We start from the raw sequence: 57,669 nt of genomic DNA, 5'->3' as shown, positions 1-57,669 counted from the left end.
AAAATTAGAATTTTGTTTTCTTTCTCTTAAAGGGGTAATTTCTTAGACTTTTAGACTGCCCTTGATGAAGATATTACGGGACTTTTTTCTTTTTACCTTTGAGTAGTCTACGAAAAAAGGAGGGCTTTCATGTTTCATTAAAATAAATGTCCTCTATTGTGTTTATCAGGTCCTCAGTTTGTCTCAAATAAAACTCTTCTTCTTTTTTTTTAATATAGAGTCGTTATTGAATATTTACATCAACATCTCGATAGTGAGCAGTCATTCTCTTTTCTACAATGTGTTTACTTATTTGCTGAATCTTTGAATATATGTTAAGTAATTTCAGAATCTTGAAATCATACCACTGTTAATGACAAACTAACTGCAATTCAAAAACTTTGTTTACAGTTTTTCTTTATTGTGGGAGTAGATAGACAAAATTCTGTATTCAATAGTTTCTTAAGTTACTTATGTTCTCTTCACCTTTTGTCTAATTATGGTAGTAATTTGAAATATAGTTAGATTCATTTGTGTGTTTTTTGTTCTTTTTTTATTCCTCATCTTCTATTTATTTTTAGTAGGTAAAAGATAATACAGTCAAAACTCTACTAATAAATATACTCATTTCTCCATCTTTTCCACCCCATTCCCACCTACCTACTATACTTAAGCAATCTCATTAGTTTGTGATTCATTCTTCTTGAGTTTCTTTTCACTCAAAAGGGAAGATATATGTCTATTTTATTCCCCTTCACTTTGTTACAAAAATTAGCATATTATACATAGTCTTTTTACAAGTTGGTTTTTTTTCCATTTAACAATATATCTTAGAAATGCCTCTGTATTGAACATAGACATCTTTGCCATTATTTTTTCACAGCTGCAAAGTACTCAATGGCCTTGAAGTTCCATAGTGTTTGTTTTCGTAGTCCTAGAATGAGATTGTGATGATGAATGTACTATGAACCACTGCACTGAATACCTCAAATGGTTAAAATTGTAAACTCATGTTATGTATATTATACTACAAGGAAAATATTTTAAAGAGAAAGTAAGAAGTAATCTCAACATAAAGCATAGAAGAGAATTATAAAATAATAATAATGTCTGATTAATAAGTTAGAAGGGGAATGCAATAACAAAATATATTCTTAAATAATAAAAAGGGAGAAAGAGAAGAGAAAAGAAATATGAAACAGAGGTCTCAAACAGAAAAGATAAAGTAATATGGAAAATATAAATTAAAATATATCATGATGACATTAGATGTTAACAGAACAAATTCTCCAGAAATATAATGATTGATGATTTGCATAAAAAGAGAAAAATATAGCTTTACACTGTTAACAGCGGACACCTCACAGGTATAAGGATATAGAAAAGTTTAAAATAAAATAATGGAAAAGAAGGCTGTGAAAAGACTAACCAAAAGAAAGCAGGTATATCTATATGAATATCAGGAAAAGTAGATGAGTTTATAAGGTAGAAGCCATTGCAGAGATAAAGAAGAATATCTCTTAATTATAAATGAAGTGGTGTGCTATTAAATGCATAAAAAATTATTCTCTCTTTTTTAGAAAGTCTTGAATTGTAGTGTTTTCTAATTTCCATAGAGTCATTGTTCCCATTATGACTGATTTCAATCTCCCAACATGATGTCACTGTTTTTGGAGTCACAAAGAAATGTGGACAATCAGCTTGAAACCAATGTGAGCCAATTTCATCACATTACTAAGTAAAAGAATCAGTCCACCAGGAACAGATTGAAATTCTAATTCTGTGTCTCTTCAAGAACATGGCATAAAGAATATAAAACAAAAAGTGATATATTTAAAAGGAGAAAAACACAAATCCACAATTATAATTGTGTTCATTGTTTTGCATAAGATTTTGTACATATCTTATAAGAGATGATAAATAAGCAGAAAAATTTAATTAGGAATAAAGAATATTTAGCAATCCAAATAGCAAACTTGACCCAGTTAACGTGTTAACAGCAATCGGCATGACAGCAGAATGCATATTCTTTTAAAGCTATATAGAGTTGTCAACCATACAATATTTTTTGGAAGATATATTTCACTGTACTCATGACTTCAATAAGAGGATTTAGTGATTGTCACTTAAAGAAGTTAGCCCTATTGATAAATATTTCTAGGGCCTGTTTTATATCTCTGTTCCTCAGGCTATAGATAAAGGGGTTCAGCATGGGGGTAACTACCACATACATGACTGAAGCAATTATGTCTTTGTCATTGGACCCCCATGATGAGGAGAAAAAGTAAACACCTGCAAGTGTCCCATAGTATAAAGACACCACAAAGAGATGGGAGCCACAGGTAGAAAAAACTTTAAAGAATCTCTTGATGGATGGGACCCTCAAGACAGTGGAGCCTATCCGGATGTATGACCCCAAGATGCTACTCAAAGGCAAAAAGAAAAGCATTCCTCCTTCAGTGAAGATGACCAGCTCATTGAGGGAGATGTCTGAGCAGCTCATCTTCAGGAGCACAGTGAGGTCACAGTAGAAATTTGGGATGGTATTGTCAGCACAAAAGGACAGTCGGACCAAGAGAAGGGTGTGCAACAGAGCATGTGCACAACAGAATAACCAGGATCCAGCTACTAAGGAGACATACAGCCCCTGACTCATAACAGTTGTGTAGTGGAGTGGCTGACAGATGGCCACATACCTGTCATATGCCATCACTGCAAGAAGGAAATTGTCAAGACAAGCAAAAACTAAGAAAAAACACATCTGAGATATGCACCCCACATAGGAGATGGATTGTTGCTGAGTCTGCATGTTCATGAGCATCTTTGGAACCACGACAGATGAAAGGGAAATGTCAGAGAAGGCCAAGTGGCTGAGGAAGAAGTACATGGGAGTGTGGAGGTGAGAGTCCAGCCTGATGAGCAAGATGATGAGCAGATTCCCCAGCACTGTGGTCAGGTGCATTCCCAAGAACAAGGTGAAGCACAAGCCCTGATACTCCAGTGAGAAGGGGAGCCCAAGGAGGAGGAACTCAGACACGCTGCTCTTGTTCTCAGGCCTCATAGTGCCCTTCTGTATGCTGTGGATGAAGGATGTTTGGGAATATCAGGGATTTAGAAAATATTATCAGGTCCATCACATCTCATACTGTAATTCTATGGGAAAACAATGAATTTTTAAATAGACTCATTAATTTCCCATACTTGTGGATGTGTGCATCTTCATGCTATCCCAGTCTGACTCCTGTAAACCATCACATCCAACAGTAGGCTATGAGACCACATTGTACAGAAGCAAGAGAGTGTTCATGATTTTATTCAACCATTATTTATTGAAATGAACTCCTACTAAGGACTAAAATTTCAGCAGTGAACAAGAAAGACAGAGTTCTTTCCCTCTGTGAGTGTAGAACTTGATGAGCATAGAGGGATAATTCACTACACCAAGACAGAGCCAAATCATAATAATTCACTGTGGCAGAAATAGATGAGCCTCAGCAAACTGGTATCAGTTGTTTCTGCCTTAAAGTAACGTGAGACCCCAGGGCTGAGGCAGTGTCGTTGGAGTGTTATCACACTCATCTTATGAATCTGACCAGGTCCCATTGACCTATGGCAGTAAATTCATGGTCACTCGAGAAGTGGGTGGTCATTTAAAGCCACTTGATGCTGGAATACCTCCGAAACCAGAATAGTCCACAAGCTATCTTTTGTAAGAATGGTGAATGTTTTGGTGAACACTTGGAACTAGGCTAAGAACTTTACCTATAACTCCTAATTAAATCCACACATCAGCCTTACATTCTCAGATTAAAAAAAAATAAAAAGTCCTCCCAGCTGCACTAAGAATGAATGTTTTTTCACCTATTTTAGCTCTTTGAAAATAGAAACAGAAATGACATAAATCATACATATATATGTGTGTATATAACATTGTCATTTTCTGTAGGCTAAAAAGGATAACATATTGACTACTTTGTGCAGTTCTAGCTAATATGTTTGTGTGATCAGATCCCACGCTCTCAACCATTACATATGGAAACTTCTGGTATTTTTGGTTAGGAGTGCCAGACACCCTCTGTTGATTTACAGCTTCCGTGAAGCCAAAATAGTTGAAGATCTTCATTCCCTGCCTAGCTATTTCCTTTCATTTATATTGATCTATTTTCCACTTGACAAAAGATTCTCACATTGATTGTCATTTAAGTTTACTTCCTTCCATTATATAGATTAAAAACTGAGACCAAGAAGTTAAGTGATTTTCCCAAATTCTCATTGCCATTTGGTGGGGGTTCTGCACTCTAACTTCATGCATCATGATGCTAATTTGTCTTTGCCTGGGATATTAAGTGGAGTTAAAACACTCTGAGTGACTCAGTTACTGTCAGGTATATGAAAATCATAGCAGATCCATTTCAGAAACAGAGAGTTTGGAGCTTTGGTTATCTCAGTCAACAGTGCTCCAGAAGAAGATACTGAAGGAAATATTTGAGTCATTTGGGGAAATAAGCCCCCAAATCACGTAAAAATCATACATACACACACACAAACACACTGCTGATGGGGGAATTCAAGTCACCCATGACCTGTTCTCATCCTAAGGGAAGGATATCTGATGTGTATTTCAGTTTACCAACACGCATATACATACATACCAGTCATAAATAACTCAGTCATACATACAAATCATAAAGAAAGCAAGACACACAACACAAAATGTTGTACCATTCACCCACAAACACACTCATAATGCACATCAACACACCTGACACATGACACACCTGGTCACTTGACACATATTCAACTCACAACATATACATAACTCATCACTATACACACATATCACCAAAAACACACAAGACCACACACAACACAAAAATCTCACAGGAAACACACATTCATACGCAGCCACACACCACAACAAGCAGCACACACACTCCCATTACTAAGAAGCATGCTTCAGGTCCTTCTGACTACATGCTTCCCCGGGAAGGGGGTCAGCATGGGGCAGTGAAGCCTATCAAAAAGGCACATCATTAAACCATCACCAACTCACGCACGTAGTAACATACACATGGTAACATATACATAGAGAAAAGAAACAAGACACATATGAGTGTGCCATCCACAAACAGAGGTTGCACATACACTAACACACTTCTGAGCAGAGATTTCAGCTCTTTCTAACCTGGGTTTTTTGATGAGGTAAGGCATCTTCTTCTCCAGGAGCGGAGACAACAATCTCATTCCTAATCCTGAGCTCTCCTCTGCTCAGCCGTGATTCCTGCCCAGGGTGGGAAATGTCGCATAATATCAACAGAAGACAAATATTTAAGATCACAGGCATGAATCAGGAGTCCCTAACTCACATGTTAGGAGGTTGATAACTTGGCCTACACGCACTAAAACAGAGCCCATATTGAGTCTAACTCAGGTAAAGAAACAGGCTGTGAGTCAGATTCATAGCACATATCCATGGTGTAACACTCAAACAAGAGGAAAACAAGCGCGCACACACACACACACACACCCATGAACACAGAGATACTCATACACAAACCCACAAGCACACACCAGGTCCATCCCAAGTTCAGATTTACAGCTTCCTCTGATCTGTGCTCATTGTTGGTGACCTCGGAATCATTCTTCCCCAGATTGTTGCCCAAATCCTCAGCTTCTCTTCAGGAGAGTCAGTAACCAGACAGATAGAAGATATATCTGTGGCCTTAGAACTTCTACAGATTTTCAAGTTCCTTAACCAACTCTAGAGCAATGAGCAAAAAGATAATGTTTTAATTACCAGCAAGAGGACAGAAACAATGGTCCCAGGCTTCTGGGTCATGGAGGAGTCACATTAGGCTAATTAGCCAAGTTCTTGCTGCCCTTTGGGGAGCTTCATGTCCAGGACACGGGGGGACTGGAGTCTGAGGGGATGGAGTCTCTGATGCTATGTATACCCTTTTCATTGGCATGATTCCAGCTTGGATGAAGGATTTTTTTTAAAGAGATGTAATAATGGCTTATTTACAAAGGTCTTGGCCAGTTTAAGGGAAACTACTAAGGGATAGTGAGGTACCCAGGGCCAGCAGCAATGCGAAACAGGTGCAAGGGGAGGAAGTGGTTTACTGGTGAGACATGTAAGGGTTGGAGAGGACCTCTGGACATGAACTTCAGACAGAGACTGTCAACCCATGGTGCTGTAGGGAGGAAAACAGGAGAATAAATGCCCCAACCTCTCTCTTCTTCTGCCTTTCAACCTCTTGCTTGTGTTTCCGTTGGCCAAATCCAAAGAACCAGGGAGCCCAGTTGGTGCAGTCCATAAAGATCAGACTCTGGGAGATAACAGCCTAGAGAAGGCTGGAGAATGGACTGGAGGGGCAAACGGAGACTATCTAGCGCTCATTGGTATAGATAACGTTTTCTAGTGACACATTTGTGAGCCAATTTGTGGATGGCAAATATGCCGATACATTTTGTTCTACAGACATGCTCCTTTTCTTGGTGTCAATTTGCCTCTACAGTTTCATTATAGAGACTATAACTCTTAAAGATCAGGGCTAAGATTTTATAGAATTACTTTCCTGTGCCTTGCCCATGGCTCAGCAGTTCATATTCTGTCTCTGACAGGGGCTACAAGGAGAATATTTTGGAAGATCCCAATTGTCTGCCTGATGCCAATTTTAAATTTAGAGAAAGATATGTAGGATATTCTATTCTCTCTTATTGAGTAATTATGGACAAAGGATTTTTTTAACTTTTTATTTTGAAATCATTTAAGACTTATAGAAAAGTAAAAAATTATACCAAAAAAATCTCATATACGTTTCATCCAGATCCCCCTAAAATGAACATTTAAGCATGTTTCCCTTATTATTATGTAGGTAGGCATCTATCTCAGATTCAGCCATAGATTTTTGGCAGGTACACCACAGTGCACCTTATCAGAAGGCAGCTGATACCAATTTTTCCAATTACTTGGGGTTTTAATCTTGGTCAATTAATTAAGGTGGTGCCTACCAGCTTTCTCTACTATAAAGGTACTATTTTTATTTTTGAAACTAATAAAGATAGCTTGGGAAGATATTTTGCAGTTATATATACACACCATTCCTCTTTAAAATTTCAACCACTATATATAACATCACACTTAATAAGAATCAAGTGATTCTTGCCTGAAACAATCATTGTAATTGTGATTGCCAAAAGGTGATTTTTCTCATTCCATCAATCATTCTACATGTAACAGTTCTCTGTAAGAGAGAAATTTCCCTTCTTTACCATTTACTTGTTTTATTAATTTATTTATATCATTATGGTTTCACAGATTCCCTTTTAATATCTGAGTCATAATCCTTTAGGGTTGTGATTCTTTTCGTTAATGATTTTATTGAGGTCAAATAGGTTTATAACATTGTATAAATTTCAGGTGTACATTACTATATTTCAGATTATGTGTTAACTGCATCATGATCACCACCAATAGTCTGATTTCATGCATCACCATACATATGTGCTCCTTTCCCTCTTTTGCCCTGCTCTCCCCCTACCCTCTAGTAACCAAGAATTGATCCTGTTTTTCTGTGTGTTTGTTTGTCTGTTGTTATTCTTTTTGAAACCCAATTTATTTAAGATTAAGCATTTGTGGGTCCCTTTGAGCAGGCTCCTGTGTCCCCATAATTTGTTGACCATTTCCTTCCTTGCAGGGTCAGCAAAACTTTCCCAGATCATCTTTCTATTTCCTGGCCCTGGCCCTGGAATCGGGCATTATTTGAAGCAATTTGGGTATTTGTGTTCCTTTTAGGTAAGAATGGTATTTAGAGGGAAAGTTTGTTAGGTATTTTCATTGCTTACAAGGCTTCCATGCGTACACATACTTGTGTGTGTGTGTGTGTGTGTGTGTGTGTGTGTATGCAGAAGGTATAAACAAGAAACCAAGAAACTAGCAGAAAGGGTTACTCATAGGAAGTGGGTTGGGAATAAGGAAAAAAGAATGGGCAATGAAAATATAGAATAAATATTGATATACAATACATAAATGTCAACTTATTTACGTATGTATTAAAAACTGTGAGTTCAAACTGACATCTCCAATTCCAGTTTGACAACACAGAGTTGTTTCCAGTCTATCCTTTTCCATGTCTGTAACACCTTCCCTTGATAATGAGGAGTCATTCCCTTCTTAAACAATATTTTTACTTATTCACAGAATCCTAGAACATGGGGTAAGCAGTTTCAGAATCTTGAACCCATATCACTGTGAATGACAAAGTTACTACATGCAACTCAATATTTTTTATAGTTTTTTTCTTTATTGTGAGGGGATATAGACAAATTATCTTTTCAAGAATTATGTGGGTTATTTTAATTTCTCCTGTCTAATCATGTTATTTTTTTTAATACAGTTAAGTTCATTTCTTTTGCTTTTTGTTTGTTTGTTTGTTTTTTTCTGAGGAAGATTCTCCCTGAGCTAAGATTCATTGCCAATCTTCCTCTTTTTGTATGTGAGCCCCCTTCTCAGCATGACCACTGACAGAAAAGTGGTATAGTTCCATACCAGGGAATTGAACATTGGCTGCCAGAGCAGAGCATGCAAACTTAACCATTAGGCCACAGGGCTGGCCCATTTTCTTTTGCTTTCATTCTTTTTGTTTGTTTGTTTTCCATTCATTTGATTTATCTATTTTTGAGCATGTAAAAGATAACCTGGTCAAAATATACAAGCAGGTACACCCATCTCCACATCCTTCCCACACATCCCCATGTAGCCTTTTTAGAAAAACAAACTCATTAGTTTCTGAGTTCTTCCTGTGTTCCTTTTTGCTCAAATGAGCAGATCAAGTATATTTTCTTATTTCTCTTTCATTTTTACACAAAAGGTAGCATGTTACAGATACTCTTGGACACATTGCTTTCTTTTGTTAACAGTGTATCCTGGAGATCATTCTATATCAATTCACAGATATTGTTACCTGGTGAATAATAATGTAAGAGGTAAAATTATCAAATATAATATATCAATTGCTTTAGAGTATGGACTGGTGTGAAATAATTGACTTTAGTTATTAACATTTTATGGAAGAATATTCTTTAGAAGTTTAGATTCCTAATCTGGAGATTTGAAGGAAATTTACTCAAATAAGACAAGATAAGGGGGGTAAAGAAGGACCAGAGGGCTGGGGATAGTTATTGACAGGTTGGAGAGGCAACCTCAATGTAGCAGAGACTCCTCTGCAATAGGAATGGCCTATTAAGATGTTTCAATCTCTCATGAGAATTCAGGAAAACAGTTGGCATCCTGGTCCAAATACCATGCCCAATGTGGCATAATGACTGGGGTTATAGGAGTTAAAAACAAAAAAAAAGACTCTGAAATATTTCACACCTGGAGACTTATCCCAATGGAGCAGGGCAAGAGCTTGAATTCAAAGGCAGAACACCAATATTTTTGCAGGAAAACTAAATAATAACGTTGGGCTGAGTCTAGGTAATATGTTTACTCAGTAAGGTACAACACACAGAATCTAACACTGAGGGTCTAAAGAAGGTAGTAAAGGAAAACCTCATTTTAAGACAGAAATTGTACTGTGGGAATGTTGCAAGTTATGAGAGAGATGCTGTAGATCAGATTACATCACAGGAACACAAAACCAGGGTATTGAACACAAATAGATTTAACTATGAAGATGACACACAACGGTACATTTTTGGAAAAGGAATAGGAAATGGCTGGTCTGTTTAGGTGTAACCTATTTCATGTTCAGACTGAATTCTAAAAAGGCAGGAAAGGGTGAAAGGGGAGTTTCCTCTGTCGAGGTGTGCATTTGTGAACAAAGATCGGGGGAAATGAGGTGTGATTGACAAATGTCTAACTCCTGACAACTACTTCAATTCTCTTCAACAAACTGTGCAGTTACAGTAACTCCATACAACTTCTGCTTTCAGAATGTCCTACTGTTTTTAAAGTATGCATAAAATCTTCAGAAGATTGTACTTCTTATTATCCAATTATTATGAATTAATTACTGTCATTAATCTGTTTACATTGGCTAATATTTTCACAACGTTATTTAGTGAGAATTCTGGTTTTGATCCTGATCTTAAAGGGAATATGTCTAATGATTCCCCACTAAGTAAGATACTCTTGTATCTTACATACTTGTATACTGTATAACTACATATATATATATCATACACTGTATAACTATAGATTTTATTATGAATAATAATATGCAAAGTGTAATACATATTTTACATGAAATGGATATGATATATATAAATATGTCTTATTATGTATAATAATATACATAATGTAACATTATAAACTGTAAAAAATATTTATCTATATTATGTATGTCATGTAATATAAGTATCTTATTTAAAGAGGATCTAGCAATTCTTTTTTTCTTGAGTTTTAGCTAATTCTTTTGAGATATTTTCAGCATCTATGGAGAAATTCATATGATTTTTAACGTACAATTTATTAATTTGATGTGTTATATTAGAGGTTTCCTAATATAACTAAGTTCAAATTCCTGGAAATATCCCATTTGATTATAGGTATTATTTTATTATTGTGGTGTTGGATTCTATTTTCTGATATTTTATTGAATGTGTTTGCGAGAAGAATAGTCATAAGTACTTTAAATTTTATTTTCATACTTCTTTCTCATGTTTACGCGTCAATATTATATTTGTTTCATCCATAAAACAAATTAAGATGTTTTCCTTTATTTTCGATGTTCTGGTACAATTCATGCAGCATTAGACTATCAGATCTTTGACCATTAATAGCTTTCCCCATGAAATGATGTGGGTTTGATTCTATTTTATGGAGTAGTTTTGCTTTGTCCAATTATTCTACAGAAATTTTTGTTTAGACTTTCTATATCATAAGGAATCAATTTTGGTAATTTGTTTCCCCCTAGGAAATTATCTAATTCAACTGAGTTTCCAAATTTATTTTCACAGAAGTGTGACGTTAGGATTGTCTAGATAATCCCCTAAGGTATTTTTATTATTGGTATTTTTTAGTTCAGTCAATTTTTTTTTACGTTTACCAATATTATGAGTATGTCTATAATCCTTCATTTCTTTGTAAATTTTCAAGTTCTTCTAATAATAATTTTCCTTCTGCCTAAAGAATTCCCCTGGTGTTTCTGCTAGTATAGGTCTGCAGGCAATTTTTATTTTTGGTTTTTGATTCTCTGTAAATATCTTTATCTTACTTTCAATTTTGGCGGATATATTTGCCGATGTAGTATTTCAGGTTGGCACATATTTTTGTTGTTTTTTTCACTTTACTAATCAAGCCACTTCTGATTTCCTTCAACCTTTTATTGTTGTCATTGTTAAAAAGTCAGCTCTCATTCTTACTAGGGACTATGTGAGAGTGATATTTGTGTATATACAGCCACTTCTCATTCTGGATCCTCACCACTCCCTCAAAATTTGGTTGCATTCGCTCATCAGTTACTCTACTTTCTGAGCATCCTAGGCAAGCCTTGATAACTCAGCACCAAGTTCTACTCATCACTCACAGCTGTGCCCACATGAAAGACCCAAGATGACAGATTTGGAGAGAATAATTCCACTAATAAATATTACTCTACCCATTTTAATTATGAGAAATAAAAATACATTATTTAAATGTGGAAAGATACATTACTCATAAATGAAATAGGTGAAATTCTCTATATATCTAACCAGAATCCATCTCTTAACCACACTACATAGAAAGCACTCCCTTCATTAGTTGGAATAAGGAAACATGCCATATGATGTCAGGTACCTTTGTCAGAAAGAGTCACCAATCATATGGATACATCACACAATTTACAAGGGGTTACATGCTTTAACTTCAAATAATAAATATATATTTAGAGACTGTATGGTACATAAGGCAATATTATGGTCTTCATTTCATAGATGTAAAAAAAATACCAGATGAAAGAGATAAATGACCAACTGGCAGTCATTCAACTCTTCGATGTTGAATTCCAGATGTAACGTTTCTTTTGGAGTAAAGTTAGAGGTAAGGTTTACCAACCACATACCCTAGAAGAGGGAATCCAGGCTGACATTCTCACTCAAGTATAGGAACAGGACAGCAAGTCCTCCTCAGGGACCGGAAACTTGTTCAGGGGCACTAGTTATCTCAATTCATGGCCACCAATGAGGACACTAACTGACCCTTATGGGGCGGCCAGCTGCTCACTGACACATGCTGTGTCAGTCCTAACCAAGCAACAAGAGGAAAACAAGAGGCCTGGAACTGATAAAGAATTGAAAATCAGTAGGATAGATTGGAGTATATGAAGAAGCCATTCGCTTTAAAACTAATTCAACCTGAACTTGTTGTTCCAAAAGGGCCTGACATGGCCTGTTGAACATGCATTGTACGTATGCTTTAAATATTTAAGATGTCCCAAAGACAAGAATGATGCCCTTAAAGATAAGGATGTATCTTTCCCTATATCAGCATTCCCTTAAGGATAAGAATCTCTTCCCAAAAACTAAGGATTAATTACTGACCTGCTGTGCTCACCTTGTGACAACTCACCTACTGTGCCAACAAAGCAATCTCCTGTCTATTGTAAAAGGGACATGCTTATCATATGTGCTGTATGCTCTTTGTTCCAAGACAGCATATAACTGCTCTGTACACCCCACTTCTTTGGTGTCCTTCTTCCCTTGGGAAAGGAAGACCCAGGATTATAGTCTTCAAACTCGGCTCATAATAAACTCACCCCGATTTTGATTTACAGATTGATAATGGATTATTTGTGTTGACAGAACCAACCAGACATCTTGATTCGGGCAGAACCTTGTGAAGGAGGCTGCTGGGACATAAGCCATGGAAAGGCTGTAATGTGTGACTTTGAAGAGTGAGAGGGATCCTTTGTGGGGAGCCAGTTTCCTCTGACTTCTACCTGTTCTGCCCCAAATGGTGGTGAAATAAGGAACCTCCATGACACAAACAATGGGTTTGGGGAAAGATAATAAAAATGTCTCCTTTTTACTGAGCACCTATTATGTGCCAGACATGGTGCTGAATGGTTTGTATGCATGCCTCATTTAATCCTCAAAATAGCATTGTGCAGTAGGAATAGTTACCCTCCTTTGCCGGTGAGGTATCTGAACCTCAGAGAGATGAAGTCACTTCCCAAAGTCACAAAAACACATAAGGGCCCAGATTGAGGATTGGTGCCGTGTCAGATGTACTACAGACACTGAGTTCATATCTACTAGTGCATGACACCTGCCCAGTGGTGGAAATGCACCTGAACCTGCCTGCTCAATACAGAAATATAGCCACTTTTGAAAGTTAGTTAAGGAAATATATGAGTCTTCATAGGGACCAACCAGAAGACCCTAAAACACATCCAAGAAATACACACATACACGTGCATTTAAATGACTGACCTGTGATTTCTTGCCACCTGTGCCCTATATCAGCCCTGAGTAAGAGATGGTAAGTGTGTGGTTTATTTATCCACACACTCATATAAATGCAAATAATAAATAATACCACAGATTGGACACACAACACAGAATTAATCCACCACGCACCACACATAAATACAAACACGTGCACAGTACAACACAAACGTAAAACATCCAGCAACATATCTAAATCAAATGTCCATTGTATGAATCTAGACTGAACTATACAAGCACACATACAAACAAAAACACACAAGTCACACACTGCACAAAAATCATACAAGAAACACACCACTACACACACACGCCTCTTCATAGTTGAGCAACACACATGGCCACACATGTACTCACTCATTCCAGGAGGAGATGTTCCAGCCCCCATTGACTTGCACCCAACATAGGCAGAGGTTATCAGTGAGTGAGGCACTTGGGCCCCATTCACTCACAGGAACCACCACATATACACTAACTGGAAATTAAAAAAAAATCATCAAATACACGTACAAACACACACACACGACACAGTCTAAACATCTGGACTCACACACAAATATAATCCACAAACAAAACTCAAGATCACACACATCCATATCACTGAGGAGAGATTTCAAGCCCTCTCCCTATGCTGGTTATGGGTAAATTCAGGAAGCATCTACTTTAGATTCAGGAGCACAACCATCTCTCTTCAGACTCTATAATCTCATGTATTTAATTATGAGGAGGAAAATGTGGGAGTTACAAAAGTAGAGTGTGGAAAATACTGAAGATTAAAGGATTGATTAGGAGACCCCAAATCACATTCTGAAATGCTCTGCACTTCTTAATACAGGCTTATTTGGTGCTGTGTGCTCTGAGTCAGAAAAGAAAAAAATCAGATTGTGAGTCATTTACATCTCTCTCTCATATGTGCCTATATATATATAGAGAGAGATGTATATATCTCACACACGCAGACAAAATTCATGAAGAAAACATGCATATAACCACATTACACAAACAAAAAACACACAGACCCATGTGGAATCCATATGCAACCTCCAGACACAGAGACACATCTTGCCCACCTAGAATTCCCAGCTTACTCTGACCTGTGCCAGTCGTTGGTGAGCTCAGCTGCCTTCTAATGAAATTTCCTGAATTCTTCTCTTCTGTTGAGCACAACAGGAACAAAAACATAAGAGGAAAGCCTCTGTGAGTTCACAACTTCCTGAGTTTTCCATGTCTCTCCTTGAACTTCAGAGCAACAGGCAGAAGGATACCATCTTATAAACCACAGAGAGGACTCAGAAATTCCCTAAGCTCCTGGCTAAGGAAAAAGTCAAAGTAGACTAAATACCTCCCATTCCTATCAGATCTTGAGAGGAGCTTGTGCAAAAGCTGGAGGGACTGACCTGCAGGAGCCACCTGAGAGGGTGCCCATGATATCAGGGTCATCCTGGGCTCCTCCTCTATGCCTGTTCATAGTTCCAGCCAGGAAGCAGGAATGTCTTAGTCATCTTCAAATATTGATGTTGCCAATGCACTGGTCAGAATGAACTGGATGCTGGGCTGGGCCAGTCATTCATTGTTGGCCCTGAACAAGTAAAATAAATTCTCTCATCTTTGTCTCATCAGCTTTAAAGTTCAGATAATAATAGTATTGTCATTATGAAGTTACTATTAAGGTTAACTGAGATAATGCATACTAAAGCACATGATAAATACACAATAAATGCCAGCTCTTATGATCATTTTCTTTGTATACTCCAACAAAAGGTAAATATATTTATAATCATTCATGTTGACAGAGAGTTGAGAGTGAATGAATGCCTCAGTTGATGGATTAATAAATTCCTCGAAACTGTAAAGACCTACTTCCTCCCTGAGAAAGACCCAAGCTGTCCCCTCAGAAAAACACAACTCTGTGATACAAATTTCAATCCATAACCTAATCCAAGTTTGTTCCCTCTGTGTTTAACACATGTTAGCAGACACCTCCACAGGCTGGGCTTCTCTCAGACTCTTATGAAAGTGGCCACTTGTAGAGGATCATTCTCAATGTTACCTCCTGCACACCTTGCCTACCCATCCCTCCAACCCCAGTTTTTATTACACATACAATCTGCCCTACAATTTTGGACACATTTCTTTCCTATGTCCCAAATGTGATTGCACCTCTAGGACAGAGGTTGTGTTATTTACTTCTCCCCTCTCCTCGACCATTCAGAGCCTAGCACAGGACTGGATGCAGAGTAGGGGTTTCTTAGATGTCAGATTCTGAAACCTGGCCTCTTTCATATAGACAAAAAGACTACTGAGGTCTCCCCAAGACTAATACCTTGTCCACAGTAGTTTTCTTTCTCGATCCTTTTACTCTTGCGTCAGGGAAAAAGGGAGCTAATAGAGATTAAGGATCTTCCTTAGTTCAAGCCTCTGACTACTTTATTTACACAGAACCAGCCCAAATCAATAACAATAAATTAGTCAAATTACCAATTCTACAAATGGTCATTCAACAACATTAAAAGATAAGTAAAGTAAAAAATTAGGAAATAATGGAAGAATAATTCTTCTACCACTTGGTAAACATAATCCATTGGAACTATTTCTTCCTCAAAAATATTTGATAAAATTTGCCAATCAAGCCATTTGTGTTTGGAGTTTTCTTTATGAGAACACTTGAATTATAAATTACATTTCTGTAATTGATATAAGGCACGCACATGCTACTTATTTGAGGATTATAGTCGCCTGTGACCAGTTCTCATCCTAAGGGAAGGATGATCAATATGTGGTTCAGTTCATAAACACTCATATACACACACAATCATAAATAACATGCATGCGCACACACACACACATCCATGAACACAAAGGCACGCAAATCTACAAGCATACAGGCAGATCCACCAAATGCAGATTTCCAGCTCCCTCTGACCCCACGCTCTTCACTAGTGACCTCAAACACCTTCTGCTCCAGACTGCTGCCCAAATCCTCAGCTTCTCTTCAGGAGATCTGGTATCCAGACAATTTGGAGAAATATCCGTGGCCTCAGATCACCTATAGACTTTCGTATTGCTTAACAAACTCCAGGGAAATGTCAAAATAGAATATTTAGTTACCAATGAGAGAACTTAAACAAACTTCCCAAGCTTCTGGCCTGTTTCTTACTCTCCTTTGGGGAGCTGTGTGTCCATGAGCCAGAGGGACTGAGGTCCCAGGAGATGGTGTCCCCAATGCCAGTGATGACCTGGCCTTCTTCCTTTTTGGCATGGTTCCAGCTTAACAACCATTAGTGATTCTGATATTTAAAGTTTATTGCAGATGTGGTGACCAAATAGCGATTTTCTAATTCTATAATTTCTTCTGCAATTATCAGTTGTATTTTGTTCTTGTGCCCTGGCTGCACCCTGGAATCAGCCATTTTTCTAAGTAACATAGGCCACTTTTAGAGGAGAATGGTAAAGAGCAAATTTGTCATTAGGCAAGTTCATTTCTTTAAAGGATTCTGAATGGTCTCAGAGAACATAGTTGGGAAATTATATATATATATATATATATATATATATATATGAACTTATATATATATATATATATATGAACGCAGGAAGTAGACACTACAAAGTAATAAACTAAAGATGGGTTACCCATAGGAGGTGGGTCAGAAAGATTAGGGGATGGGAACATTATAGATATTGACACAAATAACGTATGCATTTCAATCTATTTATACATTTGAAAAACATGGTTCAAGTTGATATCTCCAAATCTAGTTTGACACCATAAAGTTCTTTCCAGTCTCTTCTTTTCCACACAACATGGTGCCTTTCCTGATAGTGAGGAGTCATTCCCTTTTCCACAATATGTTTACTTATTTGTTGAATCTTTGAATATATGTCATGTAATTTCAGAACCTTGAACTCACATCACTGTTAATGAAGAACTAACTGCAGCTCAAAAACTATGTTTAGATTTTTTCTTTATTTTGAGATTAAATAGACGAAATTCTGTGTTCAAGAATTACTTAGGTTAGTTAGTTAATATTCCATTTTAGTCCGATTATGGGATTAATTTGCAATGTAGTTAGGTTCATTTGTTTTGTTTTATTCTATTTTGCTTTATTCCCCACCCTCTTCTGTTTATTTTTTAGTAGGTAAAAGATAACGTAATCAAAACTAGAGAAATAAACATACTCATCTCCCTACCTTTTCTACCACATTCCTACTCACCTCCTGTAGGTGAGCAATCTCATTAGTTTCTGATTTGTTCTTTTTCTATTTCTTTTTGCTCAAACATCCAGTATATATATATATATAGTTTGCTTCCTTTTCACTTTTGCACAAAAAGTAGCATGCTATGCTTGTTTTCTTACACATTGCTTTTTTCCATTTAACAATATATCCTGGAAATCCCTCCATATTGGTTCATGGATGTCATTATAATTATTTTTTCACAGCTGCAAAGTACCCGATTGCATTGACATTCCATAGAGTTTTCTTTTGGAGTCTTTGGATGAGACAGTGGTGATGAATGTACTAAACACCACTGAATTGTATAGCTCAAATGGTTCCAAGGGTAAGTTTCATGTTACGTATATTATACAACAATTTAAAAAATTGAAGAGAAAGTAAGAGGAATCTCTACATAAGACACAGAAAACAATTATAAAATAATAATGTATGATTAAAAAGTTAATAGAGGGGAATGGGGAAACTAAATATATATTTAACTTATCAAAAAGGAGAAAGAAAATACACAATAAATATACAACAGATGTCCAACAGAAAATATATAGTAATATGAAAAATATAAATTAAAATGTATTATGATTGTATTAGATGTTAATAGATCAAATTCTCCAGAAATTTAATCAATGTCAGTCATCATAAAAAGAGCAAAACCCAACTTTACTCTGTTAAGAGCAGAGTCCTCACAAATAAAATGACAGAGACTAGCTTAAAGTGATGGAAAATAAATACCATCAAAATACTAACCAAAACAAAACTGGTGTACCTATACTAATATCAGAACAAGTGGATGAGAGGTTAAGGTAGGAGCCATTGCTAGAGATAAAGAGAGATATCTCCTAATTATAAATGCAGTAGTGTGCTTTTAAATGCATGAAAAATGATGCTCTCTCTCCCTTTTTTTTTTACCATGTCTTGCTTTGTATGATTTTCCAATTTCCATAGTGTCACGGTTCCCATTATGCCTGATTTCAACCTACCAATATGATGTCATTGAATGTGGAGTTGGAAGAGATGTGCACAATCACCTTTCAGCCAATGCAAGCCATCTTCAGCACACTACTACCTAAAAGAATGAGTCCACCATGAGCAGATCATGACGATAAATTTACATGTCCTCAATAGCATAGTATAAAACATACATTAGCAAAAAATGACATAACAAGAAGGATAAAAAAACAAATCCACAATGATATTGTGCAAAATATTTTCCATAAGATTATGTACATATCTTATTAGAAGTTACAAACAAGCAGAAGAAATTAATTAGGGATTAAGAACATGTAACATTCCAATTAGCAAACTTGGTGTAGTTAGCATAGTAACAACAATATTCATGATAGCAGAATGTATATTATTTTAAAATTGTGTACAGCTGTCAAACACAATAATTTTAGAAGACACATCTCACTCTGCTCACGACTGCAATAAAAGTATTTAGTGATTGTCACTGAAAGAATTTAGCCCTATTGACAAATATTTCTAGGGCATGTTTTATATCTCTGTTCCTCAGGCTATATATGAAGGGATTCAGCATGGGGGTAACTGCTGTATACACGACTGAAGCAATTACGACTTTGTCATTGGAGTCCCATGATGTGGAGAAAAAGTAGACACCTGCAAGTGTCCCATAGTACAATGATACCACAAGGAGATGGGAGCCACAAGTAGAAAAGGCTTTAAAGAGTCTCTTGGTAGAGGGGTCTCTTAGGATGGTGGTCCCTATACAGATATATGAGCCCAAGACACCAGTCAAAGGCAGAATCAAAAGCATTATTCCCTCAGTGAAGATGGCCAGCTCATTGAGAGAGATGTCTGAGCAGCTTATCTTCAGGAGTGCAGTGAGGTCACAGAAGAAGTGGGGAATGGTATTGTCAGCACAGAAGGACAATTGGACCAAGAGGAGGGTGTGCAAAAGGGCATGTGCACAACAGAAGAACCAGGACCCAGCTACTAGTGAGACACACAGCTCCTGCCTCATAAAAGTTGTGTAGTGGAGTGGCTGACAGATGGCCACATACCTGTCATATGCCATCACTGCAAGAAGGAAATTGTCAAGACAACCAAAAACTATGAAAAAATACAACTGAGAAATGCACCCCATATAGGGGATAGATTGTTGCTGAGTCTGCATGTTCTTGAGCATCTTTGGAACCGTGATAGATGAAAGGGAAATGTCAGAGAAGGCCAAGTGGCTGAGGAAGAAGTACATGGGGGTGTGTAGGCGAGAGTCCAGCCTGATGAGCAGGATGATTAGCAGGTTCCCCATCACTGTGGTCAGGTACATGCATAGGAATAAAACAAAGAACAGGTCCTGCTGCTCCAGCGTGATGGGGAGCCCCAGGAGGAGGAACTCTGACACGCTGCTCTTGTTCTCAGACCTCATACTGCTCTTCTGTATGCTGGGGGTGAATAAAGCTCAGGTAGATCAGGAAACTAGAAAGGATGATCATGACCATCACATCTCATACTTTAATTCTCTGTCACAAACTCTGAAAACAATTAATTTTTAGCTACACTCTAATAATTACTCACATATAGGGATGCAGGCATCTGCTTTCTACCTAGTCTGGCTCCAGAAAAACATCGCACCCAAAAGCAGCAAACAACCCCTCATTGCTAAGAATCAAGAGGGCTTTCCCTGTTCAACAATTATATATTTAACATTGAATCTGAACATGGACCTCTACTAAGGACTGAGAATACCACAGTGAGCAGAAAGGCAACGCTCCTGCTCTCTGTGAGCGTAGATCTTGGTAAGGATAGAGGGATAATCTGCTACACGAAAATAGAGACACATTGTAAAAATTCTTTGTGGCAGCAACAGCAAAATAGCCTCTGAAAACTGTTATCAGTTGTTCTTTCCTTTTAGTAAGGTGAGGCTCCAGTGCTGAGGTGTGGTTCTTGGAGCATCGTCACACTTCTCTTGTGAACCTGGCTGGGTCCCAGTGACCTAGATCTGTAAACTTGTGGTCGGTGTAGAAGTGGGTGGTCGTTTAAAGTTCCTTGATGCCAGAAATTTCCCAAACCATAATAGTCCACAAATTACCATTTACAGGAATGGTGAACATTTTAGTGAATACTTGGATGCTAGGCTAATGACTTTACCTACACTTCCTAATTAAAGTTTATAGACACTCATATATAGACATACAAATAACAAACAACACACAAAGTAAGACATACACAACACAATGATGTACATTTCACCCACAGACACGTTCACAATGCACATCAACACACTGAACACATGACACACCTGGCAAACACTCAACTTATCACTATACACACACATCACCAAAAACACATGGGGCTACACACAATGCAAAAATATCACAAGAAACATACCAACAACACACATGCACACCCAGCCACACGCTCATTACAATAAGCAGCACACATACTCCCATTACTGAGAGATATGATTTGGCCCCTTCTGACACACACACCCTTCCTGGTGGGGAGGCAGTCAGCATGGTGCGGGGAAGTTTATACAGTTATAGGGACTGTCATGAAACCGCCAACAACCATGAACATAGTAACATACACATTAGTAACATACACACAGACAAAAGCAAATAATACACATTCCTGCTCTCACCCATGTGTGTCACCCGCAAACACAGCTTGCACATACACTAGCACCTTGCTGACCTTGGTTCCTTAGTGAAGTTTGGGCAGTCTCCTCCAGCAGAGGTACAATTTCACTTCCAATGCTGAGCCCTCATCTGCTCAGCTGTGATGCAGGTATTTAAGATCACAGGCATGAATCAGGCATCCTTAATCACATGCTAGGAGGCTGACCACTCAGTCTACATGTGCTGATACAGAGCCCTGAGTGGGTTTAAAGAATAAGACTGTGAGTCAGATACACACTACACACACGCACATGCAACTATCAAACAACACATACACGAGCATACACACACACATGCACATGCACACACACGCACTCATGAACCCCAAATCACAAAAAACCCACAAGCACAAAGGCAGATCCACAGCCAAGTGCAGATTTCTAGCTCCCGCTGACCTGTGCTTGTCCTTGGTGACTTCAGACACCTTCTGCTCCAGAAAGCTGTCTAAATCCTCAGTTCCCCTTCAGGAGACTCAGTATCCAAACAAATAGAGCAAATATATGTGGCCTTAGTGCTTCTCCAGATTTTCGAGTTCCTTAACCAATACTGGCGCAATGAGCAAAAGGATAATGTTTTAATTTATAGCGAGGGGACTAAAAAAAATCCCTAAGTTTCTTGCTCATGGAGGAGCACCATAGGCTAATTGGACAAGTTCTTGGTGCCCTTTGGAAGCTACATGTCCAGGAGTCGGAGGGGACTGGAGTCCCAGGGGACAGTGTCCCTGATGCCAGCAATGCCTTTCTTGTTGAGCATGGTTCCAGCTGGGACAAAGGATACTTTAAAAATATTGTAATAATGGCTTGTTTACAAAAGTAGTGGCAAGGTTAAGGGAAACTATTAAGGGATGTTGAGGCACGCAGGGCTAGCAGCTGGAGAGGGGTGCAAGGGGAGGGAGTACTTATGAGAACCTGATGAGATGCATAGAGGTAGGAGAGAACACCTGGACAGGAACTGTGGACAGCCCCTCTCAACCCATGGAAGAAAAGAGAATAAAAGCCCCAACATCTCTCTCCTTCTGCATTTGATCTCTTGCTTGTGTTTCCATTAGCGAAATCCAAAGAGCCAAGGTGTCCATACAGGTCAGACTCTTGAGCCAAAACAGGGTAGAGAAGCCTGGAGAATGGACCTGGAGGGGTAAATGGAGACTATCTAGCCCACGTTGGTAAATATAACATTTTCTAGTTACATATTTATGTGCCAATTTGTGGGTGGCAAATATGCCGATATGTTTTATTCTATAGACATGCTTCTATTCTGTGTAAAATTTCCTCTACAGTTCCATTATAGAGACTGTAAAATCTTAAAGGGTAGGGATGACATTTTATGGAATTGCTTTCCTTGTTCTGCCTATGGTTCAGCAGTTCATATTCCGTCTCTGACGGGCTACAAGGAGAATATTAAAGAAGGTCATAATTGTCTGCCTGGATGCCAACTTTAAATTTAGTAATATACTGGTAGGATATTCTATTCTCTTTTATAGAGTAATTATAGACACAGGATTTTTTAACTTTTTCTTTTGAAACCATTAGAGACTTACTGAAAAGTAAAACTTCCATGAAAAATTCTCATATAAATTTCCCCCAGATTTCCCCAAAGTTAATATTTAACCATGTTTGCTTTATTGTTATGTAGGTATGCATTTATCTCAGATTCAAGCTATTAGATCATTGGTTGGTACACCACAGTGCATATTATCACAAGGAAGCTGACATCAATTTTTCCAATTACTGGTGGTTTTAACATCGGTCAATTGATTAAGGTGATTTCTGCCAGGTTTCTCTACTATAAAGTTAGTATTTTTATCTTTGAAATTAATAAATATAACTTAGGTTGATATTTTGAGGTTATGGAAACATGCTCTTTCTCGTTAAAATTTCAACCACTATATCTAACATCGTACTTCATAAGAATCAGGTGATTCTTGCCTGAAACAATTATCGTAATTGTGGTGGCCAAATGGCGATTTTTCTCATTCTATCAATCACTCTACATGCATTAGTCTCTGTCCAAGGAAAATTTCTCTTCTCTACCATTTAATTTTTGTCAATTTATCTATATCATATAGATTCATAGATTTTCATTTAACCTCTGAGTCATAATCCATTATCGTTGTTCTTCTTTTTGAAACTCAAATTGTTCCAGATTTGGTGATGAGGAGCTATTTGAGCTGGCTCCTAAGGCCATGATTCATTGATCACTTCCTTACTTTCAGGCTCAGCAAAATTTTCCGAGATCATCATTGTATTTCCTGGCCCCAGCCCTGGAATCAACCATCTTTCTAAGTAAGTTGGACCTCTTTTAGGGAAGAATGATATTCAGAGAGAAAATTTGTTAGGTGTGTTCATTGCTTAACACAGGAAGTATAAACAAGAAACTAATAAACTAATAGAAATGATTACTCGTAGGAGGTGCGTTGGGAATAGGGTGTAAAGAATGGGGGATGAGAATGAATAAATATTGAGATATAATACATAAATTTCAACCTATTTATATAGGTATTAAAAGTCGTGAGTTCAAACTGACATCTCCCATTCCAGTTTGACACCACAGAGTCCTTTCTAGCCTCTCCTTTTCCACATGGGGGACACCTTTCCCTGATAGTGGGGAGTCATTCCCTTTTTTAACAATATTTTTAGTTATTCACTGTATCCTGGAAGACCCTTTAAGTAATTTCAGGATCTTGAACCCATATCACAGTGGATGACAAAACTACTAAGTGCAGTTCAATATTTTTGCAGTTTTTTCCTAAAGGTATATTTGCAGAATTCTGTGTTCCATAATTACCTGGATTAGTTATTTAATTTCTCCTTCAGTCTTGTCATGCTATTCATTTGAAATATAATTGTCAGTCTGTTTTCTTTAAAAATTTTTCCCATTCTCTTTAGTTATTTATTTTTGAGTAAGTAAAAGATAACCTGCTCAAAATATACAAATAGGTGTATCCATCTCCCCAGACTTTCCATGCATTCCCACCCAGGACTTGTAGGAAACCTAACACATTAGTCTCTGACTCCATGTGCTCCTTTTTGCTCAAATGAGAAGATACCTCTATATTTTCTTATTTCTCTTTCAAAGGGTAGCTTACTACAGATATGCTTGGACATATTGCTTTTGTATATTAACAGTAAATCCTGGAAATCATTCCATATCAATTCACAGATATCTTTATCACCTGGAGAATAATAATATCAGAGCTAAAATTATGAATTATAAAAATATAATCTATTAATTGCTTTATATTATAGACTAGTGTGAATTAATTGATTTTAATTATTAACACGCTAAGGAAGAATATTCCTTAAAAGTTTAGATGCCTAATCTGGAGATTTGAAGGGAGTTAACTCAAATATGACAAGAAGGTAGAGAAAGGAAGAGCCAGAGGCCTGGGAATAGTTATTGACCAGTTAGAGAGGCAGTCTCATTGTAGCAGAGACTCCCCTGTAACAAGAATGACCTAGAAAGATGATTGCAATCTCTCATGTGACTTCAGGAAATCACTTGGCATCCTGGTCCAAATACCATGCTCAGTGTGGTGTTATGACTGAGATTATAAAAGATAAAATAATGACCCTCTCAAACGTTTCACACCTGGAGGCTTACCCTATTGGAGCAGGGCATAAGCTGGAATTCAAAGACAGAATGCTAATATTTTTGCAGGGAAAGCTAAATAATAATATTGGGCTGAGTTTAGGTAAGAAATTTACTCAATAAGGTCCTACAAATAGAAACTTAGAATTAGGGCCTAAATAAATAAATTAAATTAAACCTTATTTTAATAGATTAATTGCACTGTGGAAGTGTGACAGATTAGGGAAGAGATGCTGCAAATCAGACAACACTACAGGAACACAGAAACAGGGTGTTGAACCCAAGTCAATTTAACTGCGAAGGGGACACTAAACTGTCCATTTTTGGAAGAGGGTTGGAGATGGCTGAGTCTGTTTAGGTATGACCTATTTCATATTTAGATTGAACTCTAAAAAGGGAGGAGCTGGTGGGCGGGGAGTTTAGTCTGCTAAGGTGTGAGTTTTCCAGTAAAGAAAGATCAAGATGGAATGAGGCAGGATTGACAAATATCTACCTCCTGACAACTACTTGAAGTCTCTTGAACTGACTATTCAGTTACAGTACCTCCAAACAATTTGTGCTTTCAGAATGTCTTTATTTTTTTTTTTTTAGTGAGGAAGATTGACCCTAAGCTAACATCTGCTGCCAATCCTCCTCTGTTTCCTTGAGGCAGATTGGCCCTGAGTTAACATCTGTGCCAATCTCCCTCTATTTTAAATATGGATTGCCACCACAGCATGGCTTGATGAGTGGTGTATGTCTGTGCCTGGGATCTGAACCTATGCACCTAGAGACCCAAAGCAGAGCACGCCAAATTTAACCACTATGCCGCCAGACTGGCCCCCAGAATTTCTTTTTTTTTCTCTTGTTTTTAAAGTATGTCTAAAGTCATTAGAAGATTTTACATCTTCTTTTGCAATTATTATGACTTTAACTGATGTCATTAATCTAGTTGCATTGGCTAATATTTTCACCACAGTATTGATTACTGAGCATTATGGTTTTGATCCTGATGTTAAAGGAAACCCCTCTAATGATTCCCATTAAGTAAAATGTTGACTGTATACCTAAGGAATGTATGTTTTATTCTGTATAATAATATACATAATATATATTTTACATGAAATATATGATATATAAGTATCTATTTATGTATAATAATATCCACAATATAACATTATACATAATGAAAATATACTTATATATATCATACATATTTCATGTAAAATATATATTTTATTAAGAGAGAATCCACCAAGTCTTTTTTTCTTGAGTGTTATTAAATTCTTTTGAAGTCTCTTTCAGCACCTGTGGAAAGAGTTACATGATTCTTAACCTAAGATTTAATAGTATTTTGTGGGGCCAGCCAGGTGGCGCAGCGGTTAAGTGCGCACGTTCCACTTTTGCAGCCCGGGGTTCGCCTGTTCAGATCCTGGGTGCGGACATGGCACCGCATGGCAAGCCATGCTGTGGTAGGCGTCCCACATATAAAGTGGAGGAAGATGGGCATGGATCTTAGCTCAGGACCAGGCTTCCTCAGCAAAAAGAGGAGGATTGGTGGCAGATGTTAGCTCAGGGCTAATCTTCCTCAAAAAAAATATAATAATAATAATATTTTGTATTATAGTAAAGATTTCCTGATACTGATCCAACTTCAAATTCCTGGAAATATCCCATTTGTTTGTAGGTATTAGTTTATTAATGTGGTGTTAGATTCTATTTGATGATATTTTATTGAGTACATTTGCATTAATATTCATAAGTACTGTCAACTTGAAATTTTATTTTTCTACTTCTTTAAGATGCTTACACATTAATGTGTATTTGTTTCATTCACAAAACAAATTAAGATGTTCTCCTTTATGGTCAATGCTCTGGCATAGTTCATGGGCATTCAGACTATCAGGTCTTTGATCATTAATAGAATTCCCCATGAAACCATATGGGCCTGGTTCTATTTTATGGAATAGTTGCTTAATAGCCCTCTCCATTGATTGTACAGAATTTGATGTATTTAGATTTTCTGTATCATAGGGAGTCAATTTTGGTAATATGTATTTCCCTTGGAAATTATCTAATTCAACTGAGTTTCCAAATTTATTTTCACAGAAGTATGCCCTTTGGATAATTCAGAATCCCCAAATGATATTGTTATTATTGGTATTTTTAGTTCAGTCAATATTTGTTTTTATATTTACCAATCTTATAAATATCTCTATTCTCATTTCTTTGCAATTTTCAAGTTTCTCTAATGATCACTTTCCTGCTGACTAAAGAATTCCCCTTGGTGTTATTTTTTTTTTTAAAGAACTACAAATGGACATCTGTTGCACTGTATCTCTCTAACTGTTTTTTGGGTGTTGTCCTCTCTTTCTTTTTTTTACTGTTTTTTGAGATTGGCCCTGAGCTAATATCTGTTGCAAATCATTTTCTTTTTTTCTTATTCTCCACAAAGCCAGCCAATGCATAGTTGTATATTCTAGTTGTAGGTCCTCCTAGTTCTGCTATGTGGGATGCCACCACAGCATGGCCTGATGAGCCATGCTAGGTCCATGCCCAGGATCTGAACCACTGAACCCTGGGCCACCAAAGCAGAGTACATGAGCATCACCATTTGGCCACAGGGCTGCCCCTGGTGTCTCTACTAGTATAAATCTGCAGGCAAATTTTGTTTAGTTCTTGTTTCTCTGAAAATATCTTTATTACACCTTAAGTTCTGAAGGGTGTATTTGTTGATGTAGTATATTAGGTTGTCAGAATTTTCTTTAATTTTTCACTCTACTAAAGTTGTCACTCCATCTACTGATTTCCTTCAATCTTTTATTGCTGCTCTTGTTAAAAAGTCAGTTCTCTTTCTTATTAGGGCTCATTTGAGTGTAATGCTTGTGTATATACAGTCACTTAAACTTCTGGATCCTCAGCTCTCCCTCAAAAATTTGGTTGCATTCACTCTTCCATCTCCTCTAGATTCTGTGCATCCTAGGAAGGCCATGGTAACTCAGCACCATGTTCTCCTCATCACCCCTACCTGTGCCCACCTGAAAGCCCCAAGATGATGGATTTGGAGAGGACATGTTGGTAAATGTTTGAGGATAATGCAAGGAGAAAGAAGTCTTTTATTTAAGAGACTTGTGATGTAAGCAAAGAAAGAAAACATTAGAGAGGATAGAAAATAACCAAGTAGGAGAAATGGAAGCATCTCCTCACCAGAACAGAGACATTAATTATACATATTTTTTTCACTTCCCATCAGAGAATCATAGTCATAGTTTGTTGTATTTTCTCCCTCCTCCCTTTTGTATTACTGTTAAACTTGCATACACTGAGTGCATAAATCTGAAATGTTTGGCTTGATGAATTTTTCTATTCATATACATCCATTGTAGCTACCACCTGGATAAAGATATAGAACATTTCTACAACCCCAGAAGATATCCTCACATTCCTTTCTTAGAAGAAACTAAAATATTGAATAAAACAGCACATTTTCAAAATCATGTAATTTCTACATATTTATTAAAGGTAGAAAAAGTCATGTGAGCCCACAGTTTTAACGAAATGCAGTTAACAGTCATTGAAAGTTTATTGTGAGAATATTAGATTTTTTCTTTTTTTGAAGAGGATTAGCCATGAGCTAACAGCTGCTGCCAATCCTCTTCTTTTTGCTAAGGAAGACTGACCCTGAGCTAACAGCTGTGCCCATCTTCCTCTACTTTTTTATATGTGGGACACCTGCCACAGCATAGCTTGACAAGTGGTGCATAGGTCCGCACCCAGGATCCCAACCGGCGAAACCCAGGCTGCTGAAGCAGAATGTGTGAACTTAACCACTGCACCACCAGGCTGGCCTCTAGATTTTAAAAAATTGGAAATTCAACTTATGTAGGCAAAATTTTCTGTGATACTCTATTGAGTTTCCTCCTTCCCTTGACACTGGGAAGCCAAAGGAAGAAAGGCAGAATGCTCTTGGAGATGGCGGAACTGGAAAAGCTTCCTTTCTCACTCCTGCCAGTTGGCATCCTCACTTCCCCTCTCCCTTTATGAAGCCTTATGCATGATGGAATACAGTGTCATGTACTCTAAAAAGTGCTAAGAAAATGTCAGAATCATTGAAGTCAATCTGGGTCATGAGAACTTGTATATGTCAGCAGAGAGGCATATGGGAAAGACCAGCCTCCCTGTACTTATGTGAGCACAGACTCAACTGGACACTCAGAATGCTTCCTCAGGTTTAATAGTTAACTTGTTCATTTGAACGTGTAATTCTTATAGATTGAATGATTGGGAACTAATGAACTTAACACTATTAACACATATTTCTAAAGCAGGTTTCACATCTCTGTTCCTCAAGCTGTAGTTGAAGGGGTTCAACGTGCAGGCGACTACCATACACATCATAGAAGCAGTTATGTCTTTATTCTTGGAGATGGATGATGAGGAGAAAGAGTAAACACTTGCAGTTGTTATATAATATAAAGACACCACAAAGAGATGGAGTCACAAGTTTAAAAGGTTTTGAAGAATCTTTTGGTAAGGGACCCTTAGGATGGTGGTCACTATACAGATGTAAGAGCCTGAGGCACAGCTCAAGGGCAGAATGAAAAGCATTCCTCCCTTGGTGAAAATGACCAGCTCATTGAGGGAGACGTCTGAGCAGTTCATCTTCTGGAGTGCGGTGAAGTCATGGAAGAAGTGGGGGATGGTATTGTCAGCAAAGGACAGTTGGACCAAGAGGAGGGCGTGCAACAGGGCATGCGCACAACAAAAGAACCAGGACGTAACTACTAATGAGACACACAGCTCCTGCCTCATGATGGTTGTGTAGTGCAGTGAGTGACAGATGACCACATACCTGTCATATGCTAACACACCAAGAGGAATATTATAACACAACCAAAGACTATGAAAACAATACATCTGGGAAGTGCTCCCTGTGAAGGGGATAGACTTGCAATCACTGTGCATGTCCATCAATATTTTTGGGACAGTGACAGATGAGAAAGAGACATCAGTGAAGGCCAAGTGACTGAGGAAGAAGTGCATGGGGATGTGGAGGTGAGAGTCCAGCCTGATGAGCAAGATGATGAGCAGGTTGATGAGCAGTTTTCCCCAACACTATGCTCAGGTACACGCCCAGGAACAGGGCAAAGAACATGCCTTCCTGCTATGGCAGGATGGGGAACCCCAGGAGGAGAAACTCAAACATGCTACTCTGCTTCTCCAGCCTCATAATACTCTTTCCTCTCCTGGCAATGAAGAACAATTGAGAATATTAAGGACTCTGAAATAATCAGTTTGTAGATGTCATATGAAAAATAGGTATGTTTTATTTTGGAAAGTGGGAAACCTATCCCCATACGTTTCTCATGTGTTCTTCGTATGTTGGCACATAAAGGAATTCTGAAAAATTGTCAGTGAGGGAATGTTAGTAAGAGGAAGCTTTTCTTGGTTCACTGAGAAAATAGAATTCTTTCATCTGTGGCACTGAGGACTAGACCATGGAATATGATATCTCAGTGATGTTATTGTCCCACAAATGCTCTGTAGTGAGTATTCCAAATCATCAGCCATGGCACAGTAACCTTTAGAAGCTTTAAATTCAACACCCGTTGTTAAATTTCAGATGGGAGGCAGACTTTTGAAATAAAAGGATGCAAAGAATGGTATTGTATTCATTAAAGGACACACATCACTATACATACATTTTATTTCAATTCAGTGAGGGGTCCTTAAGAAATGCTGGATTATGTTAATCCATTCTCCCTCTTGCAGGCAAAGACAGATTTTTTTTTAAAAACTTGTGCTTTTTTTTTTTTTTTTTTTTTTTTTTGGAAGATTAACCCCGAGCTACCTGCTGCCAATGCTCCTCCTTTTGCTGAGGAAGACTGACCCTGAGCTAACATCCATGCCCATCTTCCTCTACTTTATATATGGGACGCTTACCACAGCATGGCTTGCCAAGCGGTGCAATGTCTGCACCCAGGATCTGAACAAGCGAACCCCGGGCTGCTGAAGCAGAACGTGCGCACTTTGCTGCGGCACTGGGCCGGCCCCGGTACTTCTTTCTAAAACCTAAATGACTTCACCTGTTTAAAAACTCTCAAAGGATTTCCACTGTCCTTAAGATGAAGTATATCAACCTTATCATCACTTAAAGATGCTGAGGTGGCATCCCACATAACACAACCAGAAGGACCTGCAACCAGAATATACGACTAAATACTGGGGGGCTTTGGGGAGAAGAAGAAAAAAGAAGATTGGCAAAAGATATTAGCTCAGGTGCCAATCTTAAAAAAAAAAAAAGTGAAGCATTCTCAACTCTCTCCTCTCTTGGGAGACAATGTGAGACTGTGGGGAAAAATCCACAGGTTTTAGAATAAGACAGGCTTGGCTCATAATCATAGTTTGATTATGGCATTGTTGTCCCATAGCAGACTCTTTAACCTTGCAAATCTCAGAAAGATGAGAATTATTAAACAAATATTTATACCCCATAATTTTATTGTAAAGACAAAATGAGATGACGTGCACAGCTCCACGTAACATTTCTTGCATAATGCTCAATAAATGTTGGTTCCTCTCCTACCACAGTTAAAGACAAAATGCAATTCTACCCAGAGAGGGAGTAGAGGAATTTACAATCTTTTATATACAGGAGAAAATTATTCATATCCTTTCCTTTGCTGAACTCTCAGTTTTGGTATCTTGGACAAAGATGTGGAATTGAGATTAGAAATTATTGGCAAAAATCAGGATGGCAAACCAGGAGCAGCAACATAGGAAACATGAACACAGTGGGGATATCATCATTTTACTGCTGGAATTTTCATTCAGGTAGGTGAGAAACAGATGGGCATTGTTTACCTGGAAGGGAAACTGAACATGAAATTCAGGAGAGGGGCTTCTTCTCATGAAGCAGCTTAGATTCTGTTATCCAGCAGCTGAATGTAGTGTCCATTCCCCATCCTGTTTTTAGGGATGAGCTGGATGAATTACCAGGTAGCGATGTGCCAATTCATCATTAAGCCCCTACCATAACTCCAAGCCAAGGGCAGGAAGGTAATTGCAGTGGCCTCTGTGAATAATAAAGTCCTACTTCCATGAATCTGAGCTCAAAGCATGTATTCTAGAAAATGTAAGAAATGACATTGTTTACCCTGATCCTAACCTCCTACATCTGAAGCACATGACCCTTCAATGAAAGTATCCTTCTCAACTTTACTTCTCCTCATATCGCTTCAGAGGTCAGGAATGATCTGAACAATCCTATACACTCAGAAATTAGGGACTAAATAAGTGACCCTTTGGAGGGACATTTGTGCTGAGAAAGCACATGCACTCATTCAGCAACTGGACATTCAACACCTACCATGGAAAGGCCCTGTACTAGAATGTTGTCCTGAATAAACAGGGACGGGGGAAAACATTCTCATGGCTGGTACTCTGGAGCATTTCTATAGCCAGTGCAGGAGACGTTTTGCAAGTGTAATAGGCCTTCCCAAAACTCCTGGCTTAACCGCCTAAACAGTTTTGGAATGCTTAAATTCTGAGTTGTCCAGATCTGGTTTTCTATGTCAAGATCCAAAACATGTAGAAATTCTTCCTGAAAGACTCTACCTCACTGTATCTCTGTCTTCGTCTCTTGGGTCACTTTTCTCTCTTTTTGCCTCTTTCTTCTTGTCTACTCCTTTACTTTACTTTATCTTTTTCTCTCTCATTTTCTCCTTCTTCCCTCTCCGTTCTTACTCTCTGTCACTGTGTCTGCATTCTCCCATTACCTCATGTTTCTATTCCTCCTCTCTCTCTCTCATTCAGTCTTTTTTATTCTCTCTTCTCCTCCATGTCAAAATCATCTTTCTGATTCTCTCTCTTCTATACCAATATAGAAATGCTTATGTTGCAGGCATTCAGATGTTTCTGTAGGAAGAGAAAAGTCTCTGTTTCAGAGAAACAGAAGCCAAACTATTCCTTGATAATTTTTTCTGTTTCCCTTAGATTAGCAGCAACTCTCCTCCTACTTCCAGATTGACTGTGGGAAGGAAGAAGTCCATATCATACAGAACCTGCTATTACAAGGGAGGCATCATGGTGCAATGGAACTAGGCTTTAGGTTTGAAGCTAATGTGTTTGGCTTTGAATCCTCATTTGGCTATTTTCTTTTGAGCTACTCTCAAATGCAATAAACTTGGAAAAATACTATCTACTTCAAGAATTATTAGAAGGATTAAATGAGATCTTGGATTTAGCAAAATCTTTATTATTTGTAACCATTATTATCTTTATTAATGTTTAGATTTAGGGAATTTTTTAAATAAGTAAATGGATATGCAGATAATAAAAATCATCATTTGTATCCCCAAAGGTGTTGACTATATTTAGTATCTGACAAAAACATATTCCCCTGGGAACGGTTAAGGGGACTGAAGTAATTACTCACAAATTGCCCCCTTACAAGAAATCTGTGGCCTTCATAGCCTGGGTTCCTCAGCCTGGTTGGTAAAAATGGATACCTTTGTTGTTGCCTAGATCTGGTTAAAAAGATCAAGCATACCTCCTCCTCACTTTGGGGTTGAGCTTGTGACATTTTCCCCTGTCCCAGATCTAACGTCAAATTAGTTCATATCCTAGAGCTGAAAGTACTTGAATTTATCACTCCTGAGCTGGGTAACAGCAGTGCTTATAGACTTCACTCAGCAGTAAATGTGTATGTGTGTGTGCGTGTGTGTGAATGTTCTGCTGCAAAATCTTGCAAACATTTATTGTTGTGCCAAGCACTTTTATAATTTTATTGTAGCATCTCAAATAACATAGATGGACAAAATGATTATAATTCCTTGGGGTTTGTAAATTCCTCTCTAGGAAAATGGTATCTCTCCCTCAGTTTTGCTGCATATCTGGCATGCATCCAAGCTGTGAGCAAAACCTTCCAGGTTTAATAATAATGGTAAATAATAATATAATCTGCATTGTTTTTGCAAATACTTTTAAAGATGCCTATATATAAATTTCTATTATGTCCCTTCAAAAATTATATCATATGCTTTTCATGCACTCATTTTATTGGCTACATGATATTATTTCCAATGGATGTATAACATAGTTGCCTTAAACATTCCCTTATTGACAGAAACTAGGTAGTCCATCAAAATCATTGGCCAGGGTCTGACCTGCCTTTTTCCTGGGTCCCTGAGCAATTCACTTTATGAGTAGCTATATTTGAAAACCAGGTAGCTGGTATCCTAGTCACTCTATTCACTTCTGATCATCTGATTAAGAACTGAGCCAATACATCCATCCAAAGGATTTGAGGAAATTAGATCCCAGCTTTTCCTCTCTAATGAAGAGCACATATTCAGACATCTCTTTTTTGTCAAATTATGCTCTGCTGGAGGCAATATAGCATGGTAGTTAGGAACATGGGTTTGAAATCAAATAAATCTGAATTTGAATGATATGCCCATCATTTTCATGCTGAATGATTTTAGGCAAATTACTTATACTCTCTAAGCCCTAGTTTCTGTCTGGTTAAATGAGAACAATGCCTTTTTTGTCGTCCTGTTAGGCTGATATGATATAAAGTACATGTCACAGCAGCTAGCCAATATTAATAACACAATAAACATATGACTAATGAATTGCTATTATTAGAATTTTATTGTTATCATTAATATTTACATTACCATCCAGACACGTATCTTGAAACCACAGATTTTCATTCATCCTCAAACATCCTGGTTTACTTCCTGAAATTCTTGAGAGCTCTCTGGCAGCAAGCACTGTCTTGCTTGAGGTTATAGTTAATTCAGGCATGTAACATAGTGGGAAGAATACACTTCCTCAGCCCCTGCACTTTTCCTAATGTCACATCCTTTCCTTGTTGTCTATAAAACAAAATGGTTGCCACTTTCAAGGTGACTTTCTCAAGGAAGAAGGCTTAAGTCAAGAATATAAATAATAAAATAATGCATTAATATCTTTAATCACATTAAAATTAAGGCATAGATAGTAAAAAAAAAAAAAAAAACCCAAAAGTAATAAGCTTACAATAATGGAAAGCATTTGCAATATATACAACTGACAAAGGATTTGTCTCCAGGTTATATGAAGTCTGTCTTACAGTATAATAAATAAAAAGAATAAAACCAATAAAAAAGCAGGGAAAAGAAACAACGATTTATTTCACAAGACAAAATTTGCATCAATAAGGATAGTGATGGCTGCTCTAATAGTCCAGTGTGGGTCTTCTAGTAGGTTGATGACATTTCACTGTGTGAAAATTCAGGGACCGGTTCACTTGTGTTTCAGGGCAGCAGGTAATTTGCTTCCAGACAATAGAGGAGAAGACACATATTCTTCTTTAAAATTCTGGCCAGGAAATGAGACACATTCTCTTCCACTGGGCAGAACATGCCATGTACCTGCACCTAGATTAGTAGAAAATGTGGCAGCTGCCTCCCAGTGACATCTTCACATGTGGGAAGGAGGTCATGAAATTTTGGGAGTCAGCCAGCCATCTCTGCCACAAATGTCCATTAAGCATAGGCTAAGATGCTCTACTTCGTCAGTAATAAGGGAAATAGAAAGTAAAACCACCATGAGATACAATTTTCTATTCGCCATAATTGTAAAAATTAAGAAATCTCTTAATACCCAGTGTCGTTGAAGAAGCAAAGTAACTCTCATACTCGTAGGAACTCTCATACCGAGGTGATGGAGATTTGAATTAGTAAAACTTTAAAAAATTAATAGACTTTAGTGGCTGGCCCAGTGATATAGTGGCTAAGTTTGTAAGCTCCATTTCTTGGTCAGGGGTTTGTGAGTTCAGATCCCCAGTGTGGACCTACATACCATTCAACAAGCCATGCTGTGGCGATGTCCCACATAAAAAATAGAAGAAGATTGGTACAGACGTCAGCTCAGCAACAAGATTCCTCAAGCAAAAAGAGGAAGATTGGCAACAGATGCTGGCTCAGGGCCAAACTTCCTCACCAAAAATAAAATAATAATAGTAATAATAGACTTTATGTCTCAGAGTAGTTTTAGGTTTACAGAAAAATTGAGCAGAAAGTGTCCATATTCTTCTCCTCCATCCCTACCCTGTTCCCCTATTATTAACATCTTGCATCAGTGTGGTACATTTGTTAGGATTAAACTAACATTGATATATTATTAACTAATGCCCATAGTTGACATTAGAATTCACTCTTTTATGTTGTACATGTTTTTTTGTTTGTGTAAAATACATAATGACAGGTATCCACTGTTACAGCATCATACAGAATAGTTTCATTGCCCTTTGTTAAAAATCCCCTTTGTTCTACCTATTTATTCTTCTCCCCCTCAAACCTGAACTTCTGGTAGCCACTGATCTTTTTACTGTCTCTACAGTTTGCCTTCTCCAGCATGTCATATTGTTGACATCATACAGTGTGTAGTCTTTTCGCTGTGGCTTCTTGATACAACTATTTTAGAGAAGAGCTTAGCAGTGATAGTTAAGTTGAACATACACATGTCTAAAATCTAGTAATTCTTCTTCTGGGTACAGAATTTAAAGAAACTCTTGCATATATGCACTAGATGATGTACAAGAATGTTTGCAGCAGCATTGTTTGTGATAGTAAAATGCTGAAAACAAACAAAATAGCCATGGAAGCTACAACAGACAAGTTTGTAGCAGACTCACAGTGGGACATTATACAATGTGGATGAATTTCACAAGGACAGTATTGGACAGCAAAAGCAAAGCCTAGAAGAATAAATGTAGCATTATTCCATTTATATGCAGCTCTAGAGCATGAAAAATTGAAGGATCAACACAGATGTGTTAAAATTTTAAAGAAAAGTAAAGGAATATTGAAAATGTTACAGATACTGGGTATTTTCAAGAGGAGAGGAAGATACAATTGAGGAGGAGACACAAGGTGCTGAACAATATTGTTAGTTTTCTACTGGTTGAGCCTGGAGATTGTTAAGTGAGTATTCCTTTTAATATTATTCTTTAAAGTGTGATTAGATGTTACATATATACAAACCCATAAACATATATATATACACACACATGCAGCAAACTATATACATGTGTGTTTAAACTGTATATATAGTATATATCTTCCTTTTTTGCTATTTCAACATTTTTAAACTTTAAATAAAATTTGCAGCAAAATGGGTAAAAATATTACTCAATTTTGAAAAATATTCAAATGATGCCAAGGACTCAGTATTAAACCACACACATAGAGTAGTTTGAGTCCTACCTCCAGTAAATATTGCTAGTTTAGTGGCACTGGGCAACTTACTAAGTTTCTCTTAATATGAATTCCTTCCTTTATAGCAATTGCTAGGATTAAATTAAATAATGATTTGTCACAGGTATCAGCTTACAGCAATGAAGTTAGCTACATTTGCCTTGAGCAGAGGCAATTTCTCAGGACTGAAGACAAACTTTACCATTTCAGATGGAAACATAGGACACTATATTTATGTCCTTAGGGAAGGGAGGTATTGTTTTTAAAAATTGAGATACGTTTGGATTAAACTATACTAAATCCTTCCTGAGTTCAATTCAGGTTGTCTAGATTTCCAGATATTCTGCCTATACATTATTAGTGCTATGCTCTGAAAGGCTCAACCTCCCTCATTAGATTAGACTGATCACCCATACTCACATCACCACTTGGAGAGCCACTTTAAAATCTCTGCTCTCTCTACCATGCTTCACACCCAGTTGGCCATCCAAGGACACAGAGGGCTACAGTCAAGGTTGAGTTCACCACCAGTCCTGTCTGCACAGTTTTCCTGGCCTAGTACAGAAAACCATCTCATTTCAATTCATGGCCAGGTCCACTCAATATAGAGGGGAAAAGAAGTGACATACCATGTTACCATAACTCTATAAAGAAACCTGAAACATAATTTGGACAATCGATAAGAAGTTAGAAACAAAAATAAAACTCAATATCTAATTAATGTCATTCATAAAAATAAATATCAAGTGTATTACAAAATTAAACACAAAAATAAAATCGTAAAACTGCCAGAGGAATATTTTTGTTATCTTGACAAAGGATAAGCTTGGCTGTACAAAATTTGTAAACTATAACAAAAATTAAATAAAAAGACTGAAAGCTGTAACTGCATAAAAATTTTAAATGCTTATAGGACAAGGGATACTATGTGAAAAAGAAAAATTATTTAGGAAAGGATAGTTTCGTAGGTATGTTTTTAATAAACTCTTCTGATGACTCCTTAAAATGAGCAAAAACTAAACAGAGAAGAAAATGAAGTATAAAATAAAACAGGGAATGAAGAAAGAATGCTGCACCAAGATTCACCAAATTGCAGCTTTTCAGAGAGGAAAGGATGCTCACGTTGCATGTGCAGGATGGAGCAGGTCTTATATCCAATTAATAGGAAAAATAATGCTCATCATGGTGAAATTTTTCTCTACTGAGTATATTCCCCAGAGCTCCTTTCATATCTCGATTCCTCAGACTGTAGATAAAGGGATTTAACATGGGAGTCACCAGAGTGTACAATAAAGACACAATGACATCTTTGTCATTGGAGTTATTGGATGAGGGGAAAAAGTACAGTCCAATAATGGCTCCATAGTATAAAGACACCACAGAGAGGTGAGAGCCACATGTGGACAAGGCTTTGCAGATCCCCTTAGTAGAGGGGACTCTAAGAATGGTGCCACCAATGTGGCCATAAGAGACCAGGATACATATGAATGGCAGGGTAAGGACCACAGTTCCTACGATGAGGATAACCAATTTATTGACTGTTGTATCTGAACTGGACAGCTTAAGTAAGGTGGAGAGGTCACAAAAGAAGTGGGGGAGAGTGTTGTCTCCACAGAAAGAGAGACGGACCAGGAGGAGGGTGTGCAAAAGTGTACCGGTGCAGGATAGGACACAAGACACAGTCACTAGCAGAAAACAAATGTTTTGACTCATGATGGTTGTATAGTGGAGAGGGTGACAGATGGCCACATACCTGTCATAGGCCATTGATGTGAGAAGGAAGCTGTCAAGACCCCCAAAAAACAAGAAGAAGCACACCTGGGAAATGCACCCAGCATATGAGATGGACTGACTCTGTGTCTGCATATTCATGAGCATCTTTGGAGTTGTGACCGATGAGAAAGAGATATCAGTGAAGGCCAAGTGGCTGAGGAAGAAGTACATGGGAGCGTGGAGGCAAGAGTCCAGCCTGATGAGCAGAATGATAAGCAGGTTCCCCAGCACCGTGATCAGATACATGACCAGAAAAAGAGTATAGTATATGCCTTGGTTCTCTGTCCAGATAGGGAGCCCCAGGAGGATGAATTCAGACACACTGCTCTCATTATCCCTCCTCATGTTCTTCTCTTTTGCCAGAGATAAGAAAAAAAAATGAGAGATGGAAATGTGAAAGACTGGGAAATCATTGTGACTATCACAAAATGGAAACATGGTTTTGAATTAGTCAGTACAGGAATTTTAACCTGAATAGCTCAGTCTTTTTGTCCCACTAATGGGCTAAAATCCCATTAAAAACCTGATCTGACATCAGATTATTACACATCCACCTAGGAACCAAAAGAATCTCTTTTGAAGAAACCATGAAATATCAGAACAATCATGAGATCAGATCAGATTCAAACTTGAGGAGTCCAGAAATTCATGACAGAAATGTGAGATTAGGAAATTGTGGTTCAAGGCTAAGTCAGTAACCAGTTATTAGAAATTCTAGTAGAGACTCTCCAATTGGTCTGTTGGCCTTTCTTAACCTTCCTCACGCCCCTCACAAATTTTTAGCTAATGTTTTATTTCCTTAGGTTGGATAAAGGAAGATAACCCAGTGAGCTGCTCTGGATCTTCCAGAAGTCAGAAATTGGAGACTTGGTGGAAACATATGTAACTGATCAAAGCAAAAGGATTAAGGACAAGAATCTATGTCAACAACATAAAAGATCTAGTGACATACCTTGTAACGTAGCCTTCAGTCCTTCATTTAAGAAAATTCTTTCCCACTCCTTAATGTTTTCAGTCTACCATCACTGTTTCTAAAAGAATTTTCATGGAACGTGGAGAAAAAAGTCTGCTTGTCTTCCAAATTCTCATCTTATTCCTTGAGTTCTGTGTGCCCATATATATATGGGCACACATTTGTTTACAACTCCTGAGCAATGAGCATGGGTTCTAACTTTACAAATCATGGAGAGGATTTTGGGGGGGGACAACACTCCACCCCCACCTACAAATTAGAGACAAACTGGAAATAATTGCCTCATTACCTTTGGTTCCCTTGAGGGAAGAGCTGTTGGTTGATAGCAAGCAACAGGAGAGTTCATGCTTGAAGGAATGATAATAATAACCACAAAGCAGCTACTAGGAACTTGGCGATTGACAAAGCTTTTTGTTTTCTCTGTTGACCTTGGGGAAAATTTGAGTCAGAGTCACAAGAAACCAAACTGGAGCCTGAATGTGTTAACAGAAGCCTCTTGTTTCTGAACCCCATGCTATTTCAAGAACACCAGGAACACTCTAATACTTTCACTTTCTGAATAAAAGATTGAGGGACTCTATATCTCGTCACCACAAATGGACCTGGGAAATGGACTACAGTTTCTATAGATCTTGGTCTTTTGCCCGAAGACTATGGAATCGCCATTGTCTTGGTGCAAGTTTTTCACAATACCATAGATTAACTTTTCAAGAAATGCTTTCCATTAAACCCCTTACAAAAACTGATTCCAAATTTTTTGCATACATCTCCAGCTCCATTTCTTTGAAGCCAAATAGAAGATGAATATCATGTGTGTTATTGGAGATGAAGATGTGTGAATATTCATGTGCTATTAATTTGTTCTGTTTAGTGTCAAATCAATTAATACTTGGAACTGCTGTTTGAATGACCAGTATTGTGAGATATTTAGATTTCAGAAATGGATTCCAGATCCTATGGATCATGGTTGATAATCTGTTGCCCTAATTATAATGCTACAATTGACCTGCCTGTGTTCCTAAAAGTCGAGTCAACAAGATTTCCTTCTCAAACCAGAAGAACATCATTGGCACCTCCCTCTTTTCCTACAAGTGTGGAGATAAAAATAAAATCCATGACTCTTCAAGATTTCTTATTTGATTAAACAGTATGAGAAAAAGTGCTCTTTGAATTTAAGAAACTACATTACTACTTCCCCAGGTACCAGATACCATTTCCCAGAAGAACTTCATGTTTATCTTCTGCTATTCTAGTCCCAATCATCTTTCCAAAGACTATTCAAAACCTGCCCCCTGCAATAGCTTACAATTTAGTAACAAAAATACACTTACATATGCATACACACCAAAACTGAAAAGTAGGCAAAATGAGATTAATAGTTATGTCAGAGAAAAGAAACTCAAATGGGCTAATAATCATATAAAAAGATGGTCAAACTCAATAGTAATTAAGGAAAGACACGTAAAACTCCAGTGAGGTTCCATTTTATATTAATAGGTTAGAAAACTTATGTTAGAGGTTGCTCTTTTTTTACAATAATGTGTGTTAGTCCGAAGTCTTTTTCGTTTATAATAGAGAAACGATATGGCATTATATTTTGCACTTGAAAATGTTCGCTGACTTGGACTGTGTAATGCCAGTCTCAGGTATATATCCTAAAGAAGTTTTGCACGTGTAAAACTGGAGACACAAATAGGAAAATCCATAGCAACATTGTTCATAATAGCAGAAAAAAATTTAAAAGTCCAACAACTAAGTTATGGTATCTTTACATTAGGAATATTGTAGAGCAATTATATGCCATATCAGTGGATTATAGAAATGAAATATTCAGAGAAAAAATGCAAGACTCCAACAACATGACAAAATGCTTAAAGACTTTATATCTATGTGTATCATTATGGACTGATGATTACAACTCTCCAGAAGTCATATACTGAAACTCTAACTCCCAGTGTAGCTGTATTTGGAGATGGGAACTCTAAGAACATAATTAAAGTTAAATGAGATCATACTGATGGGCCCTGATTCAATAGAATTAATGTGCTTATAAGAAGAAATGCCAGAGAGCTAGCTCTCTCTTTCTGTGCACACACACCGAGAAAAGGCAGAGTGAGGACATAGTGAGAAGATGGCCATCTGCAAGCCAGGAAGCGAACTCTCACCAAAAACCAAATCTGCCGGAACCTTGATCTTGGACTTCTAGCCTCCATAACTGTGAGAAAATAAATTTCTGGGGTCTAAGCCACCCAGTTTATGGTATTTTGTTATGGCAGCAGAAGCCAACTTAAGACACCAGCAGAGCTGGTGGTACTGAATCTGACTCTAGGTCTGGAGCTAGCTCTGGCTCTGCACAGATTCTAGTTCTGGTGCTAATGCTGGAACTGGCACTGTAACTGGCTGTAGCTCTGTAGCTGGTAATAGATCGAGACCTGGAGCTGGCCCTAGAAATGGAAGAGGAGAAATGCTCACCAACATGAATGGCTTTCCATTGCATTTCCAACGATATTTTGAGACCATGTAACCATAACTTCTTTACTTTTAAGATTTCACCCACTATATTTAACATCCATTGGTGATTCTTACATGAAAAAATTATTGCAAACGTCATAGCCAAATGATGACTTTCTAATTCTGTCATATTTTCTACATTTATCTGTTGTATTGTCCTGTAAGAAGGAACTCTCCCTCAGCCCCTACTTGTTTGTTTTTTCATTGATTTATTTATATCATTAAGGACTCTTAGATTCTTATTTATTTGAGTCATGATCCTTTCCTGGTGTTATTCATTTTGAAGATCAAGTTATTCCAGGCTTGGCCAGTGGGAGCCCTTTCAAGCTGGCTGCATGTCCCCATGATTCATGGAACACTTTTCACTTTCAGGCTCAGCAAAATTTTCTTGGATGATCTTCTCATATCCTGGCCTCAGCCTGGAATAAGTCAGTTTTCTAAGTAACATTGGTCCCTTTATGAGGAGAATGGTAACGAACAAATTGGGTGTTATGTGTGTTCATTGCTTTCAAAGGTTCTAAATGATCTCAGAGGATGCAACTAGGAAATTATATAAAAGAAAAATGGAAAGTAGAAACTAGAAACTAATAAACTAAAGAAATTGTTACCCATAAGAAGTTGGTCAGGAGTGGAACAGAAAGCATGGGGGATGGGAACAGTATAGATATATAATATATAAATTTCAATATATTTATAGATGTATTAAAAACCATGAATTAATTTAATAGCTCCAATTCTAATTTGACACCATAGATTTTTTTTGCAGTCTCTGCTTTTCCATGTACATAGTGCCTTTCCCCTGATAATAAATTTTTAATGTATTAAAGTACATGGGGAATCCATTCTGGTTTGACCTTGATTTAACCTGAATTTTAATTGAACCAAAGAAGCCTGACTTACAGCCTGTCAAACATACACTGTACATCTGCTTTATTCATTACCCTTTATTAAAAAATGTACTCTAAGGATAAGAATTAATGCCTCTCTTCTTACAAATCCAGTGCTCTTTAAAGACAAGAATTAGTGTCTTCTTTACTATGACACCAGGATCATGTTGACCCACTGTGTACATGATAATATGTAAGGAATGTACCCCTGTTATGCTTGAAGTATTTATCTCTGTCTTGAAATGGTATATAATTGTGCTGAAAATTGTTCTTCTCCAGAGTGCTTTCCTCTATTGCAAAAGCTGCAACTCCCAGGCTATACTCCTCAATTTGGCTCTCATAAAACTCACTTCTTTTCTTTACTATATAATGATTATTATTTGCAATGATATTTCTTGGCAAGCCAGACAGGAGTTCAGAGAAACCCACCTGGAGCCTACTTTGAACTGGTACTTTGTAGAAGCAAAGGCCCATTGTACTCCTCCGGTTTTACTGCACTCTTCAGCTGTTTTGGTGAGTTCTTCCAAAATCTGGACCTCCTTATTTAAGTTGACAGTCCTGACTTTTATTTGAGGTATTTTCCATCTTAGTACTAAATACCTTAAGTGTACTTTTCATAGGTAAGGGGAACCTAGGGGAAATATGGAGTGAACTGGGTTGACTGAACTTTTAATTTGGCTTAAAGAATTTGAAAAGATTTATGCCTATAAAGTCTGAACAAATTGACAGCAAAAGGAGAGACTTAACTTGTTCAACTCCGATCGTTCCTGCCACAAGGAATTCTCAGGTGACTGAAAATCTGGTGGAAGTGTCTGAGGTCAATCCTCATGATATGCAGTGGTCCCATAGACAACTTCATCATGATCATTCACATTAAATAACTGACAGCTCATCCATGGGCATACACATAAGGATTAGTCATCCAGTGCTCCGATCCCCCCAGTAGTTTTAGACTGATGGCAGGAGAAACTGAGACATCTAAGAGAGTGTTCACAGTCTTTCAGGAAGTGAAACAAGCAACACACTTTTGACCCACTAAACTGCCTGTAGGAGTTGTCAGGCTTTATATTAAAGTGAAACTAAAAGACAATGGAAAACCATGCTTCTAAAGCTAAAAAGCTCCTGGATGGGACTCTGGGTGGCTTTCAGTAAAGTACATATGGAGTCATTACTTGCAAAATACTTAGCAAAATGGGAAAAACTAATAAAATATAACTAAAGTCTTAGATGGCCAAAATGGGGAACCCCTACTCTGAATCCTCTTTAGTAAACACGCTTCCTTCAGGTACTCCAGATGGATATATGTATAAGAAATATGGAGAGGATAGTTGTATATGGCTGGATCTTTGGATCAAGATAACCTAGGATAATTTAAAATTACAGTGGCCACTTCAAGACTCCTTTCAGGTTCAAAAATTCATCTTTTTGAACACTAGTTTTGAGAACTTTGGACCAAACAGATTAAAGGTAATCTTTAATCTCTAAAGAGTCAAGAGTACAACCTTCTGGCACACCTACTCAAAAGCTAATTATCCCAGAAGCTGCAAATATTTTAAAAGAACACAAAATTCTTTCAAAGCTTGTTCCTTGTCCTGAGAACTTGGCTTGATAACTGTCAGGTTGAGGGCCCCAAAACATGGTTGGACGAAAATGTGGATGGTACCCCACTTGTGGTCTGATATAGTTAGACAGAAATGTTAGTTGAACTCCGTTTGTGGCTAGGCTTCTACCAAACTACCACCAACCTCAAGGGAATTACATTAGAAGGAATGTTCCAGTTATATAACATCATTTAAGAACTGCACTTAAATGTAAAGTCTTCAAAAATCCAAAATAGCCTTATTGAAAGTTTTGTAGCAAAAACTAATTAAAAATTAAGATATCAGAGGTACCTAAAAGAAAAGACTACACAAAACTCTGTTAAGTTAATGGCTTTATATACATCCTTATATCTGCTTGTGAAGGAGAGCCCCACATGAGTTCCTCCCAAAGTTAACAAGACTCTGAGAGAATTTCTGGGAAATTGCTACATTATTCCCTTAAACAATCAAGGGGAAACTAAATTAAAATTAATAGAGTTGTTTAATACTGCCAGAAATATTTACTGTTGGTCTTGCTTGAAACCTGACAAGATATTTGAAAGGATTTTGCCACTTATCAGGTATTTGGCCAAATTGGTAGCTAATATTCAGAGCCTGATAGGAAAATTTCTATAAGCCTTCTTCCCCAAGTTATAATAAACTATCTACCCAGGAAGAATGAAGAAAATTAAGGGTAATATAGTTGGACAACTAGATCAAGCTATGATGTCATTTAAGTTACAATCCAATTTCTGAGGAATTGAGATCAACTGTCGTTATCTTACAAATCTTCGCAAAACTGGAAATGCAGTGTTAGAGGTGGTTCAGACTCCACTCATTCCCTTTCACCAATCCCAAAAACCTCCCCTATTTATCTCAACAAGCTTTTAACCTCTCCAGGAACTGTTATCTAGACCATCATCAATTCCTCAGCAATAACCTTAGTTTATTCCACCTGCCAGAATCACAGTTTGGATCCAACTATTCTTTTATAGATTAGTAAGTTTTGTATTGCATCTGATTCACAGCAAAATTTTAACAAAAACTATTTAAGATCTCTGCTTGTGGTTGTCTATATATCTATGTATGTCTATATATGTGTGTTATACATGTGAATTTTTCTACTTCCAGATGGTATAATTTCTCAAAGACTTTGATTATGGTATATGTACTTAAAAATGACTTTAAAAACTTTTGATTACTTGAAACCTTACAGTTTTGCTAAATTAAATGATAGAAATTTATTAAATATCTATGTCATTTCCATATAATATAAAATATTAGATACTAATTACTAAACATAGATTTATCTACCTTTGGGTTCTTTTACAAAGAAACTAGAAAAATGCTTGGTTTATTAATAAATATGTTTTGTGACATGCTTAAAAATTTTCCATGAAAAAGCATGTTTCTAGAAAATATGTATAAGTCTGCCAATCACCAGGATCTTAGTGTAAAAAGTAACAGAAACATCTCTGTGTGCAAGGAAAGTAAGACATATGTTTTTGGTAAAGAAGGTATAAGGAATGGAGATATTCTTAACAAAACAAATAGTTGTTTTGTTAACAAAGTAAATTTTCTTAAAGTACTAGGATGAAGGGAAGGCATGGAAGAAATTCTGAATGTAAAGAAGAAACTTACAGAAGTTTTGTGGAAGAGAAACCCTTATGAAAGTGTTTACTGCATGGTCAAGTTGGCTACAATGAAAATGAATTTCAATAAAGAAATCAGTTGCAATATCAAAAATAAGCTGGTACAAAAATTAGACTTTGGTTTCTTTAACTTAAAAGGATAATTTTATTGGTGGTTACCATAGGAGAAGCGGGGGAGAGGGGAGGACAAAAGGGGTGATTAGGCTCACATGTGTGGTGATGGACTATAATTAGTTTTTGGGTGGTGAACATAAGGTAATCTACACAGTATTCGAAATATATTACAATTGTACATCTGAAAGCTATAAATGTTATAATCCAGTATTACAGCAATAAAAAAAATAAAATAAGCTGTAAAACAAAACACAATAAAAAAATAAAAACTCTTAAAAAATAAATAAGAGGATAATTTTCTTGGACTTTTAGTCTGCTCTTGGTAAATAGATCATGAAAGATTTTCTTCTTTACTTTTGAGTAGTCTACCAAAAATTATTTTATGTTTTATCAAAATAAATTTCCTGCATTGTTTTTATCAACTCTTTACTCATAAGAACTAAGGAATTTCTTCCAACTATTTAAATTTCTGTATTTGCCAAAAATCTTTACTTTTCACCATGGATAAATGGATAAATGAGTATTATTTTATTGTGACCTATGGTCCCGTTTGACCAAGTGTTCTAAAATCTTTTGATATTTTTTACAAACTCCCCAAAATTCAAATTCAAAATAAAGTCTTTCCTGTGACCTAAAAGTGACTTTGAGAATTTCCATAGGCCCATGTGACTTCTCACAGAACGTATTCTTTCTTTCTATAAAGAGGGAGATACTGAACTAATTAGGCTTCTTTAGCATGTTAAAAAATATGAGAAACATTGTCAAACAGATGATGTTAAACCTTCTCTGGTTATATTGTGTGAGCAAATGTCATTAATATAAGTATTTTAATAATTATATAACATTCCTAAAATTCTGATCTGTCCTCTTTATCAGTCATAATTCTGCTTATTATCTTAAAATTTTATGTCACAGAAATAACCAAATTTCCTTCTCAATTCCATTATATTGTTATGTCTCTTGCCATCTATAGACAGTTATTGTTTTAACCTGATAGCTTTGCAAACATGTTTCATCTTCAGAAAGATTCATGTCAAGGCCTCTGACACTCGAGAAATCATGTTTCTGATAAACTTTTGGATCATAAAACTGAACTAGGTAAGATATTACAGAACTCCAATGGAGAAACTGATGGTTACATAAAACTGCTAATGAAAGATCAAGATCAAATACCAATTACATAGGACTATATAAACCAAGCAGATTGGTCTAACATTTTATTTTTCCAGATTTAAAGAAATTTTTTTCTCTTAAGCTATCAACAATTTGGTAAGATATACCTTTGTGAACAAATATGAAACATTTACTTTTTCTCCCTACCAGATCCATCAAGAATTCAGAAATTCTCACTGAATATTCTTATTTTCAGGTATATAAATAATCAGGCCAAGTTTGTAATATAAACAAATTAGTTTTACTGTGACTATCTTTGGTAAAAATGAGAGTAATTGTGGAGAGAAAGTTATGTTGCATCTTTGTAGATTTTGGATTCTAGTCCTGTTAATTGTCCTTGGCATTTTGTTATATACCTTTAGGCTATACTCCCCGGAACTAAGGAAATGCCTTTGGTCTCCCTGACTGCTTGCAGTGCCCTTTTTGGAAAACATGAACTGATCCCACTTGGGATGGTCACAGGCATATCAGTGTCTGTTGGTGCATAACGTTCTGCTGATCCGTTGTTGTCTTATGCTAGTATAACCAACTACTGTGAGTCTCTATTGTCTTATACTCAAGTCTATTATCAACAGGATAAAGAAGCTTTCCTGGATTCCAATTTAAGGATCTTGTAATTCACATAAGTGTTCAATCGTGGCTTTAGTACTTAAACTTACACCTATGATGTCGTTCAAGTAGTAGGAGAAAGGAGCACTTTAAATTCTACCAGAATTCTCTCTGTTGGGGGAAGATGGGCCTTACTGTCAAATAATTCTTACTGGAACCCCATATCAACTGAAATCTGCAAATTCCATCAAGGTTATGGCCATGCACCAAACAGCAGTGGAGACCCAAATTTTCTTCTAATTGGCCTATAACAATCACTCCCATGCAAACAAATATGTGGTATATGGGTAATGGGAAATTTTGTTGGGAAAGTTTACAAAATACCTCTGTCATAATCTCTGATCAATATTGTAATCAAAGTATTTTCTTATCGTAATTTTACTACTATGTGGTGTAATACCAGATTTGCTGGTCAAATAGAACTTCCTAAGATATGAAGACCTGTTCACATATTGATATTGATGATCAAATGTTTGGGAAATTAGAACTACATCTACCACACAATGTAATTTCAATGGAATCTAACTGGCCTGGAAACTCATTACAAGTGACAACTGAAGATCTTGTTACTATATTAAACCAGTCTACCCAAACTTATCATAAAGTGCACATAGCAGTGGACAAAGGAGGGAAATTAATACTTAAATTAGTATAAAGTTACCAAAATACTTGTAACAGGTTCTTTGGCTTCTCGTCTCTAAATCTGTGCCTAATTCACACTAGCTACTTCAAATATTATGATTGGTTTCTTACTATATCTGTTTATTAATGTTGTGAACATTGTAATCACAAAAGGTCATACAAAAGCACACATACAATGTTTGCATGACAATTCAACCTAATTGAAAATATATATACCATATAAAATTACTTCCCCTGTCAGTGTGTACCTCTATGATTGTCAATCATATTCATCTATTGCCCACCAGTATGGATTACTGACTAGGCCAGTTGAAGTAAAGCCCAGCTCCAAGGGACATGATTTGCCCAGGTCAGGAAGTAAGCACCCTAGTATCTAGGGACAATATTTTGATCATCAATGCTTTCTATTGTAAGATTAATCATCAAAAGGGGGAAGAAGTATGGAAATTTTTATATATTAATGTGTATGGGGAAACCATTCTGGTTTGAGCTTGATTTGGCCTGAATTTTATTTGAACCAAAGAAGGCTGACTTATGGCCTGTCAAACATACACTGTCATCTGTTTTAATCATTACCCTGAGGTAATGAATGTACTCTTTGAAGATAATAATTAATGCCTGGCTTCGTAAGATGCCAGTACTTTTTAAAGATAAGAATTAATGGCTCCCTTCTTATCGTGCCAGAGTTATATTGACCCACTGGGTACATGCTAATCTGTAATGAATATTTCCTTGAACACTTGAAGGAATGTACCCCTGTCATGCTTGATGTATGTATCTTTGTTTGGAATGGGTATATATCTCTGCTGAGAATTGCTCTTCTCCAGAGAACTTTTTTCCCTTGTGAAGGCTGCAACTCCCAGGCCATAGTCCTCAGTTTGGCTCAAATGAAAATCTCCTTTCCTTTACTCTAGGATGGTTATTGATTATTTTTGTTGACACCCTGATAGTGAGCAGTTATTTCTTTTTCCACAATATGTTTACTTATTTGCCAAATCTTTGAATACGTGTTAAGTAATTTCAGAATCTCGAACTCATCACTGTTAAGGAAAAACTAATTACAGCTCAAACATATTCTTTACAGTTTTTTATCTTTATTGTGGGATTATATAAACAAAATTCTTTGTTCAAGAATTACTTGGGTTAGTTATTTTATTTTCCCCTTTACTCTAATTATGGGATTAATTTGAAACATATTTATGTGTATTTTCTTTCTTTTATTCTATTTTGCTTTATTATTCACCCTCTTTATTTATTTTAGTAGGTAAAAGATAACATAGTTAAAAGTATATGAATAAATATATTCATCTTCCCATCTTTTCTATCCGATTCACATCCACCTTTTGTAGGGAAATAATCTCTTTAGTTTCTGATTTATACTGCTTGTGTTCCTTTTTGCTCAAATGGGAAGATACCTGTATATTTTATTTCCCTTTCAGTTTCACACAGAAAGTAGCACGCTATACATGCTTTTTTACACTTTTTTTTCCATTTAACAATGTAACCTGGAAATACTTCCATATTGATTCATAGATATATTTGTCATTATTTTTTCACAACTGCAAAGTACTCAGTTGCTCTGATGTTCCACAGAATTTCCTTGTAGAGTCTTTGAAAGAGATAATGGTAATGGATATACTAAATGCCCCTGAATTATATATCTGAAAAGATTAAAACATTAAATTTCGTGTTTTGCATATATACTACAATAAAAATTTTAAGAGAAAGTAAGAAGTAATCTCAACATAATGCTCAGAAAATAATTATAAAATAATAATATTGATTACTAAGTTAATAGTGGGGGAATGGAATAGCAAAATATATATTCAACTAATTGAAAAGGATAAAGAGAAGAGAGAATAAATATGAAACAGATGTCTCAAATAAAAAAGATATAGTAGTATGGAAAATACAAATTCAAATATATCATGATGGCATTAAATGTCAATAGATCAAATTCTCCAGAAGTATGATGATTGTCATTCTGCTTAAACAAGAGAAAAACCCAGCTTTCCACTGTAAACAACAGACACCTGACAGCTATAAGGACATAGAAAAGTCTTAAAAAAATACCATGTAAACACCAACCAAAAGAAAGCTGGTATATCTATACTAATATGAGAAGAAGTAGATGAGATGTTAAGAGCCATTGCTAGAGATGAAGAAGAAGATCTCCTAATTGTAAATGCAGTGGTTTATTGTTAAATGTATAAAAAGTGACTCTCTCTCTTTCTCAGCCACTTTTTTATGAAGCCCTGCTTTGGAGCATTTGCCAATTTACGTGGCATAATTATTCCCATTATGGCTGATTTCAATCTTTCAAAATTATGTCATTGAATGTGGAGCTGGGACGAAATTGTACAATCAGCTTGAACACAATGCAAGCCAGATTCAGCACACCACTACATAAAACAATCAGTCTACCAGGAACAGATTGTAATGCTAAATCTGTGTCCTCAGTAGCATAGTATAAAAAAATACATAAGCAAAAGCTGTCATATCTAAAAGGAGAAAAAGACAAATCTACAAACTAATTAGTATTAAAGAATATTTAACAATCCAAGTAGCAAACTTGGCCTAGTTAACAGATTAACAGCACTATACACGACAGCAGAATATATATTCCTTTAAAGTCACATGAAGTTGTCAGCCATACAAAAATATTAGGAGATACATCTCACTGTGCTCATGATGCAATAAAGTTTAGTGAATATCACTTAAAGAAATTAGCCCTATTGACAAACATTTCCAGAGCCTCTTTTATATCTCTGTTCCTCAGGCTGTAGATAAAGGGGTTCAGCATGGGAGTAACTACTGTGTACATAACCGAAGCAATTATGTCTTTGTCATTGGAGCCCCATGATGAAGAGAAAAAATAAACACCTGAAATGGTCCCATAGTATAAAGATACCACGAAGAGATGGGAGCCACAGGTAGAAAAGGCTTTAAACAGTCTTTTGTTGGAGGGGACCCTCAGGACAGTGGTCCCTATACAAATATATGAACCCAAGATACTAATCAAAGGCAAGATGACAACCATTGCTGCCTCAGTGAAGATGACCAGCTCATTGAGGGAGATGTCTGAACAGCTCAACTTCAGGAGTACAGTGAGATCACAGAAGAAGTGGGGGATGGAATTGTCAGCACAGAAGGACAGCTGGACCAAGAGGAGGGTGTTCAACAGGGCATGTGCACAACTGAAGAACCAGGACCCAGCTACTAAGGATATACACAGCTCTTGCCTCATCATGGTGGTGTAGTGGAGTGGGTGACAGATGGCCACATACCTGTCATATGCCATCACTGCAAGAAGGAAATTGTCAAGACAACCAAAAACTATGAAAAAATACAACTGAGAAATGCACCCCATATAGGAGATGGATTGTCGCTGAGCCTGCATGTTCATGAGTATCTTTGGAACTGCGACAGATGAAAGGGAAATGTCAGAGAAGGCCAAGTGGCTGAGGAAGAAGTACATGGGAGTGTGGAGGTGAGAGTTGAGCCTGATGAGGAGGATGATGAGCAGGTTCCCCAGCACTGTGGTCAGGTACATGCCCAGGAACAGGGCAAAGAACAAGCTCTGCTGCTCCGGTGGGAAGAGGAGCCCCAGGAGGAGGAACTCAGACACACTGCTCTGGTTCTCAGGCCTCATGTGTTCTTCTATATCCTGAGGAAGAAGAAGGTTTGGGAATCTCAGGACCCTACAAAGGATGATCAAGACCACCATATTACATACTATAATTCTCTGGAAAAACAATGAATTTTTAAATATATTTCTATTAATTTCTCACACCTGCGGATACATGCTTCCTTGTCTATCCTAATCCGGCTCCAGGAAATCATCAAGCCCAAAAGCAGTCAGGAAAACCTCACGGCACAGAAGCAAGAGAGTGACCTCAGCTTCACTGAACCACCATTTATTGGACATTGAGTCTGAACAAGGACTGAGAATTCAGCAGTGAACAGAAAAGGCAGGGTCCCTGCTCTCTGTGAGTATAGACCTTGATGAGCATAGAGGGATAATTCACTACACCAAGACAGAAAAATGATAATAATTCACTGTGGCAGAAATAGTAAACGAGCCTCCGCAAACTGGTATCAGTTATTTCTGCCTTAAAGTAATGTGAGACTCCAGTGCTGAGGCAGCCTTGTTGGAGCATTGTCACACTCCTCCTGTGAACCTGGCTCTGTCCTTTTGACCCACAGTTGTTACCTCATGGTCACTCTAGAATTGAATGGTTGTCTAAAGCCGCTTGATTCCAGGATAGCTTTCATACTGGAAAAGTTCACAAATTCTTTCAAAGAATGGTGAACATTTTTGGTGAACATTTGAATACTAGGCTAAGAACTTTACCTACACTTCGTAATTAAATCAACATAACCAGCCTTTTATTCCCAGATTTTTAAAAATCTTTCCAGCTGCACTAAGAAGGAATGTTCTTTCACCTATTTTAGCTCTTTGGAAATAGAAATATAAACTATATAAATACCATATACATGAAAAGTAAATGTATTGTCATTTTCTGTAGCTTAAAAATTATAGCATGTTGACTACTTTATGCACTTCTATCTAATATGAGTGGGTGATCATATCCCGTGCTCTCAACCACTACACATGGAAACTTCCCCCATCATCAGTTAGGAGTGCCAGACACCCTGTGTTGCTTCATGGCTGCAAAGAAGCCAAAGTAGTTCAAAATTTTCTTAGTTCCCTGTCTGGATAGTTCCCTTCATTTACATTGATTTATTTTCCAATTGACAAAACACTCTCACATTTGTTATCATTTATTCAAACAGTAAATATTGCAAAAGGCCTGTATGTTTCATGAGAGAAGTGTAATTCTTTCCATTTTATAGATTGAAGAGTGAGGCCAAGAAGTTAAGTGATTTTCCCAAGGTCTCCCTGCCATTTGGTGGGGGTTCTGCACTCTAACTTCACACATCATAACGCTAATGTATCTTTGCCTGGGACATTAAGTGAAGAGTTAAAACACTTTGAGTGACTCAGTCACACTCAGGTATATGAAAATCCTAGCAGATCCATTTCAGAGACAGGGAGTTGCTTGGAGCTTTGGATATTGCAGTCAACAGTGATGCAGAGGAAGGTACTTAAGGAAATATTTGAGTCAGGGGGGGAAATAAGAAGAACCAAACACACATATAAATCACACACTGCTAATTTGAGTATTCCAGTCACATGTGACCAGTTCCCATTTTAGAGGAAGGAGAACCAGTATGTGGTTCAGTTCATAAACACTGTATACAAACATACAAGTCATAAATAATATGTAAAGTGAGACATACACAGCACACAATACACAACAAAACACTTGACACATAACACACCTGGTAAACACTCATCACATATGCATAACTCATCACTATACACATCCACCAAAAAAAAACATAAGGACCCACACAATGCAAAAATCTCACAATAAATACAAACAAACAACACACATGCACACCCAACTACACACTTACTACAACTACCAGCAGCACACACACTCATTACTTAGAGGTGAGCTTTGGACCCTTCTGACCCATATGCTTCCTGGGGGAGGGCAGCCAGCATAGGGCAGTGAAGCCTATTTACACAGGCATATCAGTCAACCACCAACAACCCATGCACGTGGAAACATATGCATGGTAATATACATACAGATAAAAGCAAACAATACATATTTCTTCTCTCACAAATGAGTGTGCCATCCACAAACACAGCTCACACAGACACTAGCACACACTGATGAGCAGAGGTTTGGGCCCTCTTTGACATGGATGTCTTGTTGAGGTCAGGCATCTTCTTCTCCAGCAGCAGAGTGAACAATCTCATACACAACGCTGAGCTCTCATCTGCTCAGCACAGACACCCGCCTAGTGAGGGAAATATCCTCATCATAAGATTAGGAGGCATATATTAAAGATCACAGGCATGAATCAGGAGTCCATTAATCATATGTTTGGAGGATGATAACTCAGTCTTCATTCAGTAAAACAGAGCCCAGATTGAGTCTAACTCAGGAAAATATTGAGGCTATGAGTCAGATACAAAATACACACACACATGCAACTATCAACAACACCAACACAACCATACACACACACAAACACACACGAGCACAGAGATAATCATACACAAACCCACAAGCATAGAAGCAGGTCCATCACTAAGTGTAGATTTCCAGTCCCTCTGACCTGTTTTCTTTGTTAGTGACCTCAGACTCCTTCTGCTTAGACTGTTGCCAAAACCTTCAGTTCTCTTCAGGAGACTTGGTACCTAGATGAAAAGAAAAAAATATCTGTGGCCTCAGCACTTCTACAGATTTTCATGTTCCTTAGCCAACTTCAGAGCAATGAGCAAAAAGATGACAGTTTAAGTATCAACAAGAGGACAGAAACAAAAATCCCTGGGCTTCTGGGTCAGGGAGGAGCCATTGTAGGATAACTGGCCAATTTCTTACTGCCCTTTGGAGAGTTGCACATCCACAAGCCAGAGGGGACTGGAGTCCCAGGGAATGATGCCTCAGCTGCCAGCAATGCTTTTCTTCTTGGGCATGGTTCCAGCTGTGACAAAGAATTTTCTTTTAAATAGTTGTAATAATGGTTTGCTTACAAACGTATTGGCAAGTTTAAAGGAAACTATTAAGGGATGGTGAGGCACCTAGGTCCAGCAGCAGTGGGAAACAGGTGCAAGGAGAGAGAGAGTGGTTATGAGAACCTGGCGAGACATGTAGGGGTAGGAGAGGACCCCTGGACAGGAATGTGCACAGCCACTCTCAACACAAGGTCCAGCAGGGAGGAAAACAGAATAAATGCTCCAACCTCTCTCTCCTTCTGCATCTTTTGCTTGTGTTTCCATTGGTCAAATCCAAAGGGCCTGGGAGTCCAGTTGGTAAAGTCCATAAAGTTCAGATTGCTGAGACAAAGTAGGCTGGATAAAGCTGGAGAATGAACATGAAGAGGCAAATGGAAACTTTCTAGCACAGAATAGATAACATTTTCTAATTACTCATTTGTGTACCAATTTGTGGATGGCAAATATGCCAATATGTTTTATTCTACAGACATACTTCTTTTCTCAGTGCAAAATTTCCTCTACGGTTTCATTCTAGAGACTGTAAACTCTTACAGAGCAGGGACGACATTTTATGGAATTCCTTTCCTGTGTCATGCCGATGGGTCAGCCGTTCATAGTCTATCTCTGACAGTGGCTATAAGAGAATATTGTGGAAGATCATAGTTGTCTGCCTGGCTGCCAACTTTAAATTTAGTAATAGACTTATAGGATACTCTATTCTCTCTTATTGAGTAATTATGGAGGAAGGTTTTTTTTTCACTTTTTAGTTTGAAACCCTTTGAGGCTTACAAAAAGTAAAAATTATATTAAAAATTATCATGTACATTTCACCCAGATTCCCCAAAAGTTAATATTTAACCATGTTTGCTTTATTATTATGTAGGTATGCACATATCTCAGATTCAGGCTATAGATCTTTGGCTTGTACACCACAGTGCATATTATCAGAACACAGTTAACACTGATTTTCCTAATCACCAGCAATTTTAACCCTGGTGAATTGATTTAGGTGGTGTCTGCCAGGTTTCTTTACTATCAAGTTATTATTTTTACCTTTGAAATTAAAAAATATAACTTGGGTAGATATTTTGAGGTTATGTATATAACCACCACTCTATGTAATATCATACTTCATAAGAATCATGTGATTTTCGTCTGAAACAATTATTGTAATTGTGGTGGTCAAATGGTGATTTTTCTCCTTCCATCAATCATTCTACATGTATGAGTTCTCTGTAAAAGAGAAATTTCCTTTCTCTAACACGTTTTTTAATTAATTGATTTATATCATTATGGATTCAGAGTTTCTCATTTAATCTCTGAGTCATAATCCATTACAGTCACTATTAATTTTTAAATGATTTTATTGAGATCACACTAATTTATGACATTGTGCAAATGTCAAGTGTACATCATTATATTTCAGCATCTTTATATATTTCATGGTGTTCACCACCCATAGTTTAGTTTCCATCCATCACAATACATATGTGCCCCTTTACCCATTTGTCTCTCACTCCAACCATGTCTGCTCTGGTAACCCCCAATCTTTTCTCTTTATCCATGTGTATGTTTGCTTTTGGTATTCTTTTTGAAGCCCAAATTATTCCAGACTTGGCCATGGGGAGCCACTTTGAGCTCCTTGAGTCATCAAGCACTTCCTTGCTTTCAGGTTCAGCAAAATTTTCCTAGATAGTCTTTGTATTTCCTCATTGCAGTCCTGTAAACGGCCATCTTTTCTATGTAACTTGAGTTCCTTTCAGAGAAGAATGGTATTTAAAGTGAAAATTTGTTAGGTGTGTTCACTGCTTACAAAACATCTTGCATATATATATATAACACACATATATATGAGACACAGGAAGTATAAACAAGAAACTAATAAATTAGGAGAAATGATTAGTCATAAGAGGTTGGTTGGGAATAGGGTAAAAAGAATGGGTGATGAGAACAGTATGAAATATTGATATTTAATTCATGAATCTCAAGCTATTTACATATATATTAAAAACCATGAGTTCAAACTGACACCTCCAATTCCAGTTTGACACTGCAGAGTTGTTTCCAGCCTGTACTTTT

At 37.2% G+C, this 57,669-nt stretch overlaps 4 protein-coding genes and 1 pseudogene across 4 annotated transcripts; all 5 read right to left on the bottom strand.

Annotated features, from left to right (window-relative positions):
- Positions 1–2,101: 2,101 nt before the first annotated feature.
- On the bottom strand, positions 2,102–3,040 carry OR1J49B (olfactory receptor family 1 subfamily J member 49B). Its single transcript, NM_001391868.1, is given in 1 exon segment — positions 2,102–3,040. A coding segment is annotated over 1 exon segment (939 nt).
- Positions 3,041–19,093: 16,053 nt separating this feature from the next.
- Positions 19,094–20,032, bottom strand: OR1J46B (olfactory receptor family 1 subfamily J member 46B). Its single transcript, NM_001391865.1, is given in 1 exon segment — positions 19,094–20,032. A coding segment is annotated over 1 exon segment (939 nt).
- On the bottom strand, positions 29,118–30,081 carry OR1J60BP (olfactory receptor family 1 subfamily J member 60B, pseudogene; annotated as a pseudogene).
- OR1J47 (olfactory receptor family 1 subfamily J member 47) lies at positions 38,255–39,307 on the bottom strand. Its single transcript, NM_001391866.1, is given in 1 exon segment — positions 38,255–39,307. A coding segment is annotated over 1 exon segment (1,053 nt).
- A 12,416-nt stretch (positions 39,308–51,723) lies between these two features.
- Positions 51,724–52,737, bottom strand: OR1J38 (olfactory receptor family 1 subfamily J member 38). Its single transcript, NM_001391880.1, is given in 1 exon segment — positions 51,724–52,737. A coding segment is annotated over 1 exon segment (1,014 nt).
- Positions 52,738–57,669: the final 4,932 nt, after the last annotated feature.

Source organism: Equus caballus, chromosome 25, assembly GCF_041296265.1.
Source record: "Equus caballus isolate H_3958 breed thoroughbred chromosome 25, TB-T2T, whole genome shotgun sequence".
NCBI lineage: Eukaryota > Metazoa > Chordata > Mammalia > Perissodactyla > Equidae > Equus > Equus caballus.
Note: the sequence above shows the minus strand (reverse complement) of the source record. Positions and strands in the feature narration are given on the sequence as shown.